Raw genomic sequence first — 59,999 nt, 5'->3', positions numbered from 1 at the left:
CCTGCCTAGCTGAGGGACCCGTATGCATCACTGGTGCGGTGCCTGCCTGCCCTGTGAATGCAACGGTGCCAGCACAGGTCGAGAATCTTGGTTCGTGCTTTGAACAGCTGCTGCTTCCGCTTCCTGGCTATGCTGCTGCGACACATATAGAGACACCGGACGGCTGACGCATGCCTCCAGGTGCCTGCATCAACGTTTAGCAGCGTCATGACACATGTGACATGCAAATAAACTGATAACGCCAAACACAGACACACATATTGTTAATCTTTTCCCTGTGGACCATTCTTCGCCGGTCTAAACACTTGGCACAAGGACGTGCTTGCCACAAGACGTGCCTTCCTGTATCTGAAACATTGCTCAAATGCTGTCGCCAATTTTATAGCGAGTGAATTGGTCTAATACGATTGCGTGTGTGAAGCGAATAGTGGTGTATTTTCTGGAATGTATGCGAGCACAGGCAATTGTGCTAAGAATGTACCCATGTAGAAAGATCCAACACATTTGAACCCGTACATCCGATTGCAACCATCGGAAACTGTGCTAACAGCTATTGTTCTGCTAGGCAAAAGTTCACCCAACAAGAGAACTTCAAGTTGCACATGCGCAGTGTCTAATTCTTACCATCACGACAACTTGAAAACACTGAGCCCAGCTGGCCTTTACCCCCTATTCTTTGCACACTCAAGTTCCTGTTCCAAAACTATATACTGTTTCATACACGTAGTGCTTCCATAAGAAAGATATGGAGATGCATCACGCAATTTGGCATAACAGTAAGTCACTTTTTAAGTCACAAAATAAGGTGTGATTATAAGAATTTATTCATTATTTATTTTAAGCCTAACTTATTTAAACAAGTTATTTTAAGTTACTGGACAAATGAGGTCTATCATACAATGCTACTCCGCTGTGGGATTGTTTTAACACCACGCTACTTGATCTTATATATCCTATATTCCATTTAAATACTTCAAATACACCTAAGATATACGTATTGGTGACAAGAAAAAATTTCTGTACTCTTGATGCTCTAGGGAAACAAATTAGACTTAAGATCAAAGAAGTTAAAGACGTGTTTTTTCAACACTCTGTATAAGCTTCCCAGGTGAAAATTTCCTGTTGGTTTCCGGCTGGGAGCAGCTGGTTTGTACTGGTTTCTGATGGAACCAGCAAGTAACCTGCTGGTTGTGCTGGTTCCAGCAGGGTGCTTACTGGTTTTCTATTGGTCACAGCAGGCTGCCTGCTGGATTGCTGATGGTTCCAGCAGGGTGCTTACTGGTTTCCTACAGGTCCCAACAGGCAATCTGATGGCTGTGCTGGTTCCAGCAGGGTGCTTACTGGTTTTCTGTTGGTCTTCGGGCAGGCTGTGTGCAGGCTTGCTGCTGGTTCCAGCAGGATACTGGTTCCCTCCTCGGATGCTGCTGGAACCAGCAAGTAACCTGCTGGTTTTCAGTTGGCTTGAACTGATTCCAACAACGCTGTCAGTGGTTTTATTTGGACTCGAACTAACTAGTCCAAGCATTCACTCTCAGAGTTAAGATCTGCTGTTTCTAGCTAAGAACTTACTGTTTTTTCAACTCAGTGCACTGATTCACTTAAGGAAGGACGTGGAATAGTGAAATACAACCCAAGAATGATGGTCAAATGTACATATTAGATCTTATGCTGTGCATCAGTGCACTCTTTTTCCTTCATTACACAAAAATTTTACCTCCAGAGGCCAAGCTGAAACAGTCAAGATTTCATATTTCTCAGCCCTAAATTTGTTTAAAAGTGTACGAAACGTGCATTTAAGTTTATGCAGGCATCAGCTTGTGCTTGGAAATGTTCTCCACATCGGTGAGTAACAAGTCGGCCAACTGCCTGCAACCCTGTGCTGGAACCAGCAGCTACCACTTTTTCAGCGACTGGTTCCATCACCTGCTGGTTCCTGTTGTATCGACTTATTATTTTTAAGTCAGTATTTTTCGCCCCTGCGACTGAAGTACAGCGCTCAGCAATTGAATGCAATACTTGGACCGCATAGCAGCCAGTTCTTGCACCACCGGCAAGCGCTGGGTGATCACTGAGGGACCGAATAGACTTGCAATGCATCACAAAGGCTATCCCTTTCATGCAATATGAAAATGCATCAGTTCAGGGGTACCCAACACCCATCGGTGACGCAAAAATACCCGGAAGCCGCGCACTCTGAGTATTTTCTTTCGAACTGTGAGCACTGTACGTGTTTTGCCAGCTCACAATAACATCGAGCTAATGCCCAGCACCTATGCGTCCTATGAAGGAGTGTACAGACTTTCATGTAAGCTAAAACTAAACTCAACCACAGGACCCAACCTCATCTGGTGTTTCCTTAAAAAAACGTGTGCCACCATTATTGCTAGATACAGTAGACTCTGCTTAAATGAACTCCAAGAGGAGGAAAATAAAGTTCCGCATTGCACCTATGTTTCCAAGGGAGAGTTAAAAAAATTGTTGTTTGCATGCACGTACACCTGCCAAATGAAGGGCACTAAGCACAACAGAAATAGTATTGGTGTGCTTCACATTAGAACAAATAACCATACTCCTCATCTTTCACAAATTCCTCAGAACAATAGCTTCTGTTGCATTGCATGACATATACCACAACTCAACGGTGCAAAAGGTGTTGCTGATGTGTGAAACACAGTTGGCATTTGTAATCACGTCTTATGTGTCCAGTCAAACCCAATTATAACGAACTTGATAGTTCTAGAAAAAAAGGGGGTTCCAAAGGAAGAATGTCACCTCGAACTGTTATCAGTAACTGCCAACGCCTAAATGAACCGTGATCTGATAGTGGCGCAGTAACCGCCAATATTTTGCAACATCACGTGGCGGCAACGTGTGGTGTAGCGTTCTTGCCGACTCGGGCCGCTTGAATATCAACAGTAACGACAGAAACGCTTGAGCACCCATTGTTCCCATGGTGGAAGGACGTAGGTGGTTGTTCTACATCGTTGAAATAGGCATGATGCATGTGGTGCCACACAGACAGAGAGTACTGCCATTGTGGCATTTGATTTCACACCAGTGCATGCGCCAGTGCACGCCCCGCACCATGTGGTATAACTCTTCCCTGAAGGCATGCCTTGAAAGCAAGCGACCTTCTTTGCAGCTTCCGAAATCTGCGTGCTGGGGTCACTCATCTCCAAGGCCATATCAATACCGCGGTTGAACTGGAGCAGGGTGTGCACTGCCAGGCATCCAGTATGGTCGCGCTTCCATGCTTCAGTGCTCTTTTTACCTTAACCAGGGTATAAGCGTTGGTTACAACAGCAGGGTGATTTTAAAAAATAATCTTTATATGTGGAAGCTGTTTTATAGCACGGTCAGAAAATTGTAAATGCACTGACATGTGGTTGTTATAACCGATAAATCGTTAGATCTGGTATTGTTAGAAGTAGGTTCGACCGAAAATTAATTCAATGCCATAAAAAAGAAGCACAGCAGACTACTTTCTTGGTGTTTGGGACCCACCGTAAAAAAAAATGTATTGTGTGTCGTACAGTTTCCACAAAACAACACTGCAAGCATCATGAGCAACGAGAGAGATACAGAGATTGACCCCTAATGATGACCCAAATAGTGGCCCCTCCATTATAATGTCTCAGCAAAGCTTACGGGACAGTGAACACACGTCATCTCCCCCCCATCAAAAACGTCTATTTTTGGCCTGTCCTAGGAAGATTTTCAAGAAATAGTCGTAGCTCACAGTGTCTGATTACAGTATTTACCCAATTGTAATGTGCAGCTTTTTTTTCCAATAAAATTGGGTCGGATATTGCCTACATGGTGCAACCGGATACGAAACCAAAGCCGCTTTTGCAGAGTTCGTATGCTTTGCCGCATAAAATATTTGCATTGCCGCAAAGCTGATTTTAAATGCCGTGCGACGAAGCTCACTTCAGATACCCGGCGCCATTGTGCAACCTATATTAGACCATTGCCCATTGCTCTTGCTAAAAAGTCGGGTGCACGTTAAATTTCTACGTTTTTTAGGATCTTTATTGTCATTTCTACATTTGTTTTTAACTTTGTACATAGAGAAAACAGGTGCGCATTCAATTTGGGGGTGTGTTAGGATCAAGCAAATACTGCAAAATGAAACAGCAAGGCGTTCTGCCATTTTGTCTGCATCTTAAGTTCAATTCAACCAATTTCATCGGTCCTGTCAGGGCCAAACAAACAGAAGGCGACTGCACTGCAGGTGATGCATGTATTTCTTTAAATATGCAAAGAAATCTCACAGGTGGTTTCTGGCCCTTTAAGCAGTTAGCCAAGGTTCTATGGGGATTTGTCGCAAGTAAGTTCAGCTGCTAGTACGTTTATGTGGTTTTACTGTACTGCTTATCACTCCTACAGTGGATGACAGTGCACACATAACCTAGGATTCACTACAGTACTCTTTGCGTGAAACTGCAGCCAGTGATATCCTGATGAACTCTGCAAGCACCCTTTGTGACACCAGTGAGGTACCGAGAGTTTCAAAAGTGCAAACCTCAGTGCCTCTTCAAGCAAGCTGGTGGGCTCAGCACGTCGATTGATGCCTCCCTGGAGGACACGCGAAGCCCCATCAGTATCTCCAAATGCTTCCAGGTGCTGTGCCCAAATGGCGTAGAACTGGGCCTGCCGCACCCCGATGTCCATCTCAAACATTGCCTCGAACACTTCGAGGGGCATTTAAAAGAACCTGATACATTGGTGCTTTGGGGCATTTCAGGGCAAATGTATCAGGGCATTTCAATGCACCTGATATATTTCAAAGCACTAGTATGGGCAGCATTCAAAGAAAGCCCTAAGCTACTTCTAGCTTGAAACTTATCTTTACAATGGAGCTTACAGGGCACTTTGTAAAAGGACCACTAGAGTACGCAGTCACATTTTGAAGGCGACAAAATGCAAAAACACTTGCGTAAATCGACTTAGGTGCATGTCACAGAAACCCAGCTGGTCAAAAGAGATTTGGAGCCCTCAACTTCAGCATCCCCATAGCCGACTGTGCCATTTTGGGGACATTATAATGTGCAATTTTTTTTTTCAAACAGCAAGAGTAAGTTTGTTCTGGGGAAGAACTTTTGATGACTTGATTTGAACTTGGTGGAAAAGGTTGGTTATTAGCAAAGAAAAAGAGCAGTTTCTCTTTCTTACTTGCGATTTAGCTGTTATGTTATATATTGTTTTGTGTGAGGCATCTACTTCAAAGATACAAGGCAGATGACTCGAGATGGTTGGCAATCTCTGAGAACAATACAAAGGTAGCCAGCCGAACATCTTTCTATTCATTCTGTCTCTATAGTCATTCGCATTTTCTGCACTCTGTTGTGAAAGCTCGTGACAATATGTTATCTCATACAGGTATATATATTAGTGCAACATTCAGTTGAAGTTCTCCACACTAGCTAGGTTGAATCTTCGGTAACTCCAGAATTCAATGTAATCCTTCATCATCGATAAGCTGTGAAATAGTACCAAGGAAACGCTGTACAAATCTCAGTATATCTCAATAACTAGTGCCCGTCAAAGCTCGTCTCATGATTTAAAAATCTTTTAGGATGAATCTAAAGGGGAGTTCCACAATGGTTCCCATGCGGCATGGAACTGGTTGGTCAGTATTAAGCATCAATAAGAGAACACTCAGAAATGCAGCTGCAGCCCGAAAGCAGCTACATGACAGCCACAGAACCCACAGCCAGACACCCGCATCAATGAGCTATCATGCCAACAATGCAGTATATATAGCAAGCGCAGCATGCAGGAATATATGTCTGGTATAATGGAAAGTACAGAAGTAACAGCTCCCCAAGTTTTTAATAGTAATTGTGCAAGAGCTTTGACCGGCACTATGATCAGCGCGTTGTCACGGAGCACATCTGCCAAAAGGGTAGGCACATGCATGCAGAGCATCCTCCTGTGCGAGCATCCTCTGCTAGGCTATTCCATTGTGCTCGACATAGCCCCGGCTACTTATCCACTTCCAACCCTAGCACACGTACAAACTTTTGTACAAGCGCCGCATAACTTGACTGTCATCTTCCGTGGTTCTTGCGTGCACGCCATGGTTACAATAAGTGGTTCTAAGAGACAGAAAGCTCATGGGCAACAGGGGCTATGCCACGCTGAATGGAATAGCCTAGCAGACGATGTTCAGACAGGAGGACACTCCGTGCAAATGCCAACCCTCTCACCACTTTTGCAGGTGTGCTCCGTGACCATCGTGTCAGTTGGTGCTACGGCAAGATGAAAAACATTGAGCTCAACTTACTTGACTAGGACATAGTGAAGCATTTGAAAAAGCTACAGTATAGCAAGAGAATTGCACTGACGTGTTTGCACATTCTCGGTAGATTTCGAACCGTGGCCAAACAGACCCCCTTTTGAAGGTAATGAGAACTCGCGTCATAGCAGTACAGAGTAGATAAATACAGCTTCGCTGTCTGATGTACGGGGGTTGCTTAGATTGACATATATCTTCAAATGAGTTTTTCTTGCCAAAGCTCTGTTCACCACATGCCTGACCTTTCTGGCATTTCAGAATTGCAGTTTGCACATCCAGCTCAACCTTCCCCTTTATTCTCCCCATAGCAACGTTTCCTCAAACTTTTGCTATCACTGACTACCCGAGGTACAATTTCACCCGAGTGACAGCACCACATTCTTCATGTTACCAGCATAAGCAAGCGGGACACAAAATAAAGACACCATAAACACGGAATTAAAACTGAAATTTACTGAAGACCATGGCAAGAACATGCTCATGTTTACCATGCATGCATGTCACTCGTCCTCTTACTCAGTAACTTAATTTCCTTCTCTGCCATACCTAGAGAAGTAGTGCTAATGCAGTTATCACCTTTGTTTTTGATGCAACAAAGCCTCAAAGAACAATCTGTTAGGTTCTGACTTAAACCTACGTAACACACATTAAGCAATCAAAAAGTGGGTCGCACCCACATCTTCAAGTATGATCAACAAGATGTCCTAGCCCTACTGTTACTTCTACCTGCATGCGTTGTTCTCTCAGCCTATCTGCTTAGGCACCTTCCAGTCTGACCAGTATAGCTGATCACTGCCAATGATGTCAGCAACTGGTTCGACATATCACCAAGGGCTGCACCTAACGGCACCTGTAGACACCGTGGTTCCCTGTTTGTGCAAAGAGCACCACGCTTTGCTTGGAAGACAGAACACTGCTGATGTTTTATTAGATGCTCAGAAGAACTGACTCACTGAATGCTCAAAATTTCACGATTTCCAGAAGACGTTGCAGCATGGTGAAACACACACTACTTGAATAAGCTACATTCCACTCAACGTCTTATACTCCCAGTATAAAGAAAAATCAATACAATATCCGCAATGAGGCAGCAAAGTTGATAATTAGGCTAATGGTATCTGTTCATACTAAACAGGAGAGGGCAGCACACACGCACAGAACTCAAAGGAGATACAAAAGCTCCATTAGTAACAGATTACTTTGAAAAATGTAGTCTCAACCCTTTGCGGCCATGTGTCGGGCACCACCCGACACGCAAAAATATCTTTATCCACAACTTTTCAAGTAATAAGTGCACTTCGCAAAGTCTCCAGATGTGAGCAGCGCTTTCTTTTTCCTTTGTTTATGCTTCAAGGTATTTTTTCACAATTTATGCTCTGAATCACCAACAGGACAGTGGCGTTTTGGGCGCGTGCACCGTATAGACGAATTTCACGTAAGTTCAGTGGATGAATATATTTCACCTCCAGATGGTCAGCAAACGTGCTCAGATGAAAGCACTTCAGAAGGTCACAACTCCACCCAGGAAAGTGGTTCGAGTGCTACCACAGTGCTCAAGTACTGTTGAGAGCCTCAGGAATAAATATTTTAAAGTTAATCACTTGACATGCATTAATTTATCTGAGCACTTTTTCTGCATGGTGTCTAAATGCACGATATGGCTCGAGACTGAAAGAACCATAAAGGGTACCGCTTTAACAATGGCCTCACATGTGTGAATGCATAATATTCTGAACTAATCGTTCGTATTCCGACAATTGTGTATTTACAAAACAGCAAGTCTGGCCTATGTACTGTTAGAGGCAAACAATAAACCACATAAATATATTTAGGAAATGGAGCCATGTGCTGAATCCTGCATTTCCCATCATGTTGATCTGGCTTTTTTGACAGCTTACAGCCCAGCTTAGCGCAGACTCTTGCAAGTTTGTTTGGTGCAGAAAAAAAAACACTTTCTAGTCGTAACAGTTGGCTTCATTCTTAATATATGTGCTAGCTTATTGCAGCTACTTGCCATTATTCCAGGACACTACATCATCTCCACACCACAAGGATCAGCAAACTAGGGAGATAATTGAGAACTTTCACATCAACAAATGTAACGACACCTGTATCAGCCAGCCTCCAGTCATGCAGAACGATCAAGGATTTTTTGACCCGCAGTGGTTGCTCATTGGCTATGGTGTTGGGCTGCTGAGCACGAGGTCGCGGGATCGAATCCCGGCCACGGCGGCCGCATTTCAATGGGGGTGAAATGCGAAAACACCCATGTACTTAGATTTAGGTGCACGTTAAAGAACCCCAGGTGGTCCAAATTTCCGGAGTCCTCTACTACCGGGTGCCTCATAATCAGATCGTGGTTTCTGCAAGTAAAACCCAATAATTTGATTTTTTGAAGGATTTTTTGGAAGGCTTGCGTAAACTTTTTATGCATAGCTTGAACTGAAAAGACAAGTACGTCTTGTCTGTTAGTTTTTTTACAGTGATACAAAGCGGTGATGCACTGGTGTACCCAACAAGAGCTACGTCTTTCAAAATAAAAATTTGCGAATGCAGCATTTGTGTCGTTTCCTTTGTGTACTGCCCCCTCCTAACCCCTGATGAGGCACTTTTGTGTTGCTAGCAGGCCAACTCATCTGATGCCTTTAAGCAACATTTTTTTTACATTTATTCACCTAAAAAGGCATCCCACATGTGCACATCATCAAAGCTTTTCCCCTGTGTTCAACACTGACACTGAATTCACTCTTTTCAACACTTACAATGAATTTTACACCGACATAGTTGAAAGCACAAAGTGGGCAGTGGTGTCATAGCAGGAAAGGTGGAGCAGGCTACTAAGTTACTACAGTTAGTCTGGTATTACAGATGAACCTAAAAATTATTGGCTGCAGGGCCTCTAGAGCCAGTAGCTTGAAATGCTGTTTAATGTTACCTGTGGTATACATCCAGCAAGCTGACCCCAGACGTGGTTCGAAGCTCTTCCCCGAGCTCCCTGCAAATAAGAGAATGAAATTCACATGCCAGGCCCAGCACCCTGCAAACATGTTTTATATATGTCGAGGGCACTCGAAGCAACCTAGCTTCAACCTGTCACAATTCATGTAGACATTTAATGTGTGCTTGTCTCTATGACCACTGGTAGACCATACTCCTGGATTACCAAAACAGGCAACCACAAGCACTGGCTTCCTATGTTGATTGATCAACTGAGTGATAGCCTCTTGGTTGATCTATTCATTAAATGAAGGCTGATGCATTTGGGTTTAATGTCCTAAAGCAACACAGCAATGATGAAAGGTGCCATAGTGAAGCCTTTCAGATTAATTTCAACCACTTGATTCAGTTTTTTAGTACCAGTTACTAAATACACTTTTAAGGAACATGTTTCAGTAAGCTATCTGAAATCACTATATACTAACTGGACACAATTTCGAGCTGTTGAACGTGACAGCAAACAACGGGACTAGTAAGGACATTTTCTATTTGGCAGCAAATCAAATGTCGGGCTATGGCAAAGCCCAGTACACGAGGGCATCCTGAAAACTTCTCAAAAGCAATGAAGCCTGAAAAGAAAGAGCATCCCAAAATGGTATGACAAAAATCACAGCATTGGCACATCCACCAACATTTCTATGTCACACAAGTGATGTATTCGGGAGCCAGGAGGTTCAAAGTTGTCGACACATGTAACCACCATTAGTGGCACTGGTCTCCAAGCAACACGAGGAAGTCTTCTTGTTCTCTCAGACACCAACATTCCGTATATTCATACTGCTTGTGATGTGATGCTGAGGTGGTGTGGAAGTCGTCGCACCTTTTATACCACATTTAGCTACCTAGGAAAAAAAAGTTCACACCACTTGCGTCAGAGCAAGGTTACAGGGTTCTCCCTTTGGAGGTTGGAGAAAACCGGGCTGATAATAGCATACATTGATCAAAAGAAAGGAAAAGGACTGACTGATTGGTCTAGCCAGTCTTATATTCTGGCAACAGAAAACTTAGTGCAAGGTGTAGTGCAAGCAGATACAGTCGAATGCCTCTACAGCTAAATGATCTGTGTAACGAAGGATTTAGTATTGTATCCCCGGCTGAATTCCTAATTTTCATATGTATTGTGAATGCCTTTACAACGAAGACCACTACAATGAATGCGCCTGTACAATGAAGGGCTTTGGTGTCCCCAACAGCTGATTTGTTGCTTTACAAAAAACACCATGTAGTGGTGCCACCACCGGTCTCTGCAGATATCACCGAGGTAGAGTGATGTCAGAAGTAGTCTTCCTGCACTGTTTCAGGAATCACTCAACTTCTACACTGCTTGTAATGCGACAGCGACTGCAAGGACTCACGAATAAGTCGCATTTATGACAACATAATTTTAACTGACAACCGATGACATCTTGAAAACCGTCTAGGGTGAAAAAGATGCGAATGTCTATAAAGGCAACAGTGGTGAAGATCCTGTAAGAGAACCACAAATTTTTATGGCAAGGGAGACAACAGCATCGTTCGATGATTAACAGCTTCGCTCTGCACAGATCTTGCGTTTCACCACTGATCATGCTATGAACCTCAGCACATTAAATTTTGCCACAGCTGCATACCTTGTCAGGCAAATTGTGCACAAAAAAATTCGACTTATTTCTCTAAGTCTCTATTGAGTTCATGTTAGATAAGGTTTCCTATTATTGAGCGTGTGTGCTTAGCCTGCGTCACTGTGAGCACCACTTAAAGCAGACAGCTTGGCTAATTGGAATGTGGACATTTCATGCAATTCCAGCGCTTTAAAGAAATGGGAAAGATTAAGAGAAGAAAAAAGACACAAGGACAGGTAGGACGTCAGCGTCCTAACAGCCCTTTTGCCTTTCCTCTTTTCCTAATTTTTATATTTCTTGAAAGTGCCGGAAATGCATGAAATGTTGCTCTGAGCAGTACGGTGCATCATTTTACCAACAAAGTGACCTGTACTATGAAAGATTTTTGGAACTACTGGGCACTTTGTTTAGTTTTATTGCAATAGCAATTATATGGACACTCAAAAGCAGATTTCTGCCGTCGGCGTCGCCGTCGCCGTGAGGTTCCGTATGACGTCAATGGAGATGAAATCGTGACCGCGCGCCGCCGAACGCTGTATGTGCGAGTGAAAGGGCGCGAGGGACGCGCTCTTTCACGGGGAGTGAACGCACGGCGGAGAACAAACGCGCATTCCGCGCCGTGCTTGCTTAATTAGGGCTGCAGAAGTAGGCGTCTCTTTCCTCCTTTACAATCACCATATATGTGGAGCAAACGCGCCTTCTTCCGATGCGCGAGAGGCCATGGGGGAGGGAAGGAAGGGGGAGGGAAGGGAGGCGACGTTTAGCTGCGGCACCAAGTGCCTATTTATATCAGAGGCTCCGGCAACAGTCACCAACGCCGCACGCATTTTGAGCGAACGCGGGCAAAACGCCGACGGCGTCGACAACAGTTCTGCGCGTTGCCGGTGCTGCTGCATGTCCAAGTTTATACAGCTGATAAAGCTAATATCATTACTCCGTATAGCTCTCTACAAATTTGCTATCGCAATTGATGCTTCACCTTTCAGGTGAAACTGCGACAACTTTTTATACAGGCATTTGACAGTACACAAGAAATAGGAGCCATACTTGCTCTTTATATTTATGTGTCCGTCAAATTGCACAAAGCTACCATGAAGCATGAGTCAGTTTATGTGGCAGCCATGCACAATTGGTTTAACTCCGAAAAAAAAAACTTAACACGCTCATCAAAAAGAGTATCAAAAGAGTACTAGGCATTCCGTTACGGGTGAGCACGGACCTCCTTATGGAACTAGGAGTGCATAACACATTAGACGAGATAATTGAGTTCCAGGAGTCGGCCCAACTGGCCCGTCTATCCTGCACCTCGGCTGGAAAGAAGATCCTGGCGGTTCTTGGGATCAACCCTATACTCATGGAAGAACGGAAATATCAAATCTCAGAAGATCAAAGGAATAATATACGAGTCGCACCGTTTGCCCGTAATGTTCATCCTTAACACAAGGTAGGCAGACGCAGGGCAAGAGCCCTCGCCCTCCTCAAGAGTATCAAAGACCAGTGGCGCACCGACGGGGGGGGATTCGGGGGTTGTAACCCCCCCCCTGAGGCCGACTTAACCCCCCCTTTTGTTTAACCCCTTTTCTTTCCTTACGCATTTGAGTGCTGCAACTAAGATGTAAGACGCGCAATCGTCTGCACACTCGCAAAAAGCGCATTTTTTGACAATTTCCCGCAAAGAAATCGAAATTAGTGCTGTATAGATGGTATTGGCAAACTGTCAACCCCCCCCTGGCAGAGATCCTGGGTGCGCTACTGTCAAAGACGATCCCCAATCGGCATGTTTTGTCAATGCAGCCCAATATGGACAGTTGTCTAACTTCGCCACTGCCATCTTTGATCACAACGGACAGATAGTGAATGCAGCTTCCCTGAAGTGCTCAACTCCATCCAGAGCGGAGCAGGTCACAATTGCTATGGCACTCCTTGATAGTAGCAAAACACAAATCTTCACTGATTCGATATCGGCGGTCAGGGCTATCGCTTCAGGGTCCATTGCTGAGGAGGCCCACAAGATTCTCAAGACAAGATCATCTCTATGCACACCATCATGTGGTTTCCGGCGCCCCTCAGCCCCCAGCTTGACTCCTTGCCCAATCTCAACGACATCGCCCACTCCCAAGCGCGCACACTAAACCACCGCGCAGGAGCAAGGACGAGCTCAGAGGCCGGGATTCTCGAGTTTCGGGACACTCTCGCTACTTTCAACGAAATCACTAAGCAGTATCACCTGGGTAGGAGGACTTATCCTCCCCCTCATAGCAAACTGGCTAGACCTCTGTCATCCACTTTACGCATGCTTCCGACTAAGTCCTATCCCAACCTGGCCCTTTTCATTCGATCACTACAGAGGCTTTTAGCTTTACTTGCCCCGACTGTGCGGCTGTTAGCAATTTAGAACACATGCTCTGGCGATGCCCCACGTTACAGGGACGAAATCGCAATCGCAATCGAAAGTTCTGAGCTCTGCCATCCAGAGCTCAGAACTTTCATGACAAACTTGGGCTGTCCAGAGAGCCGACGATGTGGCGGTTAGGCTTGGCCTACCCACGTGGGAGCGGCCCGCAGCTCTTCCCTAGGGTAGGGCTTCTCAGGACCTAGTTAATAAAGTTCTTTGTCTGTCTGTCTGTACCATGAAGCAAAATAAAAACATTCTGAAATGATCTGTGCTAACCATCATGCATAATATAGTTACAAGTAACTTCTAAGGATCCTTTCTGGCTCTTCATTAATAATGGCGCAATGAAATTACAATCACAATGCACACTGAGGCTAAACTCTATTAGGGAAATATCACACACAATACACCCCCACGGCACCAAGATCATGGATAGTCAGACGAACTAACCAATTGCTTGATCATAGTTGCTGGTTCCCACTGCTGACCTTTGCTCTAAACATTCCCCCTTTAATGCCGGAACTATTAAAGGCACGGCCGCAAATAATATTTGCACGAGATTTTAACTTCGTTTAGCCCCCCCAATCAAATGCCACTAATATTTTGTCCGAAGACTGAATTTGTTATCAACTCTGTGGTATGTTACAAATTCGCAAGATTCAGAACTTAGGTGAAAAACTTCCCACACAATTCCCTGCACAACTTGTGCAAAACTATATTTTTCAGTAAAGATGACCACATATTTAACAAATAGGCAACATGACATTTCCTGGAAATCCACGGCAGTTCAATAGACTGAAAACAGTAGCAACGTTTGTTCAGACAGAGGTGAACATTGCACTTTGCGCATGCAAAAAACTGTCCAGCCCTCGCACTCTGGTTGCTTGCATGGTTTGCACATCCTGTTGATGGCTGGCCAGTGTCTGGTGCTGTCAGTGCAAATGCAGGCTGGAGGCAAGGGGTGTAGCCAAGTTTGGGGGGGACTGCCCACCAGACATGTGCACCCCTCCCTCCGAAATTTCTTTGCAGCAGGAATAACTGGCACAAAACGACGTGTGAGAACACCCACCTACTAAGGCGCGCCAGGCGACAGTGGCGCTAGGGCACCTAGACAACATCGAATATTCGGGCCCCGGGCTTTGCTGCCCGATGCCCCCCTCAAGAGATTTCATTGGAGTGGATTGCAGCCACACGGAGTATTGGGAGTGTGATTGGTCTGATCGCAGGAGCGAGAGACAGAACAGTTTCAGACAGCCACGACAGTGAGGGTCAAGCGTGGAAAGCCTGCGCACGGAAACCTTCGCATGCTCACATGACGAATTTCTGTGGCACGTCAAGAGAAATTTCGGGCGAGCAAAATGGGAAGAAAACGAAAGATTTGCGGTGACTAGGTAAAAGAGTATAGCGATTTCGAAGAGTCAACGTCCTCTGAAGGAGTCATTGTTTGCAAGCTTTGTCGTGTTACAGCATTGCCAACGGCAAGGGCGCCGTGAGAATTGCGGAGCATTTGCGATCACAGCGCCACGTCCATATGAAGAAGCGCCACGCAGACACAGGTCAGATCTTGCTGACGTGTTGGTGCTTTGAATTAACGGCTTCGTGAGAGTGAATGCAGCATGCTTCGTACAGTTTCACGAGGTTTCGTCATGCACGCTTACTTCGGTGCCAGGGTCTAAACAGACTTGCATGATTAGAGTCCGATTTGTTCACATCATCTTGCTATTCCTATCTCACAGGCAACTCGCCACAGCAAAGTTTGCTGGAAGAATGCATCACTCGGGCCCGCTCAAAGAGAGAAGATGCGAATGACATCCTGCATCAGTTTTGCCGTGCAGTCTGTCATGCTGGGATTCCACTGCACCACGCTGATGGACCTCTTGGCAGCCTCTTTCGAAGCAAGTGTCCGGCGGCACGCACGATGCCAGGTAGTGACCAACTATATTGGAAATACCTACATGAGGTCAGTGACAAAGACCTTGCGACGATAAGCTCTTTGATGAAAGACGAGCCCATTTCCGTCACCATCAACGAGTCATCGGAACTTCGTGGACGTCCGGCCATGGCGGTGCTTGCAACATTCTACGATGACAAGCTTCCTGTACGTAGAACCCTCATGATCGACTTGCAAATAGTGCAGCAGTGTAACGCAGTATCAATTGGTATGTTGATACAAACCGCCCTTCAGAAGGTTGGAAAGACCTCAGGCAACGTAGCTGTATTGTGCTCTGACTCAGCTTTCTACATGCAGAAGCTTCACAAGGACTTGCAACTCTCCAACCCCGAATTCAAGAAGCTTGACTTAAAAGATCCGTGCCACCTACTGAACAACGCTCTGGAAGATGGAATCAGGACGAGCTCGTTCAACGTAGTTCACGATTTTGTTGTGCACTTTCCTGCCATGTTGAAATCGTCGCGGGAGCTTCGCCGTAAGTTTGGTCTTGTGTGCTTGGCCATGCGCATGACCACCAAGTCGCTGAAAAGCGTATGTCTGTCGAGGTGGTTCTCTTTTTATGAAGCTCTAGAAGATATTTTGGACTACTGGCACGTCATTTTGTCTTTCTTGAGAAGTGACGAAGCCAAGGGAACGAAGTGTGAGAAGCTCAGGAGTCTTGTTTCATCGCCTGAAGCTGTGCACGACTTGCTCGTTAAGATGAGGTTTCTGAAGACCAATGTGTGTGCCATGATCTCAATCATTAAGGAACTTGAGGCAGAAAGTACCATGGTACACCAAGTTTATCCCATACTGGCGGTTCGTTTGCACGCACTCATCAGTCAATGGTGGGATCCAACCGAGGTCTTCGCATCAGATGTCACAAGTATGTTGGACCTCCTTGATGAGAATCAACGCTTAACGACTGTCGCAGACCTTAACGGATACTATGCTGCTGTCGCCGACAAGTGGAGACAGACATCTGAGAAGAGCCTGTGCGATCAATTCCAGTACACTAAAGAATCGTTTTGGTACTGTGTTCAAATTGGGAACCCAAATGTGAAGCATGAGCTTCCCTGCGCGTTTGAAACCTATGCACCTATTTTTCAATTAGTGCTTCTTGAAACTGACGACTTGGGCCAGCTCCTGAGTGATTTTGCGAACTATCAGTGCTATGAAATAGGTAACATTGTTGAACCCCTGTCGTTTTGGACACTTCACAATGTCGAATGGCCAGTGCTTTCTCACTGCGTGCTGCGTCTTCTGGCCCTTCCTGTTTCTAGCGCTAACGTTGAAAGGGCGTTTTCAAAGCTGAGAGTCATCAATAGAAAGGAGCGCGCTTCGATCACTGGCAGCAATCTCGCGAAGTAGCGCTTGCGTGTTTTACAATAAGCTTTAGGCTAAGGTTGTTATACGCAAAATTAAAGGTGCTATGTGTTCAAGTATTTCGCTTGCGCGTATACATTTTTGTACATTCAAACGTTCTAGGAAAAATAAAATCTGATTCGTGTGTTTTGATATTTTAGTATTCAGATATGAATTGATCTAATATTTTCGGGTTTTGAGAATAATGCAAAACTCCGAATTTCAGAGAATTGGGGATTTACGGGAAATAAACTCCGATAAACACCGCATTTTTGCCAGAAATATCTACTCCGATAAACACCCACCGATTTTCCAGAAAAATGAACACCAAAAACACGGAGCCCTACTTATACCCTCCGGCAGAAACTGTGAGCGAAGCCCCTTCCTACTGTAAAAGCTCCTAACATCCCTTCCCTGCCAAAAAACAAAGCACTGTCCTGCTGTCCTAGTCTTTAGACAACATGTTCCTACAGCCATTGAGTGCTGCAAATGCAGAGACAACGTTGCGAAAGTGGTAATGCAAAAATTACCTCTATTCTCAAGCTCTTTACATACCCCTCGTAATCTCTGAGATGTAAATAATGCAAAAAAAATCTTGGAAGCATGAATTGACCTACTTTCTGTTTACAAAAACTGTGGAAAATAGTTGACATAGTATGTGTTGAGCACGCCGTGACTGCAACTCCAAGAAAACGTTGCCAGCCTTGCGCTATTTCTTCTAGATGACACTGCATCTCAGCACTGGAAAATGTTTTTTGCCACAAATGCGTGGCAACCGGAAATTGAGCTAGAAAACATACTTCCAGGACATAGACTGCATTTATTTGTTGAATCGCATGTTCACGACAACCAGCATTAAAGGGTTAAGGACTGAGCAGGCTTGTCTGGATCACATTTTAAGTCTTATTCTGAAGCCATGAAAGACGGCTCATATTCTAGTGACATTGAATAAGTCCACATGCATTTTACCCAATAATGCAACAACTACTCAAGAATTATGTTTCTGCTACTCCAGATGTGTACTTTACCAATGCAGCTTGACCACTTCCTTTAAGGCAGGAGGACATCTAGGCCGGTATTTTCTAGCGATGCCTTTCTGATGATAATGCCTTTTTGCGCTTTTCGCGCTTGGTCAGTGGTGAGAGCGACGGTCCGCTCACGTTATCAATGGGATCAGCCGGCCGTGAGTGGTGGATGATAAGACTAGCATAGAATAACGCATAACGGACCGCTACAAAATACCGGCCCTCCACCCACAAAGCCCACACTGGATGGCAGTACTGCGGTCATGGTATCAAGTACTAACTGTCTTTACAGCCGGATAACTATATGTTGGCAGTACACATGCTCATTTACACTAAGTAGCCACTGTTACATGATGAAAAATTATATTCTGGGGTTCGACACACCAAAAACAATGATCCTCCGGTTATGAGGCATGTCATAGTGAAGGACTAAACCATACCACCTGTCCCCACAATGTATGGTGCAATTTGCCCATCGGGATCATGGATCAAACCCATGACCTCGTGCTCGGCAGTGCAGTGCTACAGCCACTGAGCTACCACAGAAAATTATCACAGGTAGTGGAGATGCCATCAAACGTGAAGCATCAAGTCTCTGGGTAGAGTCGACAATGAATGGCAAAAAGAAAGGCCATGACACGCATGCCCAAAAAAGAAAGGCAAACCGCCTGCCTCTCGTCCCTGTCTGTGTTCGCCCCAATTGACATAGATGGTTTAGCCATATATGCCTTGTTTATCACTTTCAGGAATGCCTTCACTTTTTCGTGACAAGGCACCCAGAACATGGTGGAAGAATAGTTTCATTTTTTTTCTCTGCGCACCCGCAATGGTTGCGTGGGTGACGAAAAATTTCGGCTTGTGTGCCCCGATGGAGGAACGAGTTCTTTCATGCCATGCCTATTCTTCCACCGTGACTCGGAGCAATGGGCATTCGTGCCAGCCGGCGTCCATACAAAGTAATTGATTCAGGATGTGGTCACGATAAAAATTTAAATACATGGAATTGTGCTAAAACAGCCTCAATAGAGTCCAAACAGAGTCACTGTCACCTTTTGGATAAAGTTCAAGGAAACAGTGGTGGAGTTTGAAATGGCACACAGTAAATATAGTGGCTGTACTGGCCATCAACCTGCTGAATACTATACAGTCAAATCCCCCTACAACGAACGCCGCGACAACAAAATTTCCGCCACAACGAATATTTTCCGATTCCCCGTCAACTGCCCATAGAAAGTAATAAAAGACATGTATCTTCATTACAAAGACGTTTTATTCGGTATTTCCGCTTCAACAAACTTTTCGAGAACGAAACTGAGACTGAATTGAGTAGTCAAATTAGAAGGCCCTTCCAAAGCTGTGACGATCGTATGTCCGTTTGAAGGAGGTTTTCGCGAACGAAATCAAATTCAAAGTACCCATTTAAGCCACTGCAATCCATAGCCACGCGTGGTCAACACGCGCCTGCGCGAGACTGCACGGGGTCACCGGGATCGCAGCCGTTTTCTAACTAAGAATACTAAGGAAACCAAGGATAGTAGTATTATTGGCCGTGTAAACTTGTAAACATTCGCTTCTAACTAAATTACCAAGCACGGACGTGTCACGCGTGCACAGATGAACACATCTCGTTCGATTAGCGCGAGAACTCGGCGTCAACACACTGGAAATTGACCACCGCACCGTCTCTCGTTTCAACGCGAACTGAACGTCGAAATCACAGCGCAGACGACTCTAACGGCACTAGTTGCACTTTGCCCACATCGCAGATCGCTTGGAAAATGAGGCCCGCGCGGGTGCGCACTTTGCTGAATTTCAAGATACGGCGGCCGCGCCGTAGCCGCTGTTGTCACCACGATGCCAACGTCTCGTCGTCAGGGGCAAATGACAATCCGCTAGTCTAACTGCGGCAACTGCTTTGAAAGTAATCGATCCTTTTGACCTCATCAGAAAAATTATCAGAGCCCACGACAATGACATTGCGATGGCTCTTTTAACGGACTGTGAGACTCGCGTAACGCCTTTGCTTGCTGTGAAGCGTAAGAAATCCAGGCTGACCGACTTCTCGAAATAAAATTTCCGGTAAGCGCAAGCTTGCCAACCTTGCCTACTTTGTCATAAATATGCAGTGAAATTGTGATAATTCAAACCGCTTCATTGCGACGGTGTATGTGCCGTAAAATGAGTGTTTCGCGATCGGCCGGGCACGCACGTTGGGTAAGGCGTCGGCCGCAATGTACGAAAAATGCTGTAACAGCGCTGTGAAATGCATTGTCGCGTGAAGTTGACACTTTATTGATCATCTGCGGTACGTCTAAACCTTTTCCCCATGCCATCGCGAATATTTCCCGACAGATGGATTCGGTTTCGTTCGCGGCTTTGCCGTTTGGCGTACGTCTATATATATATATATATATATATATATATATATATATATATATATATATATATATATATATACGCCTAACGGCAAAGCCGCGAACTATATATATATATATATATATATATATATATATATATATATATATACAAATTTCGCATCCACGACGTGCCGCCACAACAAAATTTTTCGCGTGTCCCGTGAATTTTGTTGTACCGGGACTCGACTGTACCTCCTTTATTAAAACTGTACTGGTGCCCCATTATCTGCATTTACGTTTTCGCAACCCACGTACCTTGCATCCCTGAATGTTTTTAACGACAAAAAGGAATAGCTGGCATCTCAAAGTCTATGAAACATTTATTAACAACTTGCGTTTGCTAAGAATGCAAGTTGACTGTTGAATTCCTAGACTCAAAGCCTTTGAAAAGCCTGTTCTCCGACCTGTTTTGCAGGTGCGTTATGTCAGCTAGTCTGTAACGAGAGTTGCATGTTCCGAAAATAGAGGGCGGGCGCGCCCATTATGTCCTTCCGGGAAGCTTCCACTCAGCTGACACTGCGCAATCAGAGGCGACCCGTAGTTTTAGCTATGCGGCACGCAGTTGGTGAGAACTTCGAACGGCAGAAGAAAAGCAAATGCCGCTTACAAAAGTTCAAGGTAATGCTGGTTGGAATTGCATTTACACCTGTATACAGGGGCTGCTAACAGAGGCCTCAGGAGAGGGGGCGGGCCCCTAGCCCCCCCCCCCCACGAAATTTTGATCATTACCGAAAAGAATTACTGACAAATAGGTGCTTTCCTCAAATAGTCAAGGCCTTCAGCAAATGCACCCCCCCCCCCCCCCGAAAAAAATTCCTGGCTACGGGCCTGGGTACGAGTTGGAGCCTTGGTGTCCCGGTTGCCCTATTAGATGCGCCGCCGCAGTGTACAAAATGATGATCACATTGTCTATTCTCCCGGCAGTCGGGATAATTCCTGAACGAATTTCTCCCTCCTATTCACTCTCTGAAGGTTAGGTTAGATTAGGGCACACCTGCAAGCAGTTTTTTTTTCGGCAGTTCGCCACGTGACTTCCAAGCGCCAATAGGAGGTGAGCGCCGGGAGAAATTCGTTTCAGAAATTCTCCCCGCTGCCGGGAGAATAGACTCTGCCAATAATGATACGCTGTTGACACAATTGACACAATTACTACATGCGCAAATTGTAACTTTTCTCGCGGCCTGACCAAAGCCAGTCAAAGACTCCGAACTGTCGGCAGCATATGGATTGACTCGGCCGGCACAATATCCAATCCCCCCAAATGGCCCCTGGCACTGCAGCAAACGCCAAGCACATCGCCTAACGGAAACCAAAGGCAGCACATTAAACGTGCGCCGCACCTAGCGTTGCCTTTGAGACGAGCATGCGTCAGATTGATGCACTCCACCCGCGGCTTCGGACCATTTTCACGCCGTGCTGCTCTGAGAACCACGAGTCCCAGCTGCGCCGACACCGAGCATACAACCGCGAGTGACAGAGTTTCACCGCATGCTAAGGAATACCACCCGAGTGGCCCCAGATGCCCACCAAACCATTTAACCAACAGAAACACACCAACAAAGCTTTCCGAGGGTGCCAGTTCGTCAGACCACTACCTTGTTCACGCACGTCACCTCGCAGGCGCACAGCGGGCGCCGTGGCAGTGCACCGCCCCTCGCGACGCAAGGCCTGCATTGGACAGTGCTCACCGTCGGATCTGCCCGAGGTTCTCGCACGGCGCCCGATCGCAATCAGCCTCCATGACGGCGTGGGTGCACTGCTTGCTTGCTTAACAGCTTGCTTGCCTTCGAAAGTGGCTCGTACCCACTATGGGAGATTGGCCAAGAATCGGGTGATTCTTGGCCCATGTGAAAATTGTACAATGAACTAACTGGCAACTCAACCCCACATGTTCTGGGGATGTTGGTCCCCCAGAAACGCTCTTACCAGCCCTCTCCAAACTTACCGGGGAGGCCCAAGGACTGCCACCGAGCTCGGGGAACAACTGAAAATCGCCACTTGGGCCGAGGGAGTCGCCTCCAGCAAGGGCCACCCTGAGACCCCGCCAGGATTTTCAATAAAGATGTAACCACCACCTCCTCGCGCACCGGCTGCGCTCGCTGCGCACGGTACGCTTTTACAGCGAAGCTGTACATGGCTAGTTTCCAGCGGATTGACGTCCGTAGACCAAAAACGTGGGCCGATCCCGAAGATAGCGAAATACCGGGCCGACCTGCGGCGCATGTGAAGTAGGCTTCAAGCACTCCGCCAACTTGCAAAAATAAGTTTAATATATTGGGCGCGAAATACAACCCGTATCAGATATTAAACACTGAACACGCTGTAAGATATACACTCTTTAGGCGAGGACACTGGCGAGACGCGATCGGCCAGATAACGTAGCAACGGCGCGCGTCCGTCGGTCCGGTGACGGCAGCAGGATACCTATCGGCGAGAAGACACAACTTTAAACTCAGGCGAGAGCTTGCGAGGGCAAGGAACGCTGGGATACCACAAGCAGCCATAGAACATGTAGCATCGCGGTTTTTTATTGCGATAGCAATTATATGGACACTTCAACCGGATTTCAGCCGTCGGCGTCGCCGTCGCCGTGAGGTTCCGTATAGATTCCAAAGGCGATAAAATCGTCGCCGCGCGCCGTATGCGCGAGCGAAAGCGCGCGGGGAACGCACGCTATCACGGAGGGCGAACTCCCCCGCGCGCTATCACGGAGAGCGAACGCACGGTGGAAATCAAACAGGACTGTCGCGCGAAAGGTCGTGGCGGTATGGGAGGGAGGGAGGCGGGGCGGCGCTGTGCTCCGGCACCAAAGGCGTATCTTGCCACTCAATATCCCACGCGAAAGCAAGAAACGGGAAGAGGGGGGGGAGGCAGCTTCTCCTCTGCCAACAACTTCTCATTTGCCCTTTGCCCGGCGGTGCCCGTCGCCCGCACCGTCTCTTATCTCCACACGGCTGTGACCTTTGTATGCGCTGTGCATTCGCCGCTCAGTTTCCGTTGAAGCGATAGACCGCGCGAACCTGCGCTTGCTGCCAGCGTTTTGACAGTTGTTGGCCGCGGTCATTCAGTGTGATCTATTCATGTTTGCTTGTGCGCGCTGACACCACGATTGTTAATTCAGTTAGTAAGCCAATGTGTCCAAGTTTATGCAGCAGATAAAACTACCATCCCTACTCCGAATCGCTTTCTACTAATTTGCTATCGCAATCGATGCTTCGCCTTTCGGGCGAAACTGCAACATTTTTTCTTTCGTGCGCTAACTGGAGCTCGTCGTCCTTTTTTGCTCTCTTGCGCCCGCCCTTCTACTCCCACGACCGCGCTCGTGAGCGTAGCCCTTTTTAGGGCTCCCAAGGGAATGGGACCTTAGCTTTTCCCTCGCTACATTATTATGTAGCTCGCACCTATACTGTGCTTGCCAACATGGATGCCAACCAGGAGCGCGCATCCTCGGACTCTGGCGCAAGCGGTCTCGTCCGCTCCCGCAACGTCGAAGCTCTTTTCAAGGAGAGTGGAAGAATTCTTCATTCGCGTCAAGCCCACGCCTCCTCTTCGAAAGTGAAGTGAGTCATCAAAGCCCGAATCACGACCTCTGACCATGTCTGTGCACCTCCCAAAAGACTCCTCCGACCCACTTCAAAGGAGCAGTCTTCGGCAAGACAACGTTCCTCAACGCAGCCCTCTGCTGCTGATGACAATGCACCCCTGTCACCGAGGAAGAACCCCCAGTGGTGAGCTCACATCTAGTCTCGCTCCATGCTGCGGGTCAACTCGCTGCCACAACTCAGCCCTCTACCCCTGCCACTCTCGAACAAGTCACTTCACAAGTCGCGCCCATTGCGCCCCCTGACTGTGACGGAAACGAGGAATGCAGCGGCGAGAGTCACAAGTCCACCTCAGAATCCTCCCCAAGCAGCAGCGCCAGTATTTCTTCTGGCTCATTCTACTATGGATACACCAGCTGTCACCTTCTGTTGACAGCTGCGCGTCGTCATCCCTCAGTGATAGCAACGATATCTCCACACTGTAAGAAATGTGTGTCAATTAACAGGTATTTTTACTGAAATTTTCTGTTGTCGTACAGAAAATATCTGTTTTACGCCCTTAACAGAAACACGTTCACGAAAAAAACAGTAATTTTCTGTTTCTGGAGCCGCTACCCCGCCAAATCACCGAACGGTTGGTCACGTGGGCACCTCCGCTCAACAAAAAGTAAATTGAAAATCACTTGTCAGCTTTTATTAAGCACTTCGAATATTTTAAGCGCCAAAAAGTTATTGCGCCTAATATTTTTCCTCAGTATTAAAAGCATTATAGATTCCGCGGTCTGTACTTTTTCTGCGGTCCTGCATTCACGCATTGGCGCCAAGAACGTGAACAGCGGCGGTACCAGCGTGCTGCGTCGGGGATTTTCACCGGACAGACTGTTCGCACACAAGGTGAGTAGTGCACATTCTTACCGGCATGAATGATACACTTTATGCTATCTTTTGGAAGTCTTGTTGCGGGCTTGTACTGCTAATGAAAGAGAGCAAAAATGAATCGCTGAGGGACCTTGCAAAATCTTGAGTGGACGGATTGCATTAGTTAGCACTAGAGTCGTTAAGACTAGGGGTCTCCCCAACTTGTTTGGAATGTCGTAATGCGTTTGCGAAGAACCAAAGGCACGCCTATATTTGCGTTCTGCGCGAATGCTAGAATAGCGTGCGCACGACAGTCGCTTCACCACCGATTCGTCACTGCTGCTTTATCGTCTGATAAAGGGTACACAGCGCGCAGAAGAGAGAGGATGCAAGTGAGCAACCCGGTAGAACACTGTAGCTTACGGGAAAATGAAAGATGCAGAAATGTCGCTTTGCTAGCAGGTATCCGCACTACAATATCCGAGTGAGAAAACGCGGGAATTTTTTAGGGTTGCGGAACTCGCTGTGAAGTACGTACGTTAAAAAGCGCGGGGTCTGGAAACTCGTTTCTCGTGCAAGTAAAGGTCGCAAGGATATGTTGTATATCTTTATTTTTTTATTCATGCAGACACTAGTAAAATCCTTGACTATGTTGAGTTCGCGAGATTTAACATTGCGCGTTTTAATTTTTGATCGAAATAGCGTTGCACGGGTCAACGCATTCCGAAGAGTGGAAGGCACTGCCCGTTTATTCCGTTCGCTTGAGAAAAGGAACTAATCATACCCTTGCTACGCGGCCGTTTCAAATGCCGTTCAACCGAATGCCATTCCACTCGACTGCCGAATTTGCGCTGCCATACGACATTTTTCAATGATACTCAGTCGACATTCGAGATTTTGACGTTGCTTTGAAACGCGAGCACCGTCTGCACCGACATAAGCCATCGCGTCGCCCATAACTATTAGGAAGCGCCGATGCGATCGCTCGCCTTAGGAACACTTGATAGCCAAGTTGTTGACATCGCATAGGAGTCGCGCTGGCGAACACTGCGTACTCGTAACTAGCGGAAGTGGGCCGTCGTCGATTAAAATTAAAGAATTTGGCAAGCGTTTATTGTTGGTGACTTACGAAGTATATACATATGAAATGTAGCTGCTCGTTCCACTTATTTATGATACGGGTAAGGTATCAGACAAGCACAGCCATCTGAGCTATTGTCGTGGGTTTCGTTGAGCCGCCGATCTGTTGATGATAGGTCAGGCGACCCTCTTGTGACCGGATTTGTCGCTTTGTTAGCCCGACAAACCTGTCGCACTACGATGACATACGTCTTTGGTCGTGCTGGTGTCATTGTCGGTCTAGTACTGATGGGTGTGTCAGCGACGGTTTGCGACCGCGCACTGACCGCTGACGACCGTGTTCGTACACGCTGAAAACGAGCGAACAAAAGCGCAACTCGACGGCAGCAGCACCATTGCAATAAAGCAAGGGAATGTTGAAGCTTTCGAATGCGTTTAGAAGTCCTCGTGAAACACTGCGGGAGCCTGTAAAGGCAGAATGCCATTTGAACATATCCCTGTAGCACGGGTATAAAACTCATATTCACGTTTACTGCGAGTATATAGGGACGTTCGCAGGGCATATATTAATGAAGTTTTTGGAAGTTCCATCAGTAGGGCTATCTCTCCCACAATTTGTCTTGGTTCATTCAGCTGTCAGTGATTTCACTTCCCAACTAGTTTTTGGTATATCAGTATAAACCCTCACTGAAGCATTTCAAAAGAAAATCTTGCCTTCAAATATGTCACTGCAAAATTATTTTGAACTTAAACGTACAAGACAGCAAATTTAGCTTGGAAAGGCATTCTTGGACGCCCTTTGAACAAAGCAGCAGTAGGATACGCTGTGGCCTGTGTGCGCTGAGAAACACACTGTGGCCATACTGAATAATTTCGACCACCCATGCTTTGAATCCAGTGCTTATAGTTTGTGAGGTAGGTTTTTCTAATACATAAGAAGGTGGTAATTCATAAGATGTCATTTGGGGGAGCAACATCTAAATAAACTGAGCACGAGGTCGCGGGATCGAATCCCGGCCACGGCGGCCGCATTTCGATGGGGGCGAAATGCGAAAACACCCGTGTACTTAGATTTAGGTGCACGTTAAAGAACCCCAGGCGGTCCAAATTTCCGGAGTCCCCCACTACGGCGTGCCTCATAATCAGAACTGGTTTTGGCACGTAAAACCCCATAATTTTTTTAACATCTAAATAAATTAAAATTAAGTCTAAAAAAGAAGGCTGATCAGAATTTCTAAAAATACAATGCTGATCAAAAATCTGCTTCACTTGTGTCTCGGAAATTCCAACTGGTCATGATTCATTGGAAAGGAATTTTAACGTGGTGGTATCACTATAATGCTGGATTTTAAGAGCCTGCATTAAACCCACTTGTATGATACTGCTGTTGCATTTTTGCTACCCAATATTTAAAAACATGTTCCAAAGTAGGAAACGAATGCGAGATCAGTGCAGTGTGTACCGTAAGGATTATTACTTTTAAATTGCACCTCATGCAGTGTGGTCACTCGCCAATAATGTTTCGTTTGAGTAATACTGTTCATTGCTGTTGTGTTAATTTCAGATGTACCCCTGCAGTATATGTGGCTGTGTCAGCTCTGCACTTTCCGCATTTCTCAGGCATGTGCCTTTGCACAAAAATGTGAACAATTTTTGTGTCAAATGCCCCTTTCAAGACTGCTACAAAAATTTTGCAAAGTTGGCTCACTCTACAGTCACTTCAGTCGTGAACACAGACGAGTTAGACATGCTGAACAAGAAAGCTGTGTTGCCGTCAGGGTGCAGCCTTGCGACTTAGTCTGCACTGTGGACAGCTGCATACAAGTCTGTAAAGATTATAAAGCTCTAATTGCACACCTGAAACTTCACATTGTTCAAGGAACAAACGTCACGTGCCCATTATGTACGAAAGCATACAATAAGAAGGCATCCTTTTCTTCCCATCTTTCACGTTACCACGGGAAGTACCTTTGCACAGTACCAGATGTGGAAGTTCAAGAGGCTATGCCTGTTCCAGCAATTGTTACCCCTCCACATGACGCTGAACAAACTGAGAGCAATGTATCTGAAGAGGAAGAGCTACGTAATACACTGGCACCGCATCAAGGTAGCATGCAAGAAACCTGTAAGAACCACGTTAGCACTGCTTTTGCCCATCTGTACCTGCGACTCTTATCTGAGCGCCATGTGCCTTCATCTACAGTTCAAGTTATTTGTGAGGCTATATATGACATACAGAATGCAAATGCTTCAGCAATGGTTTCCTGTCTCAAAGAAAAGCTCAGGGAAAAAGGTGTTGGCAGTGATGACATAGGTAAGCTGATAGATGAAACATTTGAAAGTGACTATGTTTTGGCACTGCATCGAGCACCAGATGGTGTGTTCAGGACAGAACATAGCCGTTCCTCTTTCTTCAAGAAAGAGTTTCTGTATGTATCGCCTGTCGAAATATTATTGGGAAAAAACAAGAACAGGAATGCTACCTTTCATTACGTTCCAATTCTAAGTACACTTGAAGCCATGCTGGAGAATGAAGATGTGATATCACAGTGCGATAGGATGCTGCCTGAGACCCCTGGTGTCCTGAAAGATTTCACTGATGGAAACGTGTTCAAGTCTATTCCACTTTTCAAGGAGCATCCTGAAGCACTGAAGCTTATACTATTTCAAGATGCATTTGAGGTCGTGAATCCAATTGGTTCCGCAAAGAAGAAACACAAACTTCTTGCTGTTTATTTAATCCTTGGTAATCTCTATCCATGGTTCAGATGTGCACCTCATTCTCTCAAGCTGTGCTTGCTCTGCAATGAAAATGATTTTGCACACTTTGGGCAGGCCAAAGTGCTTAAGCCTTTGCTCGATGATTTGAAGAAGTTGGAAGCTGGCCAATTTGTAACTTCAAGCGGAATGCGCTTGTTTGGCACTGTGACTGCCATCCTTGGAGACAACCTTGGAAGCCATGGAATTGGAGGCTTTGTAGAAAACTTTAGCTCTGCAAGTCACATCTGTAGGTTTTGCATGTCTGAAAGAGCTGACCTTTTTTCTCCAAATGCACTGTCAGGTGTTTCACAAATCAGAACACCGGCCAATTATAATAGTGCTTTATTAGCCCTGCAAGCCAATGGTTCAAGTATAGAAAAAGGAGTGAAGTTCAATTCCTTATTCAATGAGCTGAAGTATTTCCATGTATGTGCACCAGGTCTCCCTCCTTGTTTGGCACATGATTTATTTGAGGGTATTGTTTCATTTGACCTTTCTTTGTACATGAAACATTTTGTAACGGTTCTCAAGTGGATTTCTTTACAAGACCTTAATCAGCGCATAACTTGTTTTCATTTTAAACATGGTGATTTGGCTGACAGACCGTGTGAAGTTCACCTCAAAAAAACACTAGGAGGACATGCTGTGCAAAATTGGAACATGTTGCGCTTTCTTCCATTGTTCCTGCTTGGTTCAATTCAGTCCACTGAAAATGAAATCTGGCAACAGGTTCTTTTGCTGTCTGAAATTGTCCAGCTTGTTACTGCACATACGCTAACACTCCCCATGGTTATGAGGCTGCAAGACATTATAGAGGACTACATGACAGGCAGAGCAAATCTCTTCCCTGACGTTGCCATGAAACCTAAGCATCATTACCTGCTTCATTACCCTTTTCTGATTACGCAGTTTGGCCCGCTGATAAAAATGTGGACAATGAGGTGTGAAAGCAAGCACAGCTATTTCCGTAAGTGTGCAAGAAATTGCCAGAATTTCAAGAACTTGACGCACACACTTGCTGAGCGCCATCAGCTTTATCAGGCATATAAAAACACGGGAAACGGTATTCATGGCTTATTAGTCAATAGTTCCTCATTCTCTATTGAGCTTTGCACACCAGAAATACAAAAAGAAGTACGCGAGGTGATCCTTGACGAAGATAATATAATCTCGGCTTGTCAAGCTACTATCCACAGTCTTTTTTACAAGCAAGACATGCTTGTCGTTATGAGGCGGGTGGACGGTGTGCCTGTTTTTGGTGAGATTAGGCTTATTCTTGCCACTAATGACAACTACTTTTTCTTATTAAGAACTGTCCACACAAGATATGAGTCTGCTATGCACTTCTACAACATCATCAGTAGTGATGGTCCTTTCAAATGCATGAAGCTTGAAAGCCTCCTTGATTGGACTCCGTTGGTGCAGTACAAACTTGCCCGCAACAAGTACCCTGTTGTTGTGTTGAAGCATGCTATATTAGATTTTGCTTGATTTCATGCTTTTGACAGGAAGAATGGACTTGGAAAAGCATATTTCCAGCTGGCTGCCACACTTGGACAATGAAGTGATGCAACTTACTGTACAGAAACTGCTGGACTGTGGTGTTCAGTCGCTTGAGCACCTCAAGTATGTAGTGGAAGCCGACCTAATGTTCCTGAATGTGGTCAGTAGACGCATCCTGCTCGAAAAGTTCCAGACAGCTGCCTCACCAGCCGTGCAAGTGTCCATACCAAAAGGAAGTGAAGCTTCTGTGAGCCTGTTGGGCCAGGCTTTTGATATTCCATGGGACGCATTTCCACCCGAACTCGTAAAAGCATGTCAAGAGGGCAGGCGTCCACTGAAAAGTGATCTGAATGAAATGGTTAGGACACTAAGTGACAGGGTGCTTGCCTGCCATCAGAAGCCTGGGCGCAAAGTGCTGCGAGCCATTGCGAGTGAAATCGTCAGCAAGTTTCCAAGAACTTTTGAGGACACCCTCAACGGCACCGTCATTGCTACAGGATTAGAAACGCTTCTATGGAAGCTGGAGAATTGCATTAATAACAAGAGAAGGCGCAGTTCTGAGTGTTTGAAGCGGTGTGTTTCAGAAGATGAAGAAGAGTTCACCACAAAAAAGCCACAACTCCAAAAAGATTCTTATGGCTGTGTAGCCTGGCAGCCTGATCTTCCGTCCATGGAAACAGCTGAAACTCAAGAGAAGAAAAGAGAAGAGTTGCAAGCCCAATTTAGGCTAGCTTCCCCAAACAGTTCTCGAGTCACACAACTAATGGCTGAAACATATTCGTCACAGAGGCAGTTGATCAATGCCAGCAGAAGCGTGCTGTACGTGAAGGAAAACTGGCCTTTCCTCTTTGAAGAAATGCACATGTGTTCACATATAAATGTACTGCTGGGGTTCAGTGCCTCTCAAACATTTGACGATCAAATCAAGACTGTTGGGCGACAGGTTTTTAGGTATGCTCACAGCTTAATAAAAAAGGCGAACGTGAGGACATGCCTAGAGCAAATCGAAAAGGCCAGAATTGAACTAAAGACAATGGCTGTAGAGTACGAAGCCACTCCCCTCCTCCTGCTCGCCATCTTCGATGAAGACTGCGAGCTCTTCTGTAAGGTAGTCGAGGTAAGCATTGCAATCTTAGATCAAATCAGTGCCTGTCCGCCATGGCATCTCACAGCTCTTGCGTCAGTTTTGTACATATAACCCTACATAGGATACCATATTGTAGTATTATTTATTGTCTAAATTACTATTACTATTTGAAGCTAACATTGTCAAATACGATTAGAGAATGCAGCATTGTGTAAAGCCGGGTGCAATTTACGAATGAAGCAGTAAATGCCCCTCAGGAGCTAGTCAATCATGACAGATTTTCATGACGTGGTTATTTCTCTTTGACCTGTTAGCATTACATTCCAGGGGACTGGCAAGTACAAAGCGATTAACTGCTGGTTAACCAGATCAGCTGCAACGCCATGAGTCTCTTGACATTACTGGACGGAGGGCCTCTTTTGAGGGGCATTTGCCACTTCGTTCTTGAGCTGTATTTGACTATAATGTAATGTGCGTCCTGATACGGGCGGCCTGCTCAGAACCGGTGGTGTCTTACTGTGGATGTAGCCCTTGGCTGCAGCGATAGCCGCGCTTAACGCTTCTTTCCCTTTTTTATTGCTCTTCACATTCATTCTTTTTCTGTACTTTTACCATTTCCACATCCCTTGTTTCTGAGTTTGTCTTGTACTGCCACAACCGCTGCGAGAACCGTTGTGCAGAGAAATGCATTGGCATTCCAGTTACTTTCTTAACAAGCCCTTGTTTCATGCATTGAAGCACAAAATTAACTGGAATGCCAATGTATTTCTCTGCAAAGTTCGGGAATGAATATTTCGAAACTGGTGTCATCCTGAGAATTCGTTCCAAGTGGATCCGCCTTGCGAATGCCACAGCTACAATTTGTAAATTGCAGTATGGGCCAAAGGTAATCAGTTATAAACATAATTAGTGAATGTTTGTTAATTAGTCGATTATGCATTTCAATTTTTTGTGCTAGTGATGTCCCCCTCTTCGAGTGGACCAGCTCAAGAACTAGAACTGTGCCATCTGCCACAGGCAACCTTTAAACATTTTTAATGTTCGCTGAAATGCCTGGTATATATATAATATATACATGGTGGCCCATCCATCATGCACAAAAATTTAAGAATATTCAAATGCCACGTAGCTGGACAGAACCGAGGTAATGTTTGCCGTCTTTTTGAGGTACTTAAATTATTTCTTGTTCCGCCTAATTACATAATTAGTATTATTTCATCAACTTCTGAAATATATTTAAATGAAAAGTGTCAATAAGAAAATTGTAGAGCAACATGAAAAACTTTCGATATAGCCTTCTGTTGCTCAATACGTGCTACGTAAAAATTTTTCCGATTGTGAAATTGCCGCACGACTGGCTGCTCAAGGCACTTTGCGTGTATTTTCAGGCTTCTTTCATGCTGGAAAAAAACTTATGTAGGACATATTCAGCAACAGTAAGCTGTAGTTTTCCGTGTTGCTCAACAATTTTCTTGATGACACTTTTATCTAATATTTGTAAAGTTGAATAATTATTTAGACTAAATATGTAATTAGGCGGAATACAAAACTTGAGTATCTTCAAGTGAGGGGACGGCAAACAACATTACCTTGGTTCTGTCCAGCTACGCGGCATGTGCATATTTTAAAATCTTGGTGCATGATAGTTCGTACACCTTGTATTAGTCCCAGTATTGTAAATAATTAAGCCAACATGTGTACATGCCTATGCTGGTTTTCAGGGCTTTAACATGTCGTTGACACCTATTTACATATAAGCCAAAGCATTTAATTCACTATAGACTCTTGGGGAAAACATCACGAGCTTGAGCAAGCACTGAAATGCCTTATTTGTACTTATGCTTGGTCACATGCTTACTTGTAACCTGTGTATACTTTCAGCTTTCCCATGGTGCTGCTCTGGTGGACATTCTTATATGCCTTTAATTTTCTTTTACACCAGGAATGCGCCAGTGATGAAGACCTTGGGGACATGCCATGTTCTCCTTTCATCATTGCAAAAGGTATTTTCTGTGGTACCACACCCGGGCGAGCATTCCTGATTTACTACTTCTTTTGTGCAGGAGGCAGTTTTATTACTGCAAGGAACTTCACCATATGCATTGACACCCTGCCAGTGATACACGCAACAAACCCATGCCAGGCATTCCGGCTCATGTTTTTCGCACACTTTGCATTTAATCTTGCGTACCCTAAGGACACAAGCCTCTGCTTGGAGTTCACACAGCGGTAAGTACCGAGTTCACTTGTTAACTGAGCTGTGATTACCTTTCTTGTTTTGGTTGTTACACTTCTCACATGTGCAGTGATGATAAAGTTATATAGACATATTCATGTATCATAGGACCCTTTTATGATATTGCTGATAAGTACAAAAGCAATCTTGAAGCAGGAAAATGTTTGCTGAACCCAAACAACTAATCAGCTGTGGAATGAAATTTGGAGGCTGCTGCTGCTTGGTTTCTGCCGCTAGTAAAATAGGGCTCAAAGGAAGTTCATGTACATGCATAGAAAGGAAACACTGAGAAAACAATTTTTTTTCTGGAGTTTGTGTTCAACCACTTCTTGACTGATTTGGCTGTACTATCGGCATTGCATGGTGCTCAGTTACTAATATCGATGGCTTGGAGTGGGTGGTACTGTTGCTTCTGAGATTCTGTAGGAGTGTGTGGCTATTTCGGTGAAATTATGGACACTGCTCACAGAGGTCATAGATATTTGGCCAAGGCAGCACAGGACCCAGAGGGGTGATTTTGCTGGAAAGTGTGTGTGTGCATTCAATGCCAGTAATCATTTGGTGGTCAGGTAACCATTAATATTTATGGGTAAATTGGAATGTGTTGTCATGCTGATTTTATGCGTCGTGGATTGTGCATCGCAGAAATTGCCAGCATTCTTTTTCTATTGATGAGTGTGAGGAGTTGTGTGCATAAAATTTGTGATGGTTTGATCGCATTTCCACTACAGTTACTGAGGGCATATTGGTATAATGCTTTGTTTCTGCTGGAGGTCTGGCAGCTGATGTGGTTCTGGCATTATCTGGCATGTATGCTATAGCTAGGGTTTGAACATCCCGGCTTTTATTTTTTGATAATTCAATGGACTGTCTTTGGTGTTTGTTTCAGGAGGCATTTTTTTTATAAACATTATTTCATGCAAACATCTTTCTGTTGTTTATCAGTAACATAATGTGAAGTGTTTCTGCCGTAAAAGATCAGTGTATGTATATCTTGACCCTTTTAGTACAATCAGTCAACTCAGAAGTAATATATGCACATAGTTATATCACCGTCGCAAAAAAAGTGCCAGAAGCTAAATGATGCAGCAATCAAGACTAAAATGCAATTGTACTTCTGAAAACAGTTTTGTAGCATTATCAATCGTGGCAAACAGAACATGACGCTTTTTTGTGATGCTTATGCACATATTCACGTTAGTTTCCTGTGCTCTTACTTGAGTGATCATAGAGGAATCTTGAAGAATGAGAAAAAAACAAGATGCCACGAGCAAAACAAAAAAACGGTGAACTGTAATGGCAGCACATCAAGTGCAATCTGTGATAGAGCCCACACCCTTTTGATAGAGTGGTGACAAATTTCCATTGTTACAACTTAACATGTGTGCTGTCACCAGTATTATTAATGAAAGATAAAGCCATGTTGCTGTGTTCTTTTCCATTGCATGGTGGCGATATGGTGATGGTGATATGGCTGATATGGTGAAGCATTCAAAGCGACATGCTGATTGTTCACATTATTTTCAATGATGTTTCTGCGGTCTTTTTTGAAGTTCTCTGACTCACCGAAATGTACATTCAGCACATGGGATTTCGCATGCAACATCTGAGAATTAGTCTTTGTTTAGCGTTTTTGCCTTTCACCTGCACTGTAGTTATGTAGTTAGCGGGTTGGCACATGCAAAGCGGGTGTGTCATATTAGCGTAATATAGACACTGGCGTTTGACTGATGCCTGGAGCATGTGAGATCGCAGCCTACTTCTGGGTGCTTGCAGTCAGACATAGTGCTGGATGGGCGTGTCTGCATTCCATTCAGCAAGTAAAGCGCCCAGGATAGCCGCACGCGAAAAACATTCCCTAAAATATGTTCAAATTCATCAGCCTCGTCTTGTTTACTACAGATTCTTTTCACTGAGTGGAAGAGTGAGGCAACTATGGAACACTTGTGAAATGGCGCGTAGAGATTTCAAAACAAATGTAGCAGCTGGTGTGCGTTTTCTGAAAATGTTGATTGTCATTCGTGAAGATTCTCGGAAGATGAGCGCATCAAGGAAAGACAGGCGGCTATCATCGCCTTCAAAAGTAAACTGCATTACTTGTTCCAGCTTGTTCAGGTATTTAGCGAAGGGATCCACGGGTTATTTATTTAAGATACAGAAGCGGCTGTTCATGTACCTCATACTGCATGGCACAGGGAGGTAGTTGAATGATTGCATTTTAATTGTAAAAAATGGATTCTTTTACTCGACATCTCATCATCAGCCCAGCTATGCAGCTGCAGGGCAAAGGCCTCTCTTATATTCCTCCAATAAACTGTTCTGTTGCGGCTGCACCGAGCTCATCCCCGCAAACTTCCTCATTTCATCTGCCTACCTAGCTTTCATGACGCCCCCCCTGTTACATTTCCTTTCTCTTGGACTCCATTCCATTGTCCTAACAGACCAAACGGTGATCTTGTCTTGTATTATATGCCCTACCCATGCCCATTTCTTCGTTTCGATTTCAGCTAGGATATCATTAACTTGCGTTGGTTCCCTGACCAAATCAGCTCTCTTCCTGTCTCTTAACGTTACACCGATAATTTTCCTTTCATTGCTCGCTGGGCTGTACTCAATATTTCAATCCTTTTTGTTAGGTTTCTGCACGACGGGTTAGTACACTCAAGGTACAGCTGTTATATACTTTACTCTTAAGGGATATTGACGAGCTGCTTGTTATGATTTCAGAGGGCCTGCCAAATGTCTTCCGCCCTATTCTTATTCTTTGACGTATGTATTGATGTATTGTGAGGCTGCCACCTTTTTTTTGTATGCGTGCTGCTTTCGTGGACACTCATTCAGTGGAACACCAGCTCGCATGTTGAGCACTGCACTCAACACCAGCTACCCAGAAGTGTATCCTCAAGAAAAAAGTATATAACAGCTGCATCTTACCGGTACTTAACTACGGCGCAGAAACCTGGAGGCTTGAAAAACGGGTTCAACTGTCATTGAGGACGATGCAGTGAGCAATGGAAAGGAAAATGATAGGTGTAACGTTGAGGGATAAGAGAGCAAAGCGAGTCAGGGAACAAACGCGGCTTAATGACATCTTAGTTGAAATCAAGAAAAATGGGCATTAAATAATGAAATCTGCATGGGCATGCCATGTAATGAGAAGGCAAGATAGCCGATAGGCATTAATGGTAACAGACCGGATTCTAAGAGAAGGCAAGTGCAGCAGGAGGCGGCAGAAAGTTAAGTGGGTAGATGAGATTAAGAAGTTTGCGGGGATGACGTGGCTGCAGCTAGCACAGGATCGGGTTATTTGAGGAATATGGGAGAGGGCCTTTGCCCTGCAGTCGGCATAGTCAGGCTGATGATGCTTACCCAGAAGTAGGCTACAAACCTATGCAATGTAGGCATCAGTGATACCTGTGTGATGTGCATACTGCACATGTGCAAACCTGCAAGCTTATTAGTGCTTGTGAAAGACAAGCAAAAAAATATTTCGCAGGTGTACATGCAAAATTTCGTTTCCCAACTGCATACCGACGAGTTGGGGAATGTTAAAAAATTATTGAAGGAAATACGTGAACAATCGGCGTGGGGCTTTCAATTCTCTTAGCAAATGTTTTATTGTGAATGCACTGCTGCTGTCCCTCCCACGGGAATGTGGCGTCAGGGTGAAGCCTCGTGCTCCGTGAGGGTGAAAGGGAATGCCAGGTTGTGTCCATCAGCAGTTGACGTATGGTGGTGCTTGTGTCAGCGATGATGTCAATTGAGAGATGCAGCCACGCCAAGGTCTCTCTCCCGCATGTGCCCTTCCTTGCTTGTTTGCGAAAGTGTGTCTCCGTTCCCGAGAACTGCACGCTTTGTCAATCCCTGTTTAGCATGCTCCCGGCTGTTAGCTCCCGCTTCCCAGGCCGAGCTCCAGGATTCCAGGGAGGAAAGATGTTAGATGCCAGCAAGAACCAAGAGGCGTGTTTGGTGTGCTGACAGCAAAGGCAACAGAGGCAACGAAAGCGTGAGGCTAGACAGATCAAAGGACCAGCACTAGATGATGTAAGCAAAGTGAGCTCGGCTAGCGGAACAATGTGTTCGTCGCCAGCACCGAGAAGTAGATGCAGGAGCCTGTCATTGCATGCTGGATGCGCATAGGCTTGAGTGTCAGATGCCCAGCGAATAAGAGAAGCAACGCAAGTGAGAAGCAGACACTGTAGCGAAGAAACACCAGCGAGAGGACGAAGCATACCATCATGCAAAAGGCATTCATTGAGTGATCAGTGGAGGTGATTACTTCACGTTACACGGGTGGAAGCGTGCCATCATGATCTTGCACAAACAAGAGCAGCAAGCCTACGGGAGCCTGTCAATGAAAGGCGAATGCATTATTGCGGCAAGTTCTGGTAAACCAGCGGAAGGAAATATGGAATGCTCCGACGTTTAGATATTTCAATGCTACAAAATCGCAAAAGCAAGAACGTCATTTGGAGAAGCTTTTATCATAAAAGCATTTGGGCAAAATCACCACTGCTTACACATGTTGCTCGCATCAGATTGTTAGATAGTCTGTCCAACATTTTGTTTCTTCCGGTCACTGTCCTAGTGAGGCACAGGCATGGGTGCTTACAAAAAATGTCAGCATCATGGCTACATCTCGAGCCGTTAAGTATGCAAACAGTCCATACACTGAATCACAAAGGTTGAAATCTGCCACCAGTCTGCAAGATCTTGGGGTTCCTTTGTGCACTGTACTTAAAGCAATACCACTATATTTTCCCCCATTGTGAGCAAGGCTGCTTTCTCAGAACTGAACTGTTAGTTGAGTTGCTTTTTGGTAGAAGCTCTTTTATTTTCCACCATGTACCTTCCTGACAACACTGGCTTCCATGGGACTCCTGATTTTGAGCCTTGAAAAAGAAAACATAATTACTTGTGTGAATGTTAATGATGGTAACTATTTTTCTAATGCCATAACGGCAGCTTGCCAATGACTGCTATAGCAAAGGTATTTTGTCTTTATTATGTGAGGTCTGAGAATAGTTTCAACTAACATGTCACCAAAAGTTTGAGCCCCATAAGAAAAATAAAGCAACAATAGATGTGGAGGTACCACCAAGGCTGGCATTGCTCCCACTTGTCAGATACAGGTTTGCTACTAATGCAAAGTTTTGCTTTTTTGTATTTTGGTTTATGAAGGCTTGAGTGCTTCTTCATATTGCCACTATAGTCAGATACAATTGAACATTGCAGCGGCAAATGCCCCCCCCCCCCCAAAAAAAAAACCAATGGCATCGACTGATTGTCATGACTGTGTGGTTAATTCACGTACACTTGCTAATACATCGCACCAGCCAGCAAGGGGAAGGGATTAACCACAAATTAATCAAATGCGCTGCAACATCATGGCCGGTTGATGCCTTCGGCTTGAGAACTTCCTCTTTGTGGCATTTGCACCTGCAGTCTTGAGTTGTATCCCACTATAGAAGGTAATTGTGTATTCCAACACTTTTACTGTAGCAGCACACACATCACTTCATGCTGCCTCAATAAATTGGCTCCCAGTCAATTGTGAAAGGATTAGTGATGAGAGGTACAGAATAGTTTATAGCTGCATTTCACGTGAAGCTTTCTTGATGGGTGCATTGTAAGCCGCAGATGGTTCTTTTGAAGTGCATCTGCAGTATAGTGTATATTTGGAAGTTGCAGCGTGTCTGTGCAGCATGTTGCACAGACACGCTGAGGTATGCCGACTTGCTTCGACGGCCACTAAGCATGATAGTGAAAGTGCCTTCCTTGAAGCACACTTTAAGCTCACCGTAAGGCAAGATACTGAAAATAGTTAATACTTGCATTACAAAGGTTTGAATGTGGGCCAAACTAGTAGTGTTTGGAGATAGCATAACACTGAAAATGCATGGCTTCCAAATTAAGATCGCAACACTCAACCAAATGTGTTACTAAAGCTACTTCCTAATTTCAGCATTTTGATTCCATCTGAGCCATCTGCTTGGTTGTTGCTTGAGGTTGTGATTAGAAAAGTTTTTCACTCAGGACAGTGGGCACTGTATTTTTGGACAATGGAAGCTGGGTGCAGAAATGAGTAGCAGTTGTGTGAGATCGGATGATGTTCTCAAATTCACATACCAGCCTTCTCTGCAGCACAGGAGGTCATTTTAGACTTGTGTGTCATTAGTAGAGCATTAGTCATATAATAAGAAGCCAACAAGGACAGCACAGGGGAAATCACATATACCTAATAATTGAAATAAAGAAATGGCAAACTAATGCAAATGAAAGTGGTTGAAAAAACAACTGGCCGCAGGTGGGGAACCAGCCCATGTCTTCGCATTACGCGTGTGATGCTCTTACCAATTGAGCTACCGCAGCGCCTTTTTCCCATCCACTTTAGGGGCACTTATGTTTATCTACTGGAACTAAACCTGGGAGTGTTAGCCAGTCCCACACCTCACGGCCTTGACAGTGGATGTGGAACATCCTTTTTTTTGTCGCAGGTGTCACATGTACGTGATCTTTTTGGGTGAAGGTAACTGGTTAATAAACTCGCACATGCTACCTGAAGGCATCAACGCTGCCGGACTCGAAGTCTCAAAAAGATCACGTACACGCGACGACTGCGACAAAAAAAAACGTCCCACATCCGCCGTCAATGTCGTGAGGTGTAGCGCTGGCTAACACTCCCATGTTTAGTTCTAGTAGATAAAAATAAATCGCCCAGAAAGTGGATGGGAAAACGAGCCGTGGTAGCTGAGTTGGTAAGAATATTGCATGCGTAATGCGAAGACGTGAGCTCGTGCCCCACCTGCAGCCAGTTGTTTTTTCATTCACTTTCATTTCCAATAATTTATCATTTCTTGAATTCTTTTAATAAGTACATGTAATATCCCCTATGCTGTCCTTGATGTCTTTGTTGGCTTCTTACGATATGACTAATAAAAATGGAGCCCGCGGTCCCCTTTCTCCTCAGTTCTGTTAATTCCTGCTTCACTAAACTGCACATTTCTGTCACCCATCCAGATTAATGGCAATTTGTAGGACGAAGCACTTAAATATGAGCTGCAAACTTATTACCTGCAAATAAATTTTTTGCTCAGAGCTGTACTTTTGGTAGGAAACATTCATTTTGGGTTAAAAGTTGCTAGTTTTGTACTGAACACTAAAGATTCCTGAAATATGGGCTTTAAAGGAATCTAACTTTGGGGTGGATGGAAGGATAGCAGTCTTGTGAGCTTCGTTATTTCTTCGAAGGAAATACAGATATTTTCACTGTACGAAGTGTAACGACATTCTATCCTTGCTTCAGGACCATTGCAGGTGTCAATCCTGGCAGGGGAACGAAGATAGAGCGCACAAAGAAAAAACAACACTGCCTCTCCCCAAAAGTTGCTTCCCTCATCACATCGTTGCAAGACTTCGACTTTTAACTGTTCTGAAACTTCAAAACTTTTTCATTACACACAGTTGGGCAACTGACCGACTATATTTCTACTACATCGGGCTCTTCTGTAAGTGTTTCAATATATACACCATTGTCATTTCTTTTCATGCACTGTGATAATGCAAATACTCTGTTTAATGCCTTATGCCTTCTTACTTTTATCTGACTGCTTCATGCAGTAGTAGTGTCAAGCAAGGCACAATTTTCCTTATTTGTATTTTTGGAATTAGTTTCATGACCGGTTGTATGCATTTTATTGTAATACTATTTTGATATGTATATTATAGTTTCAAGATTGGAACGTATAAGCAGAGTGAATTAATATTTTATGGTTACACTGTGATAATACAACAGCTTGTCACATGCCTTATGTTTTGTTTGTATCTCGGTGCTTAATGCAATACTAGTGTCAAGCAAGGCGTAGTTTGCCCAAGACACCTTCCTTATGTATAAACTTGTCATTACAGTTTAGTGACTGGTTGGACTTATTGTAATACTACTTTCTCCATTGTATTAAATATATTTTTATATTGTAGTTGTAAGGTTGAACGTACTAAGTAGAATGAACCAATATTTTATGGTTACACTGCGAAAATGCGAACGCTGTTTTATTCATGCCTTGTGTCTTGTTGCTTGTATCTCACTGCTTAGTTGTAAGGTTGAACGTACTAAGTAGAATGAACCAATATTTTATGGTTACACTGCGAAAATGCGAACGCTGTTTTATTCATGCCTTGTCTTGTTGCTTGTATCTCACTGCTTAGTTGTAAGGTTGAACGTAGTAAGTAGAATGAACCAATATTTTATGGTTACACTGCGAAAATGCGAACGCTGTTTTATTCATGCCTTGTGTCTTGTTGCTTGTATCTCACTGCTTAGTTGTAAGGTTGAACATACTAAGTAGAATGAACCAATATTTTATGGTTACACTGCGAAAATGCGAACGCTGTTTTATTCATGCCTTGTGTCTTGTTGCTTGTATCTCACTGCTTCATGCAGTACTAGTGTTATGCAGAATTGATGCTTGTTAGGCGAGTTGGTGGTGCGTAAGTGCTAAAACAGAGTGAAGCAAGCCGGGACAAGAAAGAGCACACAACACGAGCGCTGACTTTCAACTGTTTATTTCTTTCTGTTGTCATGTATAAATACGCACAAGAACCACCAGCATCAAATTGAAAGCATAGCCGATACAACTCAGCCTTTTGCCGATTGCCAACGATCTAAAAACATGAGTTCTTTTCTGATAGTTCCAGCGATGCCACGCTCACACACCTGTTAACTGCACATGTAATATTCATTGCCTCGATAAGCTCCCTAACCCGCTAGTCCTTGTGACAGTCGGTAATCTGACTCTGTTCAAACAAAGGCACGCATGGCCTAGAACGGCACCTTCACCTAGATTGAGTGCTGCATTGACGGTAGCGCAGGCTACAATGGTTACAATGTTAATTAGAGCAACCAGGGCCACCTCAGCCCGCACTGGCATCAGTGCGGCACGCAATCGGTGACGGAGCCATTCAATGCCATGTGTGCCTTTCTTTGAACAGTCATATCAACCGTCGCAAAGACGAGCGGGTTAGGAAGACTATCGAGCCAATGAATTTTTGCATGTGCAGGTAACAGGTGTGAGCGTGTCATCGCTGGCACTATTAAGAAAAGAGCTGGGGTGTACTGGTGTGTGTCAGTCACCCTGATTCTTTTCAGTTTCAAGCTGGCGGTCTACGTGTGTATTTAAATGGGGCTACACCAAGGAATAAACAGTTGAAAGTCCTGTCTTGTTTCGCTTTGTTTTAGCAATTGCCGTCAAGCAAGACACATTCTGCCAATATTCATAATTTTCCTTATGCGTATAATTGCCATTAGTTTCGTAACCGGTTGGATTTGGATTTTTATATTTATTGTAGTAGCAATATTAGAAGTACCAAGTAGAGTGAACCAATTGGTTGCTTTATGGTTACACTGTGATAATGCAAACAACCTGTTTCATGCCTTATGACTTGTTGCTCGTATCTCACTGCTTCATGCAGTACTAGTTTCAAGCAAGGCACAATGTGACAATATGCACTATTTCTCTAATGCATATACTTGCCGTTACAGTTTAGTGACCGGTTGTATACTCATTGTGTTGAACTACTATTTTAATAATTATTTTATTTTGCAAGATTGGTTCACCCTACTTAGTACGTCCAATGTTTTCGTTATACTGTAAGAATGCAAAAAGCCTTGGGCATGCCTTATGTTCTGTTGCTTGTATCTCAATAGCTGCTTCATCCTGTACTAGTGTCGAGCAAGGCGCAATTTGTCCAAGACACTCTCCTTATGTGTATACTTGCCATCACACTTTAATGACTGGCTTTCTTCATTGTACAGGTATTACTATGTTCTTTGTTGCAATCATTGTATTACCATTTTAAAATAGATCATATGTTCTCCTGCATACTTGCCATTACTGCATATTGCGTGTCTTTTTGCTGTATACTTTATTTAGCAGCTGTGCTACATAGGCAGTGCAGGGAGGGCAATTTTATTGTCATTTTACTTGGGTCACCAGTCTACCATTTACTTTAATCACATGATGCTGGAAAGCATAGTCAAAAACTAGTCATAATGACATTGTTTACTATTGCACTTGCATTTACCAACGTTGTTGAATACTAACTTGCCATTTCTAGTAACATAAAAGTAGTGAAATATTTCATTGTGTTTAAACGTGGCAGCAGTTGCAATGTTTTGTATATGCCTTTATGTCAGTCATTAAAGGTGGTGTGAAAGAAATAAAGTCTCTGAAATGACAGAAAATAGAGCTTCGCAGAAAATGTCGTCATGAAAAAAAAAAGCTGTGAAAGAATAGAATATTTCGTGACGGAAAATGGAGCTTCACAGCATTGTTCTGTTAGTTGCCGACTGAAAAAAGAACAGTGAAATAACAGAAAAACAAACAGGAAACTGAATTTCACAGGCATTTTCTATAAGTTGCAAGCAGAATACCTGTGAAATGACAGAAAAGGTAAAAACAGAAAACATGACATAACAGAAGCTTTCTGTCAATTTCACAGGAATTCTGTTAGTCGCAAATAGAAAAAAGCTGTGAATTGACAGAAAAAAGTAAAAACAGAAAACATAGTGTAACAGAAACTTTCTGTCAATTTCACAGAAATTCTGTTAGTTGCAAACAGAAAAAACCTGTGAATTGACAGAAAAAAGTAAAAACAGAAAACATAGTGTAACAGAAACTTTCTGTCAATTTCACAGAAATTCTCTGTTAGTTGCAAACAGAAAGAACCTGTGAATTGACAGAAAGAATAAAAACAGAAAACATACCGAAACAGACATTTTCTGGCAGGCCAGCTGCCAGAAAATTTCTGTTTTTTTCAATAAAAATTTTTTACAGTGTAGGACTGGATAAAAATGCATTAAATCAAAACATGTAGTACAAACTATAATCAGTCGGGACATGCAAGCTTGAAGTTTTTCTGCGAACAGGAACAAAACTACAGAACTAAGTTCTGCAATGTGCTGAATCATTTGATAATATCATTCGAAATGCAAAAGTTTATTTCAATAAAATGGCTGCGCGATCGCCATGCAGCGATTTTATTGAAATAAACTTTTGTACACAATAATACCCCGACACTAACCCCACGACCCTCTCATCAAGATGGCACGCTGCCCTGCGTAGCTCCAACCTCGACGACCAACTCTGGGCGACGCAGCAAGCCTGCTAGGCGGCGAAGAGGCAACACCTCGACGTCCCCACGTGGGAGGCCTAGGCCCAGCTACCACCTCTTGCTGGTTTCAATTAAGTTTATTCAGACAGTCAAAATGGCTGCAGGAAGATCACATGTTCAACTTTCAAATGTACGCAGCAGTTTTCAGTAAAGCACATCAATGCAAGCAAATAGCACCCAATTGTTTGATCGTACAAGCTTCACCATTAGAGGTTATGACGCATCATGGCCAGTAAAAGAGTGCAACAATTAACAAGTTTACATGCGCACTTTGGCTAGCAAGAAAAGTTAAGAACTCTCAATTAAATTGCTAGATAAATTATATACAGATTAGACTAATTGATCGCCTGAAGTACATCACTACAAAGTGTAACTATTGTAGCAATGTTTGATAAACTTGAATTTTTACAATAGGTGCGGCACACTAATCGTACTTCTTCGATGTTAACCTCGTGGATGTGCTAAGCTTACAAATACGTGGTTTAAGAGAAGTTGTTTCCATAGGCCAGGATGCCGATAAAAGTTACTAATGAGCTTTGTACGGAATATTTGGCGATGAGATGCATAGAACAGTTCAGAGTATATTTTCATTATTGTGACTTTCGCGGTTCAGCTGTCGTTATAGAGACTGTGAAAAGAATTGAGCTACTCTGTACAATTGGTATAGGGATAAGTACATTAGTTTAAACGCGTCCCAGGCAAGTGCGGTATATTTCAATTTTCGCCAGAACGAGAATGCTGCACAACAAATGTCTAAGGGCAAAATGTAATTAACACTTCCCTATCAAACGGCTAAAACTGAAGATGACGAGCTCTTAATGATTGCAATAACTGTAATGTTTTAAGTGCTGATGTGGTTATTGTATCAATAACTGCAAAATGTTTTCAATATATGTTGATCTTATATTGTTTATTGCAATAACATTACATTTTACACATTTTACGGACCGGCCTAAGTACATCCTGATAAGGCCGACTTAGGTAAGGTGCACGATACAAAAGATCTACGAAAAGCGGTACGCGGTGAGCGGCGCCGACGCAGTTTCACTTTCGCACACACATCTCGCACAGACACGGTAGACGCGTTATCGCCCTGCAACTAAAAGTTACGCCTCTATCAGAAAGAAAGGCTGTTGTCCGTATTTAGCTGAACTGTCGAAATTGGTCAACAAGAAAGTAAGGGATACCTCAAATTACAACGTGGAAAGATTGAGGAAGCAGTACAATATAGACGCACAGTGTAAGAAATGTTCATTGAAAATACATTTTCTGGCAGCTGGCCTGCCAGAAAATGTCTGTTTAGGTATGTTTTCTGTTTTTACTTGTTTCTGTCAATTCAAAGGTTGTTTCTGTTTGCAACTAACAAAGAATTTCTGTGAAATTGACAGAAAGATTCTGTTACGTCATGTTTTCTGTTTTTACTTCTGTCATTTCACAGGTTTTTCTGCTCGCTAATAATAGAAAATGTCTGTGAAATTCAGTTTCCTTGTGTTTGTTTTCTGTCGGCAACTAACAGAACAATTCTGTGAAGCTCCATTTTCGGTCACCAAATTTTTTATTCTTTCATACCTTTTTCTTTTCATGACGATATTTTCTGCGAAACTCCATTTTCTGTCATTTCAGGAACTTTATTTCTTTCACACCACTTTTAATGACTGACATAAAGACATATACAAAACATTACAACTGGCTGCCACGTTTCAACACAATGAAGCATTTCACTGCTTTTATGCGACTAGAAATGGCATGTTAGTATTCAACAATTTTGGTAAATTTATGTGCAATATTAAACAATGTCATCATGACTAGTGTTTTACTGTCCTTCAGCATCATGTAATTGAAGTAAATGGTAGACGGGTGACCGATGAAATGACAATAAAATTGCCCTCCCTGCACTGCCTATGTGGCACAGCTGCTAAATAAAGTATACAGTAAAGACATGCACAATATTCAGTAATGGCAAATATACAGGAGCATTTATGATCTTCTCTAAAATAGTAATACAATAAAGTGATTGCAACACAGAAAGTAGCATTACCTGTAGAATGAAGAAAACCAGTCACTAAAGTGTGATGGCAAGTATACGCATAAGGAGGGTGTCTTGGACAAATTGCATCTTGCTCGACCAACGCCTCCTCTAGAAAGATGCCTGCCGCGTGCGCCAAAAACCTGCTGCCCTTACCTTTCCCCTTTTCCTCCTTTCCACTCGAGGTAGAAGCTAGCGATCGTAGCGGTGATCGCTTGCAACACACATGCGCGCATGCGCACACCACCGCATGGCCGCCGACGCCGCAACCGCCGTGACACCGCACCACCCCAACACCCTGCGGAGATAGGGTAGATGCTGGCGCCATCGCTCGACAACCGACCGCAACTCAAGGCGCGGCGGCTACAATGGGTGAGCGAGCGACGCCGCAGGCATCTTTCTAGAGGAGGCGTTGGCTCGACACTAGTACAGAGTGAAGCAGCTAGTGAAATGCAAGGAACAGAACATAAGGCATGCCCCAGGTTTTTGTATTGTTACAGTATAAGGAGAAACATTAGACGTACTAAGTAGGGTGAATCAATCCTGCAAAATTGAAATAATTATAAAAATAGTTCAATACGAGTATACAACCGGTCACGAAACTGTAACGGCAAGTATATGCATTAGAAAAATTGTGCAAATTGGCAAATTGTGCCTTGCCTGACACTAGTACTGCATGAAGCAGTGAGATACGAAAAACAAGTCATAAAGCATGAAACAGGCTGTTTGCATTATCGCAGTGTAAACATAAAGCAACCAATTGGTTGCGACTACAATAAATATAAAATTCAAAATACTAATACAGCGAATACAACTGGCTACGAAACTAATGGCAAGTATACACTTAAGGAAAATTGTGCATATTGGCAGAATGTGCCTTCGTTGATGCTAATTGCTAAAACAAAGTGAAACAAGACAGGACAAGAAAGCACACAACGGCACGAGTGCTGACTTTCAACTGTTTATTGCTTGGTCTTGCCACATCTAAATACACACGTAGACCGCCAGCCCGAAACTGAAAGGATGAATCGGGGTGACTGACACACCGGTACACCTTTTCCTGACAGTGCCAGCGATGACACGCTCACACCTGTTATCTGCACCCGCAAAATTCACTGACTCGGTAGTCTTCCTAACCCGCTCATCTTTGTGACGGTTGATATGACTGTTCAAACAAAGACACACCAGGCCTTGAATGGCTCCGTCACCAAGATTGCGTGCCGCATTGATGGCAGTGCTGGCTGAGGTGGTCCTGGTTGCTCTAATTAACATTGTAGTCATTGTAGCCTGCACTGCCGTCAATGCAGCACTCAATCTAGGTGACGGGGCCGTTCTAGGTCATGTGTGCCTTTGTTTGAACAGAGTCAGATTACCGACTGTCACAAAGACAAGCGGGTTAGGGAACTTAAAGAGGCAATGAATATTGCACGTGCAAATAACAGGTGTGTGAGCGGATTTTGCAGGCGCCTTAACTAGATGGCGCCACCATACTGTCGGAGTCTCGGGTCGTCTGCGCCTGCGCGCCTGGCTAGGCCGCGTTTATAGGGCCTTTTTCTGACGCTAATAGCAAGCGCTTGTGTGGCTTAGTGGTAAAGTATCCGACTCCCACGCAGCGATCCAGGGTTCGATCCCGGCGGAGACCGGGTACTTTTTTCGCATTCCGGGCAATAGCGGTTACGCGCCGGCGGTGGACAACAACGCGAACCGAAACGGCTATTAGAATGAGCCCATAACAGCTTACGCTGTAAAACACCGATGGGAAAGCTGAAATATAGTGATTTATCCTCGGTATACTAGTTGATTCCGGAGCCCAGAAGGACCGATAGAGTGTGAACGGACCCGGCGGGTACGGTAGGTCTAACCATTGGTCGAAGCGAACGATCTCGGTGTGTGTGGCTGGCGAATGCTAAAATGTTTCTATTTGAGCCTTAGAACCTTTTAACTATAATTTTTTAGTGCTTTAGGGAAAGTAGAAGCGGACGTATCGCCTCAGCTTTGTTATCGGTGCGATAATATCAAACAGCGGCAGGCTTTCAGGGGTCCCTTCGAACGCGTCTGAACGACTTCTGGGTTTCGTGTCGACTGCACAACACTGCGACAGCTCGCAGTCATCGGCTGCGCAGAAACTACTAGAAATGGAGAACTTAACTGCGTTTGCGTAGTTTTCTTCAAGAATATAGCCATCCGCACAGTCAAAAATGAGTCGTTCCAGAAGTCGCGGTGGTTCCCGGTGGTCACGTGAGGATCGTCGCACGGGCGACGCAGATGGCAGCTTCCGGCGCGGGTGTTAGAAAAATGTGGGCAACTTGCACTAGTAGTGCAAGGCTGGAGCAAACAGCGGAGCTTGTGATTGACCACGGTGTAAGAATAGTTTAGGTGAGAGGATGCCACCGCTCTCCGCTTCGCGGCAAAGCTCTGCTTCTCAAGGGCCCCAACAGAGGGCGCTACCAACTTATGCCCGGTGGCCCGATCACGATTGGCCCAGTGAAAAAGCAGCCTCGCAATGGCATCGAATGCGGCGGTCACAAAGCAAATTATTCAGTAAAATATGTACCTTGACCTTACCACCTTCATGTTCTGCCTTATAAACGCGCATGATTTATCAAGCACGTAGCGTTAGGATTTATGTGCAGCGAAGGCGAAACAGCGCGTTTGGGGCGATCTCCCATGTGTACGGCTAATGTGCGCGCATGTGTCAGCTAGTTTCTCTGATACTGGCTATCGCATGAATAAACGTGTGAATGTTTTCACTTGCCCTGATCGCCCCTTGTAGGCGGTCAAGCGTAGCTACAGTTAAAACACCGAGTTTATTTTCCACCGCTCACGAGTGGCCCTTCATGGCGAGAACGTCGCGCGTTGGCGATAAGCACGAAAGAAAATTAAGAGAATTCATATGTAACAGTTGCAACATCCTGATCCAGAAAACGGCTAATTAACTTTTATAACACTTGCAACCTTATTCTGCTGTGAACATACGTGTCTTTGACAACTACAAATTCGATTCTGTGTGCCATGTATACTTTTGTATTCTGACTTTAAGCTACTTACAGTTCATAGTCTTGTTGAAGAGAAATATGCACAGATCTGTGTGGACGATAATTAGGCGCTGACCTCCTAAATGTCATTTATTTGCGATATAGAAAAATTACACTGGTAAGAGTGACAGTGTACATCAGTAGCGCACCCAGGATCTCTGCCAGGGTTGACAGTTTGCCAATACCATCTAAACAGCACTAATTTCGATTTCTTCACGGGAAATTGGCAATAAAATGCGCTTTTTGCGAGTGTGCAGACGATTGCGCGTCTTACATCTTAGTTGCAGTACTCAAATGCGTAAGGAAAGAAAAGGAGTTAAACAAAATGGGGGGTTAAGTCGGCCTCAGGGGGGGGGGGGTTCCAACCCCCGAATCCCCCCCCCCGTCGGTGCGCCACTGGTGTACATCACACCACACACACAAACAACCAAATGTTACAGTCACATAGCATACATAGGCACTATATTACACATTGCGCTCGTCCCGGATAAAGGAAATCACACAAGTTTTGACAATTTACGCAAGTCCTGATTTTTTTTTACATGCTTATTCTTTAACTGTCGGCAGTACTGACGCATGCGCAGGTACACATAGTAGTGCAAGAGCTTAGCAAGCATTTCTTCTTTATGAGCAGCACATGGAAATGTGAAGCTGAAATTTTCTAGCACAGCATCAGTCGTGCGATCGTATACATCCCTTTCGCCAGCATGTTTTGCGAAGTGCTCCTCAGTCCTTTTAAAGAAAAGAAACAGATGCACATTCGGATGCGTAAGCCGTCCTCTCGTTTTACAGTTTACCAAGTCGGCTTCAGGTAGCTTTGAAATACCAGTCTGCCCGACCAGAGCCTCCTTACAAACTGTACAGGATGTTTGAGTGCCAAGCTTTCCCGACACAAATCCAGTAACATAATACACAATGCAGTCAACAACTGCAGCATTCGAATAATCATGCTCAAACACGTCATCGCATTCCCAGGTTTCCTCACTGATAAGGCCATCCAGCTTCTGCTTAAGGTCATGCATTTTATCGGTGCCAATAGCTGCAGATTTAAACACCTCTCTGAAGTCACTGAGGGTGAGAAAAGCAGATTGCTCTTTCTCAGAAGCTACACAGTTGCCAAACTGTGGTGGCCTCAACAAAGAATACAAAGAAAGCATGCGGTAAAGCTGCAGGAATGTTGGAAATGTGGGATGCTCATTTTGACCACCCGCTTGTCTTATAATACCAAAAAAACACTCCAAGGGGTCCTGATTCATTTTGGCTGACAGGACGTACTTGAAATCACACTCCTTCAGAAGGAATGCCGACAGTTCCAGAACAGACTTAAGGGTAACACGCAAGCCTTCAGCTGTAGATTGGGTTAAAAAAAGATCTTTATGAATGTCACCCCTCACAACTTCCTGCTCCCAGCTATCTAGCCACTTAGATGCAGACTCGAGAACATGGAAGTCTTTGCATCCAAGTGTGAGGCTTTCTGCAGGAAATCGACGATTGAGGGCATCAAAAAGATTATTCATCAAGAGGGTAAACTCCACAGTTGGCTCGACGTTATCAAGCCGTGGTGCACCTCTCCGTGCATAGAAAGATATTCCCTTAGCAACAGAGTTGCTGAAAACTTGTGTGGCCAACTTCACTCTCATTTTCAGCATATGTGAAGGATTAACATGACAATATGTTAGCTTTGGGCACACCCTAAGTTCGGCTGCATTTTTGGTGTCGGCCACAAAAAGTGCATCATAGCACGACCATTTCACAAGCCGCCCATTTACTTTCAAAATCTTCTTGTCATAGAGACGGTTCCTAATGCACTTGAATAAATGAGGTGTGTCTGCCACGACATACACTTTTCTTGAGGCATCTAGTGGATGTTCAAAACCATTAACAACACGTCCCAGAGCCCCACTTACTCCGAGCTGCTTCCACATGGCCCTATTGGTAGATGCAACATCGCAGACTACACCATCAATAAAAATTCCTGCCTGCTCTAAGTGCACAATGCACTGCAACAACAGCTGTGCAAGAAGTGTCCCCTTTGTTGCTCCTTTCGAAGCAAACACTGCTACGGGCTGTAAATAACTGTCAGCAAAAGGTGCAAAGGCAAACACTAGGCCATGGTCTGCCAGCTCATTGCTTTGCCCACCTTGGTCTCCATAGTCAACAAAACCAGCATATGTCATGGTCTTCGAGTTAACAGCCATCTCTTTCCTGACCTGTATTTCATCTAGAATCAGCATCCCTCTGCGCTGAAAGGGCGTCTTCTTTGCAAGTTTAATCTTGAGAGCTTTAAAAAAATTCTCATCAAAACCACATTTAAGCCCGACCATGTTAATGTACTTTCTTATGGTGGATGTGCATGGCAAGGGCAATATGTTATTACTTCGCAAGAATAAGTAAGTAGTGGAACTCCTGATGTTTAGCAAGAGGCATAGGAGTAGCCAGTCATCTGTATAGCGCCTATTATTCTTTGTTGTGCATTTAGCTGCGGATATACATTCCTGCACAAGAAGGAGCTGCATCGGTGGGATGTTAAGACTTTCCAGTTTGGTTTTGACATCCTCCTCTTGCAATTTCATAATTTCATCTTTGCTGTCTTCAAGCTGTTTCGTTATCAGCTTATTGCGCTTCAGTAGCCGTGCCTGTGACTTTTGCAAGACAGCCCTTGCACGACGCAAGGCGTCAACCTTCTGTTTTTTGGCCGGTGACACAGACAGCCTGATGCGCTTCAGTGGTTGCCGCTGTCTTGCTCGAGCAGCTTGCCGGTCGGCATGGATTCTGAGAGTATCAGAGAGACTACTGCATGCACGACATATATGTTCCCCAGGTAACAGCAGTGGACATCTTTTATGCCTCCATTTACTCTGGCAGTCAACAAAAGCACATTCAGGGGCTACATAAGGAAAGTCCTTCAGACTAGGTCCACCACTACAAATATGTAAGCTGTCAACGGTTTTTAGAACATCCTCAACTTGGGTTGTCGACACAGCAAAATTATTTATGCCTACAGCACTGCATTCTACCGGCTTGCCGAATATGTAGACTTGCACAGCCATGTCACTTTTCAGATGCACAGATTTTCTATTAAAAAACACACATGCACCGTCACTTGTACGCAGCAGAGAGGCGTCGTGGAACACGAGGTCACGGAACCCTTCCGCATCGATGCGATGTACCGCCCAGGATGGTGTCGGAAGGCACAGAGTTGAAGCTGTGTAGAATATTTCCTCGAATGGTGACGAACTGCAGGGGTCACTTGCCTTGAAAACATCACTGCACTCGTTGACTTCGCCGTCTGCATTCTGAGCTGTAGCTGTTTCTGGCAGGGTTTGAAGCCCGTTACCTCCACTGCTGGTCCCGCGTGCACACGCGGAGGAAGCTGCACGGCATGCCTGCCGCTTTGTTTGCTTGCGAGGACTCTTGACCTTCTTTGATAAATAACTCGGCGCTCCTTCGAAGATAGTTGGCAGAGCATCTTTGGCAAGTCCCGCTCTCCTGTTGCCCGACATCAGAACGCGGCCATCAATAGCTGCGGACCACGTTTTTAATATAAAGTGCGGAGCGAAATGTTTTTCACAAACACGGTCTGTCCGTTGGAGAACCCGATCTTTGCGAGGGATCGCCCGTCTCCATGCGTCAAGCCTGGCCTGGTCGTGCGGCGGCGTAAAAAGAGATAACTTCTCTTTACACGACTTATAACCCGTGTTGCAGTACGGTACAAAGCACTTTCCCATCGCGAAGCACACCAGTAGGTGGAACAACGAAAAACATCGAAGCGCAAACACATAGAATAAAGGCAAACACGTGTGCGCGATCGGAAAAGCAGGCGCAGCGGCAAGGGTGGGCTCGAATGGAGCGGGCGTTAGTCACGCGCGCCACCTCTCGAGCGGTCTCCTAACCAGAACTTCATTCGCCTCTCCCCACGAAGCGCCGCCTCCGCGCCGTTCCCTCACCTAACCTATTCTTACACCGTGTGATTGACCTAGCTTTTTCCAGGTTTTACTAGGCTTGGCTTAGTTTTCTAAGAATAGCTAACTGCTGCTAGGCATGATATGCTGAATCGGCTGTCCACCGACGCGCAGATTCTCGCTTGGCCGCGCGACGCGCTTTAAGATGAGCGGATTCTTCTTCGGATGTTCGGATCCTCATTGGTCGTCCCATGTCAAGGCTACATCTACTCGCCGCAGAGTCAACGAGAATTCTGCCGCCGTCGCGGCAGCTCCAAGCTTTACCTCCCCGGTGAAGTCACGGCCAAGCTGCGCCTCCACACTTGCCGGGGTGTGGCTGGTCGAAAACTGCTGAGCCGCCACCAGTGACGCCAGCTGCAGTCACGGACTCCGCGTGCATTTGGCGTGAACGCGGGGAAACGCGGACGGTGTCGGCAGCAGCTAAGCGCGTTGCCTTGTTGGTGCTGCTACAATTTCTTTCTCTCTCTATCTCTCGCTCTAATTTTCTCTTTCTTTCTCCCGAGCATAGCGCACCCCGCGTGCACGCTCTCCTTGTCTCTCCTTAACATCCCATGTCAAAGCAACACGCGCACGGTACGGAAAGCAGGCAAAGCACACGCCGCTTCGCGAGGTGGTTGCTAGGCAACGCGCGGTGACGTCATCGGCAGGTGCAGTTTTTTGTTTTGGTCGCACTACGCGACCTAACTAGGAGCTTAAACAGTTCCGCTATTAAAATCCTAGCTAGTTATGTGCAAGCGTACGGACGCCCCGAACCTGTACCGCGGCGTCGAAGCATTAATGCCACGTACACACTAGCGGAAACAAAAAACACCGCATATCCACGGGGTGAATGATGATGAGTGGGCGAAGCTCCGGAGGGAATCATCGGTAAACCGTGAATCTTCCGTGTAATTCGCCCAGTCTCGCCGCACTAAATCGAACGATTGACTTCCACCAATGACACGCGCCATATGTGACGTCATTCCTATTTTATAACAGCGCCCTTCATTATAATTGCACCATCTCCCGCTTAAGGGGACGCTAGCACGAACGCGTTAGAAACGTGCAGTACTCTAAGGGGAAGAGGCCACAGCGTCTTACGCAGCCGTTTACACATGCCGGAACGTGCACCGCGTTTGCCGACGCCATCAGCATTTATGAATACGGGGGTAAGGCGGAGAGGCCACAGCGTCTTACACAAGCTTCTTGCACGGGCCGTAACGCGCTAGCACAAACGCGTTAGAAACGCGCAGTCTTTCGTTAATGTTGGATATTTATTGCCATTGTGGTGCGTCTATCCATGTGCGCTTCGTGGCGTAGTGGTTAACGCCACGCGTTCAGAAGCGAGGGGTCCCTGGTTCGATTCCGCTACGGCCACAACTCTCGGAATTTTTTTTTATCATAAAAGTAGACGTGGCTACCTACTACGGCGACTACTACTACAGAGGAGGGACAGACCCACACCCTAAGGAGCTTCGCCCCTAAAACGCGCGTGGCGCGCCGCCGGCGGCAAGACGCGCGCCGCGAAAGCAGCCGCGAAACGGGTTTTAGTTGCCGCGGCAGGGATCGCTCTTGGATCGATTTTTTGCGGTTTGCCGCGTGCCGCGGATGAAGGAGACCAATGAGAGCGGCCCGCTTCCGTGACGTGCGCGCGGGAAATTGGTGCCATGCGAACCCGCCCGACCGCTTGTTTCTCGTTTCGCACTATCATCTGCACGCGTGAGCTCCCGGATAGTTCGAGAAGGGGAGAGGAGTCTAGTCTGTGACGTGATTGCCGCAGCGGCGCGCCGCCGGTTGGTGTGGCCGCCCTGCCGCTGCTGCGTTCTGCCGCCGGCGGCGCGCCGCGCGCGTTTTGCCGCTAGTGTGTACGTGGCATAACGGAAAGGGCGCGAACGAGGTCATGGACGCTACATTGATGTCGACGGTGCGACGGCTTGTGGTGGTCGCCCTTGTGTAACGTCGGTAACAGCTTCGCTGTACATTCACTTTCACAGCGCGGAATGGAGGCGGAAAACGTTTCTCTCAGTTTCCCCGCTAAGCTGTTCGGCCTTCAGCTTACAAATGCATCCTGCCTTGCATCTGGCTGATAAGACAACCTCGACACCATGGCCCTTATAACGTAAAGCTATTCCATTTGACTGACGTCAAATTTAGGTAACCGCCTACGCATGCATTGGGCGGTGACCCGCAGCGTTGTTTGAACAGTCCTATCAAACGCTTTCCTCGTTTAGAGAAGCTCATTTTGACACAGGTGGCCAGACACAGGTGGCCGTTCAACCGAGCTCCGACGCGAGCGGCGATATGCGCTTGCTTTTGTTGTTGGCTCTTTCACTCGCACTTTTTAGGCTAGAGCTTTTCCGCGCGGACGCCATAAAATCCCGGATTCTAGTATAGATAGCTTGGCTGTAAAAATACTATATATGTCAGCCATCTTAAGAAAAAGAAGAATAATTTTGTCTATGAACTGCCGGCTTGTGCACGACAATTCCGCGTAGCTGCGTCTGCTACGCGTAGCCTCCAGGATAGCACCAGCGTACTGGGTAGAACGATATCGTAAAAGGGATGCCACCCCGGCCGCGGATGCCTGTTTGTGGCGGACGGAGGCTCCATGGCGGGGACGAAAACATGTTTTTAGTGCATGCTTTAAGCTTGCTTCAGCATTTAGACTTGCAGACCTTTTTCTATCTTTTAAGTGGTAGATCTGACACGACGAGGTTATCAGATATTAGTGTTTTTTCTTATTTATTTCGTTTGCGTGAGTGTATCACGTATACTTCGTTTTGTAGAATAGTCGGAGCATCATTTCGTGTCACGTGTATCCACATATCCACCCGTATGGGACGTTAAATTTTTTTAGCCTATAAATAGTACGTTGGAAGCAGCAAGGTTGCCAGAAAAGTCGGAGTTTCGCTTCGAAGGTGAAGCATCGATTGCGATCGTAAATTAGTAGACAGCCAAACAAAGTAGGAATAGTAGTTTTATAGACTGTATAAACGTGTAAAGATTCGTTTACCAAGTAAATTAACAAGCATGGTACCAGCGCGCACAGGCTAACATGAACACATCACACTTGGTGACCATGGACACTCACTGTAAAAAATATGGCGTGAGGAAGCGCGGCAGCAGCAGCGAGCGAAGTGACATTTGCGCTTTCTATCGCTTCAAAGCAAATTGAGCGGCGAAAACACTGCGCAGGCAAAGGTACGACAAGGTTAGCGGTGGGGGCTTGTTGGTGACTCATGAGGAACACTTTTGATGCAGCGCGAAGCGTAACATGGACACAACAAGGCACAAGTAAGCGCTGTGGGTTGTCGTTGTACTTGTACTTTTTTGTGTCCATGTTACGTTTCACGCTGCATCAAAAGTGTTCCGCAAAGATACAAGCCGCTGGCTCACCTAGAGTGTGCCCCCGAAGCAGACAGCTTTCAGGATAAAGCCCAAATGTCCGCGCAAGGTCGATGCATAGCGCCCTGCCTCTCTCCCAAACACCGGTGCTATAGGCGCGACGCAACACAGCGTGCTTCCTCCCCGCTTTCCTGGCTTGGGCGCCCGAGATTGAGCTGCGATCGTTGGCTCACCCTCGCACGCTTTCACTCGCACATACAGCATACGGCACGCGTTGACGGCGTGAGGGTACGACCAAATGTACTTGCACACAAAGGTGTACATGCCACGCCAATAGAAGCTGGAGCGAAGCCGGTTGTACGCCTTAAAGACACCTGCATATGCACACTGCGGGTCAGTGTGGAAGGCAGAACATATTTCACCACGAAGATGTCGAGGTATGACGAGCCACCACTTGCGGACGTCAGAGACGTAATTCCGGCGATAGAGAAGTCCATACAGCATTTCGAAGTGAGAAGTTTGACGGCGCAAAGCTCGAGAAGGCGGAGGAAGAGTCGACGGATTTGAAAGGAAGCGGATAAAAGCACTAATCCAGGCATCCTTGCATTGCTCCGAAGCCATGTCGTCGCCTGCTGGGAACAAAAGTACTTGGTCAACGGCAGAGAGGCAGGTATCGCTTTCGTTGGCACCGGCGAACGGGAAAGCGCGTCGGCATCGGTGAGGCGGCGGCCAGATCTGTGGACAACGCGCACGTCGAAACGTTGCAACTGCAAAGCCCAGTGAGCTAATCGGCGTGAGAGGTCCTTCAACGTGGACAGCCAACAAAGTGCATGGTGGTCTGTAATTACGTCGAAGGGGCGTACGCAGAGGTGGGGTCAAAATTTACCAAGTACCCGATTATGGCCAAACATTCGTGCTACATAACGGAACAATTCGTCGCTGCTTTGGTAAAGGAGCGGCTGGCGTATACAACGACGTACTCTTCGAATCCATATTTGCGCTGCGCGAGCACAGCGCCAAGTCCAACACCGCTGGCGTCTGTGTGTACTTTAGTCGGAGCTGTGGGGTTGAAGTGACGCAGTATCGGCGGCGAGGTAAGTAGACGACGTAACTCTTGGAAGACATCATCACACGCGTCCTTCCAGGCGTAAATTTTCAAGTTGCTCCCTAGAAGCTGATGCAATGGAGCGATGATGGACGCAGAATTCCGTATGAAGAGGCGAAAGTAACAACAGAGGCCAAGGAAGCTGCGAAGTTCTCTTACGGAGGAAGGTTTGGGGAAAGCAGCCGCGGCACAGAGCTTGGCGGTGTCAGGAAGAATACCGTGTTTAGGTACTACATGGCCAAGGATGGTGAGATGACTTGCGCCAAAGTGGCATTTCTTCCGGTTGAGCTGAAGGCCGGCGTCAGTTAGGCAGTGTAGCACTTCCTCTAGCCTGGAGGTATGGGCGGGAAAATCTGGCGAAAAAATAACCAAATCTAAGTAGAAAAGGCACGTTTGCCCCTTATGACCACGCAAAAGGTTGTCCATCATACGCTCAAATGTTGCGGAAAGGCATAACACGAAATTCATATGGGGCTCCTGCTTTTCCCAGGGGGCGCTGCGAAAATGGTGCTAAATAGCGCCCTCTGTCCCGAACTGGGTTGTACCAAGCTTGGTCGTCTGCTTCGGAAAGCACGTTTACAACATGGACCCACCACTTTCGGTTGTGTTGAACCACGGCCGGCAGCGAATATCGGGCACCGAAGATTTTTTTCCGGGGTGGCACCCTGCGTAAAGCAAGAAATTATGCAACGTCGAATACGTGTACGCCGTTCAAGAAATAAGCGGATAAGTTTTAGTGCGGTGTCAATCGCAAGTGAAGCTAGTCGCGTACGAAGTTGAACTTCAGGTAAGGTTTGGCAGCTGCTAGATTCAGGCGCACAAACGTGAGGAGATCCTTGCTATAAATGAATTCATTCACAGCAGCGTTAAGCAGACATCATGTGTACGGAACTGCTCGAGCGCACAACGCTACGCACCGCAACGGCAGCGGTCATTCAGCATGCCGCGATGTACGAACAGCTCTAGCACACGATCGCAGCCGCCGCGACGGCAGCGGTCTTTCAGCATGCCGCGATGTACGAACTGCTCGGGCGCGCGATCATAGGCACCGCGATGGCAGCGGTCTTTCAGCACGCCGCGATGTACGAACTGCTCGAGCGCACGATCGTAGGCGCCGCGACGGCAGCGGTCTTTCAGCATGACGCGAAACTGCAGGCCTCCTGCAATCTTTGTTGACTGCATGCCGCTAGACAAGTAGTTATGCCTGCGCTGTAGTAGCGGCCATCTGTCCCTTTAGCAACTGATAAATAACTGATGCAATGCATATGAGCTCGCAGCAACGTACGTGCGAATCGCGCGCTGCAGCGCGAGCTCGTGCGCTGATCGCTTGATATAGCCCTTAATGACAGCGCTTGAACATCAATGTGCTGTAATGAATACTGCCTTGGTGCGCTGCGTTAACGTGTTGGCTTGAGATCAAAGATGAGCGCAGTTATCTCTCGAACCTGTGCTGCTCGTATTGGGGTAGTGAAGCTATCCAGCGCGCCCGACGCTCCGCTGCGTGAGGCCTTGAAGGAAAACGGTAGAAGCTGATATTGGAATTTACGCCTTCTTGCTCGTTGCAGCCCATGACGCACCAGAAACAACGGTGACGCTTTTTTGAGGCTGAGCTAGGTCTCTCCTGATCGATGTCGCCGATTCCTTCTGCTTCTAGTCTTACGTCCCACAGCACACGGAGAGTCCGTTTCCAAAAAACAAGGCTGCGGCCAGCTTGCAGGGTGGTCTGTAACAAGTGACCAGCCTTTTCGCACTCGCGAAATGGCAGAAAAAAGTGCGAATCAATGCAAAACTCGGGCTAGAAACGTGCTTCGCCACAGCCAGGGCTCAATGCTACTCAAGCTGGTACTACCCAGATAACTTTTATCGCCGCCACGAGGCGCCGCTACTATACCTCAAACTCCAGCGCAAGAGTCCTAAGGGCCATCTGGCTTTACAAAGGCCGTTTAGGTTGGTCTTCTGGTGGCATGGAGACTTGCGAATAGGCGCTACGTAAGTCGATAGATGAGAAGAACTCCGCCCCTTGGAGGCAGTCAAGGGCGTTGTGAATTCTCGCAAGAGGGTAAATATCTTTAAGAGTTATTTTGTTAAGACGACTGTAGTCGACAAAGAATCCAATCGGCCCATCCTTCTTTTTAACAACAACAATGGGACACGCCCAAGGGCTAAACGAAGGCTGAATGACGCCGCGCTTGATTATGTGAGCTACTTGGTCGTCTATAACACGGTTTTCTGTCGTGCATACACGATGTGGTCTTTGTCGCAGTGGTGCACTCGTACCCGT

At 45.6% G+C, this 59,999-nt stretch overlaps 2 protein-coding genes and 1 pseudogene across 2 annotated transcripts; 2 read left to right on the top strand and 1 right to left on the bottom strand.

Annotated features, from left to right (window-relative positions):
* Positions 1–22,200: 22,200 nt before the first annotated feature.
* On the bottom strand, positions 22,201–22,362 carry LOC119451179 (U2 spliceosomal RNA; annotated as a pseudogene).
* A 1,769-nt stretch (positions 22,363–24,131) lies between these two features.
* Positions 24,132–30,725, top strand: LOC125945133 (uncharacterized). The gene is made up of 3 exons (XM_049666707.1): positions 24,132–24,467; positions 29,780–30,640; positions 30,718–30,725. The coding sequence occupies exons 2-3, from the start codon at positions 29,785–29,787 to the stop codon at positions 30,723–30,725; spliced, it is 864 nt and encodes a 287-aa protein (XP_049522664.1). The 5' UTR covers positions 24,132–24,467; positions 29,780–29,784.
* LOC125945158 (uncharacterized) lies at positions 30,693–43,895 on the top strand. The gene is made up of 4 exons (XM_049666767.1): positions 30,693–30,891; positions 32,804–32,864; positions 32,925–33,090; positions 40,404–43,895. The coding sequence occupies exons 1-4, from the start codon at positions 30,808–30,810 to the stop codon at positions 40,522–40,524; spliced, it is 432 nt and encodes a 143-aa protein (XP_049522724.1). The 5' UTR covers positions 30,693–30,807; the 3' UTR covers positions 40,525–43,895.
* The last annotated feature ends 16,104 nt before the right edge of the window (positions 43,896–59,999 follow it).

This window comes from Dermacentor silvarum, chromosome 4 (assembly GCF_013339745.2).
Source record: "Dermacentor silvarum isolate Dsil-2018 chromosome 4, BIME_Dsil_1.4, whole genome shotgun sequence".
Lineage (NCBI taxonomy): Eukaryota > Metazoa > Arthropoda > Arachnida > Ixodida > Ixodidae > Dermacentor > Dermacentor silvarum.
This window is presented reverse-complemented; position numbering and strand designations above follow the sequence as displayed.

What these genes read in the sequence shown, in the direction of transcription:
- LOC125945133 (XM_049666707.1), top strand. Translation starts at nt 29,785, where the DNA reads ATGGACTTGGAAAAGCATATTTCCAGCTGGCTGCCACACTTGGACAAT.
- LOC125945158 (XM_049666767.1), top strand. Translation starts at nt 30,808, where the DNA reads ATGGCTGTAGAGTACGAAGCCACTCCCCTCCTCCTGCTCGCCATCTTC. An exon ending in TCTTCTGTAAGGTAGTCGAG is followed by an intron (nt 30,892 to 32,803) that starts GTAAGCATTGCA and finishes CTTTTACACCAG; the next exon opens with GAATGCGCCAGTGATGAAGA. An exon ending in TCCTTTCATCATTGCAAAAG is followed by an intron (nt 32,865 to 32,924) that starts GTATTTTCTGTG and finishes TCTTTTGTGCAG; the next exon opens with GAGGCAGTTTTATTACTGCA.